The 72089-nt window shown below is 34.6% G+C and overlaps 1 pseudogene; it reads right to left on the reverse strand.

Moving 5' to 3' along the window:
- Positions 1–14690: 14690 nt before the first annotated feature.
- Positions 14691–57306, reverse strand: LOC145007190 (zinc finger CCCH domain-containing protein 26-like; annotated as a pseudogene).
- Between the last annotated feature and the right edge of the window lie 14783 nt (positions 57307–72089).

Below are 72089 nucleotides of genomic sequence, written 5' to 3' on the forward strand. Positions count from 1 at the left end.
GTGTTTTACATAAATAATAATATGAAATATTATGTAAATTTGAATGTTGAGTTCTAACATATAGTTTTTACTAGAAACGAAGTAAAACTATGTTTAGAATCACTCATCAAATATTGGAAGTCTTATAAGATTCCAATTAAAAGCCAAATAGTGAAATATAGCGAAAACATAAAAATTGAAATAAGTAAAATTTTATTATTGAAAGTTACAGATAATCTCGTTAGAAACATTTAGGCGAAAACCTCATCGAAATTGGAGTCCTAACGAAGAAGTTATGACCAATCGAAGACCCACGACAAAACCGGCACGGCGTCGAATGACATAAAAAGTGAGTTTTTGATAAACTACTTTTTAGCCTTAGTAATGTAAATGAAAGTCGTAGTATTCATTAAACCAAGAAGTTCAATAAAAAGAACGCCAAAATCTAATTTCGTATGAAGAAGTTATGATTTTTCGAAGTTTCAGCTTAGCAGTAGACAGCTAAAACTTGAATTTTAGATCGAGTGATTTTTAGCCGACACAACCTAAATGAGAATTGAAGGTCCCGTCATTTGTAGTACAACGGTAAAAAGTCTGATGAAAACGGACGTCGGATGAAGAAGTTATGAATTTTTAACGGATTTTCCTGTCCCGGTTTGTTAAAAATAATAATATTAAAATTAAATTCAAAATTTGCCGACGAAGTCTAAACGAAAGTTGTAGAGCATAATCTTAGAAGTTCGGGGCACAAAAATCGAAATAAATGCGAAAACCAAGAAGAATCACATGGCTCAGCTTCAACCACGTAGCCTTCCTCGCATGCGTGCCCCGTGTCCCCCTCGTGTACGAAGTAGTTTAGTCACCGAAGCGTTGTGAAGCCGAGACTCCGATGCGTGTCGCTTCCTGATTTGTCCGAAGTCGCGGCCCAATGGCCTTCCGATGCGCCTTGCATCTGGTGGAGCCATCCGACTCTCGCGTCCGAGTCGAGCCAGCTGCTGCGTTCGAGCCTCGCTGCTTCGCCGTCTGCCTTCGCCTCCTGATGTCGCGTGTTCCTTCTGCCTGCCCACCCTCCGAACCTTGGCCCTATAAATACAAGGCCGCGAGCCTTCTCGGGTAACTTTGGAAAATTGCCACTTTCACCCCCCACCCCCCCCCCCCACCCCTTTTTGATATTTTTACTATTCCAAGTTCCCCCGAAGCCCCGGTACTAATTCCAAAGCCCAAAACACGCCAGTTTAGATTAATAGAAAAATTATGTGATAATCTGTTTTCGATTCAAATTGATCTAGAAGTTGTTAATAATATGTGTTTTTGTAATTTGTCCTACATTTATATGAAAAGTCTCATTTATGAATTTTGTAACTCATAAAATTTCCATAAGTTATGAAAATGAAGAGTCTCATTTTTAAATGTTTTATAGTCTTCCATAACTTGTGCTCAAGTTATGGAACTTCAAGAGTTTTTAAATAGGTTATGGAAACCAAAGGTTTTTCAATTGTTCAAAACTGCCCTCAAGTTATGGAATTTGTAAAGTCCCCTCCACCCCCCCCCCCCCATGTATATTTTAGTTCCAAACCCTAGAATTTTAAATAGTTTAATTCCACCCTTATACTATTATAATAATATATGTTTGATAGTTATATATATGTATAAGAACAAAGGCAGTCTTACCATTAGTAGGCCTCATTCACGAAGTTGTTCTATAAGGGGTATAAGGTTATTGCCTATAAAATGGCAGTTTAATGGGTGTCCACTCTCACCCACCGCTTCCTTGACTGGTGGAGGGTCGTTAGCCGAACGGGTTTGACAGGACTCTAATTCTCCCTTCATTAGAAGTATAATGATAAATATAAGGTAACTAAACTTTATTAAACTCCCAATCTTAGTAACTATAAGAAAATGTGAATTTGGTTCTAACCTATGAAATTACACTTTCTACCTTACCAAGTTGTTGGTGGAGGGTGTGTGGGTAACTGACACACTAACTTGGACTAGCAAGAGTGGAAAAGGGTGACTTAATGTATATCATAGATCGGTGGAGTGCATGTGGGTAACCGGCACATCGATTAGGTGATAAAAATCAAGGGTACCAAGTTAATTTGCATGGTTATTCACACCTTGTTTGTGATCCTCGACATCCCAGTCACAAACTTGAGAGGGCACAATTCAGATTTAAACATGCCATTGAAAAGTTCAATGAATCTCAAAAGATTTAGGAGTTTCAATCCAATTAAAACCCTATTAGGTTTTCATGGTGGAAACTCGTGAATCGTCATTCGCCTACCTTCAGATATTTTATAGCTTGGATTACGGCATCCCTCTTCCAAGTTATAAAATATTGTGTTGGGTCGTAGCCTTAATACTTCGTATTGGGTGTTATATTAAGGATTTAAATCAACTAACTTAAATTTTCCCCATTGTAGAAGTCTAGTTCATACAATTATGATCTTCTCAAATCCCTTGGAATAAGCCTTCCTAATGAAGATGATGTCCCTAGATTGAATCATGGAAATCATACTTCTCTTCTTCCACCTCCTCCAATTATTCTCCCAAACGCACAAGTTCTTGAAAAGTTCAAGGTCACTCAATCGCTATTGGCAAGCAAAGTCTATATGCACTCACATCTTGGACATGAAGTCACACATTGACAGGTTGGGAGAGTTGGGTGTCAAAGTCTCAAGGAAGTTTGTTGTTAACTGGGTTCTTCAATCATTTCCTAAGTCACATAGTGAGTTCTTTAAGGACTACTATGTAACAGACTATGACATGACCCTTAATGATCTTACCTATTTGCTTGTGGTTGCTGAATCAACAATGATTTAGGGTACTAGTAAAGCAAATTAGATTGGAAGATCTACTTCCCAAACTTTCATGGACATTAACAATGGTAACATTAGAAGTCCAGAAAATCTTTCTCTTCCAAATGGAAAAGGACTGGCGAAGGTTAAGTCGAATTGACCCAATGGTAAATAGAAAGGCTAAGTCTGAGATAGTCTCGTGTACCATTTCCAAAAGGTCCATATGTTTCTATTGCCAAAGGAAGGGAGTCTACTTCAGGTAAGTCCACTATCTAACTCTATTAAGTTCCTATTTGGAGATTCTTATTACATGATGTGACTAGGTCACATTTTGATGTTTTGTAGAATTGAAGAAAGGAAGCTTAAATGAAGAGTAAGTTGATTCTGGTCGTGAATAGAAGGATTTCGATCGCATAGTTTGATGATTAGAATTTTGAACTACTGTTTAAGATTTATGACAGGTTTCTTAGAAATGCATGATAACATAATGTTTCATATGTATTTGCATTGTAAGGATAAGTTTTTCCGCAATTTTAAAATAAAAGGAAAATTTTTGATTTTATTTATTTTAGGTATCCTTATAATGGAATTTATGAAAATTGTTGTTTATATGATTCAATTGATAGCAATATTGGAAAATGGATTCGATTTTTCCGTTTGTGGTAGTGTCATAATTTACCAAATAAGGAAATATTTTCATCACCCAAGTTTCAGTTGGATAGAAACTTGGAATCATGCAACTTGTATTGTATGATGAATGAGAATATTTTATCTTTGGGAAATTAAGACTAATTCCTTTTTCACATGTATATGTGAGTCAAGTGAAGGACTAGCAGAACAGGTACACTTGGTTGTGCGCTAATCAGGTCCACCACAAAGAATGATAAGGCTATTTGTCATGATTTACTAAAGTTTTGGTAAATATGGTTATACTTACAAGTTTAAGTATAATTCTGAGACATTGGAAAAGTTTCAATGTAAGGCAGAACGAATAAGAAGAATCAAATTAGGCAGAAAGATAAAAGTTTCTCCAATCTGAAAAGATGGGAGAGTACTTGAGTATCTTGTTTTATGATTATCATAGGGATTATGAAACCATATCACAATTGATTCTCTAACGACATCAAAGTGCATTTGTTTGGCTAAGAAGATGAATTATGGATTGTTGAATTGGTTAAATCAAAATGATAAGTCATACTTCATTCCAAAATTGAGTATTAGACTAATACTCCAAAATTGCAACTTGAGTGACACAATCTTAAGAAGGTTTAAAACACTTATCAAATGTAGAGTAAAATGTTTTCTACTCTTGTACATTTGAAATTCGCAAGTTGTGATGTTTTTAGATAAAACAAAGACCAACTAAGACCAATTAACTGAAGTGTTTATCTTCATAAGAATCCGCACTAACTCTTGAGTATTTGTTTTGTCAAGGAAAGGTTCTTGACAAGAGATTCTTATATGTCAAGAGGTCAGTGGGATTCTAAAAGATCTTGAAAAGGTCTCAAGAACTAATCAAGAATAAAACATATTGTTTATCAGTAGCATACGACTTGAGGTTTGTAACATAGCGTGTTGACATATTCTTGTTTCTATGCCCATTCCAGATAAAGTTGACTATGCATGTGAGTTCTATGAGTTCTCAGTTCTTTGCATAACTACTTGGAAGAAATGGTATGCCCTTGTGCTACCAAGTGGCGAGAAATTGAGATTGAACAGGTTTAGTCCACATAAGCTTGGAATTGTCACTAAACTTGTCTTGTGATTATGGTTATGACAAACTCACATGGATAGGAACACATACACCATAAAATCTAAGTGTCATAAGGTTCAATTTCGATTCATGAAAATGATGGTGAGGAAAGGCTTTCACTAATTAGATTTTAAGCTTATATCAATTGTGATACTTGCAATCTCAAAGTCATTAGTGGAGCGTGTGTGGTTAATCGACACAGTAACATGGACTTGTGGGAAATGGCAAAGGTCTAAACAATTGAGACTACGATTACAACGTCCCTTTTCATAGTTCTAAAAATTGTTTAGACACACATGTAAGATATCTAAGGAAAGGTGTATGATATTGACAAAGTCTTACGAAAGCATCTTGTATCAGAAATCCGAACTTTGGTAAGAAATTCAATAAAGTATTGATTTCTAGAAGTCCAGCTGATTCTTGGATACATGTTAATGCTAGTGAGAGCATAAGTGTTATGCTAAGAATTATCATGTTAGTGGGAGCATGATAATTATGGTAAGTGTTTGAAGTTAGCAATGTTAATTATAGAAAACAAAAGTTTAAATTTGGAAAAGTTGTTTTGCTATAGTTAAGGGAGAGGAAATTATACTTCATTTCAATTCAAAAAGCTTAGATTGAGATTTTAATCATCTTTAGTCAAGGATATATATATATATATATATATATATATATATATATATATATATATATTGGAATGGTTCAACATAAGGAAATTCTATATATATTGCGTTCTCGAAATTCTATCATGATTACGACATCCCTCTTTATAGCCAAATTATGAAAACATTGAAAATAAAAAATATTGTAGCAAAAGAGTGGTTTAGGATCATGTCTTTATGTAAGACATCATGAATCATGTCCCATATGCTTTGGGTATAGGATCGATTACATATTCTATAATATTTATACTTTCTAAATTTTCCAAATGCCTAAGGAATTAAGAGGGGAAAAGGTCTAGAATTGAATATGACTAAAATGACTAAGCAATTGTGAAGGGCAATTTGAGATTTACCAAAGAGTGCTTGCCCATGGACAGTTGGAAGTATGGTGTAAATTTTTGGAAAGGACCATATTTACATATTTTGAAAGGAGGCGACTATTATTCAGAAGTGATAGTCAGAATGGGAATTGGTAAATGTTTCATAGGTGGAAGTTATTCATTAAATTTGTGTAAGATTAGAAAAACTTAATGCAAGAAGGATGTTCAAAGGAATCTACTTTGAATTTGAGACTTCGTTTCCATGGAATTTCTCTCCATTGGAATACTTTGTAATATCTGTTGACAAGTCTTTCTGACTTTGTGTATAATCCTTACAAGAGGATCAATGCATATAAATTTAGAATCTAACAGATTTCTGTAAATGGCAGGAATTTTGATTTTTTACATTACAATAAGGATTTGGGATTGTGAAATGAGCATCATTGGAATCATGTTCGATTGGTCTATTTCACAAAGTAAGGATCATAGACAAACATAATATGCATACTTGGAGTATAGAATAACTATTTTTTGGATAAGCATAGTGTGCATGCTTTGAGCATTGCATGACTATTGTTTTGATTCAAGTATAAAGTTGATTATTCGAAACATTATACAATGAATAATAAGTAATGAATATGGCGTTTAAATAAAATGTGTTTTATTTACTCTTAAAGGTACTTGAGGCCATATAGGATTAGTATTATTCTTGTGTTTCACCTTGCATGTTTTGACTTCCCAAATAACTAGGCTATTCAAAATTTGCACAGTCAATCATACTTTGGAAGTATGTATGAATCAAGACTGTCATGAATTGGGCTTGTAGATGTCTAAAGTGTTTAAACATAGAAAAAATTGCTGCAACATTCATGAATGCTCCTGGAATAAGATTCGATTATTGGATTAAACGCACGCTCATTAGAATCACTTCATTGATTCTATCACGGGTGATCATGAGACGATAATGTCTTATATTCTCCAAACCTAGAGATATGATTTGTTGACTATGAGTTGGTTATACATTGATTGTACGAAAACACATCAATAACATGATTATATAAAACATGCCTTTGTGTATGATTCAACAAGTGGTTAGTACAAGCATATGAGTTGAAGTTTATCCATTCCTTTTACCCTTGGAGGGATAAAAGCAATATATTCGGGCCCCTAGATGATTTAGTGATGACAAACGTAAGTGCTCGACCTGGCGTGGACTGATTTGATTTGCTCAATTAGTTAGTCGTCATAAAATGGAAATCGGGAAACAACAAATGGAAAGAGAGAATGATTATAATCCATGTCTCAGTCCATATGATATCTAGAATGGAGGAATATATGATCACTTATCTAATAGACACGTCATTGACTAGGTCAGAGATTGGCAACGACTTTTAAGAGCTACGATTGCTAGTCAGGTTTTGGAGTCATACTTGCAATAATATTTTTAGACTTATCCAAGTGGGAGACTGTTGGATTAGATGTCTAAGCCCATAACTATTATTGATATGTACTCGACCCGAGAGTAGCATGGTCCATTTGGGTTGCATATCATCAGGACAATTTGTTATGATGGACTCTTAAGAGAAGGTTGTATATGATTTATTAATATATTCTAATATATTAATATGAAATCATATGGTTTAATTATTATTGATCAAGAATTAATTTGGAATTAATTTAGTGATCAAAAGAGACTATTTAAATCAATGGGGACTAATTATGGTAATTAGTTATATCTATATGTGTTTGGCTTATGATCCATGTTGGACCATGTTTATGTATGGATACATAAAGAATTGGGCCACATGAACCATGGATCATAAAACCCATGGGTATGGATTTGGGTTATACCCATGACCCGTGAAATCCTACGTATAAATGTGTATTCCATTGCCTAGAAACGCCACTAGAAGTTCTTGGACTCCTTGGAGGTGTTTTTGGTGCATGGAGATTCTCTCTCAAGTTTCATTGTTAGTCCATGATCTGTTGTGATTTAATTTGAGGCTTCCACAATATTGGGGCTAAGCTCTTAAGGCGAAATATATCAAGAACTCAAGCTACATAAAAGGTATGTTACCCTAACTAGTATCTTATATGGTTTATATGAAAATGCATGCTAGTTATAGGTTTAAACCCTTGGAAAACATTTGCATATATAATTTGTGAAAACATAGATCCAAGGTATTTAGGGTTATATGTGCACCATAGGATGTTGTAGTATACTAAAACCCATCAGTTTTGACTTCCAGAATAATAAAATTATTCAAACTATCAACAATCGATCATTCTTTGGAAGTAAGTATGAGGTTAGACTATCATGAGTTGGCTTGTAGATTATCTAAGGCGTTAGACATAGCAAACGTTTTCTACACCATTCATGAGTGCTCCAGAAATAAGATTTGAGTATTGGATTCAACCCGCGCTCACCTGAATTACTTCATGGAATTTATCACGAGTAATTATTAAACGATAATATCATATAATCTTCAAACCTAGATATATGAGTTGTTGACTGCGAGTTGGTTATGTATTGATGTCATGAAAACACATCAATAAATTGATGTTATAAAACGTGTCATTGTGCATGATTTGATGAGTAGTTAGTACCATCATATAATGTTAAAGATTATTTGTTCCTTTTATCCTAAGAGGATTAAAAGCGATATCTTGGGCCACTTGATCATTCTATTTTGACTATGTGTCGGGCCCGGTCATAAATAAATTGATGGTTTCAGTTATGTTCTATGTCAGACGAATCGGAAATCGAGAAACAAAATTACAAGATAATAATTATGACTATGTTCCTTGTGTCTGTACACATAGATATCTTGAAAACATAGTCATAATTATTGTCAGTTATGATTCTATTTTGACTATGTGTCGGGCCCGGTCATAAATAAATTGATGGTTTCAGTTATGTTCTATGTCAGACAAATCGGAAATCGAGAAACAAAATTACAGGACAATAATTATGACTATGTTCCTTGTGTCTGTACACATAGATATCTTGAAAACAGAGGAATATATAATCCCTTATCTAAAGGATGCGTCATTAACTGGGTTAGGGTACACAAAGGCTTTTGAAAGCTACGATTTCTAAGTCGCGTCCGGAAGTAGCATTGGTATCTATAGTTATTAGACATATCTAATTTGGAGACTATTGGATTTTGGTGTCTAAGCCCATAACTATAATTGAGATGTACTTGACTCGATTGTAGCATTGTCCTTTTGGGTTGCCTTCAGCAATGCAATTTGATAGGATGGACTTTTGAGAATAAGGTTATTTGTGATTTATTAAAATATTTTAAGTATAATATATTAATTGAGAAATCATATTATTTAATTAGTATTGATCAAAAATTAATTTGGAATTAATTTTGTGATAAAAAAAGACTAATTAAATATATGGGAATTTATTATGTAAATAAATGATTCTTATAGTTTGGGCTAATAATTAGTGGTTATTTAGGATGGGCTAAACCAATGAGATAGTCCATGGATAGTCCATAGAGGTTTAACCCATTGAGCCTAAGTACTCTGAAAGGTCATGGTGCATTAGGGTTTGCATGGATGTAACCCTAGCATTTGTTACACTATAAAAGCACACCCCTAGAGCCAAAATTGGTTTCCTCATTAATTCTAGGAGACTGATATTGATTTTGTGCTAAGTAACTTATTCTCTCTAGCCACCTCTTGCATTTGGTGTTTGTGGCACATTAGAGGCATCACACTTGAGTTGCTCAAGCTTTCAAAGGTTAAGAACTACACCCTACATATAAGAGGTAATCATATAAACTAGTTTTTATGTTATATAGCTACAATTGTATGCTAGTTAGGGTGTATGCTTTGGAAAATTAAAAAATGCATGTACAATTAGAAAAAACATAGATCCAAAGCATCTAGGTTATGTGCACCATAGGAGTGTTATAGTGCTCAAAACCCAACAATTGTATGGTTTGTGGTATGATGGAAGAATTCACTAAGCTCCATGGTTACGGTTATCAACTTTGGTTTCAAGTACTCCGTTTTCAAAGGAAACGAGCCGGCGATCACAGCGCATCACAATATGTTTTCCGCACATGAGATATTTGGGATTACATTCTAATATTGTTTTATGATTACATGTTTTGATTATTAACACTCTGGTATTGACATGCGATGTTATTATGAATGTTTTATTATACTGTTGGTTTTATAATAACTTAATTGAAAATAAAATATTTGGCTCTGGATTTTGGGATGTTATAATTCTGGTGTCGTTTTAGTGAAGTGAGTACAAATTGCTACAATGTATATCAGCTTTGAGTCCTTGTAACTCTTTTTCTATGTTTGATTAATCAAAGTCCATGAAGCTAAGTGACTTGTAAATAACATATTTTAATGATACCGAAAAAGATATATCTTGATCGTCAACCTAAAACATATTTTCACTTTTTGATTGATGGTTAGCACTTTGCTAATTTGAAGGGCATTACCGACCTTTCTCGTTTGATAGTGGAAAACGGGTAGCATTATTCTTTTCAATTGTTTTTAGGATATTAAAGTTGACTTTGACTTTTCGCGTCACAACCGCAATAGTTGCAAAATGTTTTTAAGCAATCAAGTTCTAGAAGTCCAACCTACGTAATAAAATAGGTGATGAGTTTATGCATTTGCTTTGTTTTACCGTATAGAAAAAAAAATCATTTATGGATGTTAAGAACAAACGAGTGATGTAACACTTAAAATAAATAAATAAATAAATAAATAAAAAAGTAAACCAAAAGAATACCTTGTTATTTCTAAATAAATTACAAATAAAAAAAATAAACTTATTATCTTTTATTCAGATTTTTTTTATATTTTGCAAAAGTTTTCCGCCACTACCATATCAATAAAAAAATAATAATACATCGTTATTTTCCATAATTTTTTTCTTGCTTTCATTAAAATCTTCTATTCATTTCTAAAGGTTAGGTTTATCCGCACTTTAAAATTATAGGATTTTTTTTTCTCGCGATTAATAACTTTATCTTTTTCAATTTGGCTCATTTAAATGATACCCACATATTTTTCACATCTTGCAATATAAATTTATTATTGATGGTCAACGGAGGCATAATCAACACAAACCCTTTGAAACCGGTAATTATGATTTATGATGTGCTTGTCGGTTGAAATGTCATATACGGCAACAACCACAATACCTGATGAAATTAAAGAATACTCACTTTTTCGTTTATTTTTGACCATCGTTGTTCAATTTCTGATGCATATGAAAATAAGTGAGAATACCAATGTAACCAATACCTCAAATTATACGCTGTTTCTAGTGAGTGTAAGGGTGTGTTTGGGATGATTTTTTGAATATAAAAGTTCTTTTTGTAAAAACATATTTTGTAAAAGAACTTTGTGTAAAAAATAGTGTTTAAAATGTGTTTAACTTGTTTTTTATGATCTTTAAGTGATAAAAGCTAAAAGTCACAAAAAGATAGGAATTCCTATCTTTTTTTCCACCCAACTTTTCCTTCTTACTAAAAATTAGTTTTAAAAGATCTTTTTAAATTGACCAACAACTTTTTGTAATTTTTAACTTTTTCGAAAAGTTAAAAGTCAAAAAGATGATTAAAAAGAAATGCTAAACACCCTCTAAATCTTCTTCCAATTGCTACAATATTATCCGCAAGTTCTAAATCTGGTTCCAACAGTTTCGACTTCCAAAACTTAGGTGTTGGAGAGAAGAAACAATGGAGGCAACATAAAACTTAGCTCTTGGAGAGTAGAGACAATGGAGGCAACATAAAAGGAACATGAAATATGCATCTTATTTTATTGATAAAACTGCAAAAATGGTCCTTGTGGTTTCTTATTTTATGTGGTTACAGTCCAAACGTTTGAAAAATTGCAGATATGATTTTTTTCAACAAGTTTGTTGTGGTTTTGGTCCCTCGTTCGTTAGTTGGTTGTTAACTTTTTTAAAATGACAATTAGTTTTGTCTTTTACATTCTTTTTTATTTTATTGAAGTATTATATATTAATATATATTATTTTAATATATAATATTATATATTAATAAATATTCTTTTATTGGATTATTAATTTATTTTAGTTGATTTCGTTTATTTTTTTTGTTGGAATAATTATTTTTTATTGAATTATTATATGTCAATACATATAGTTTTTAAAAAATAATATTTATATCATAATAAATATTATATTATTGGATTATCAATTTTTTTAGTTAATTTTTATAATTCTTTTTTTAATTATTTTTTATTGGATTATTACGTTTAATTTATTATTTTTTATTGGATTATTACGTTTAATTTATTATTTTATTCATATACTAAATATTTTTTTATTTGGATTATTAATTTATTTTAGTTAATTCTATTTTTAATTATTCTTTTTGTCGAAGTAATTTTTTTTTATTGAATTATTATAAATCAGTACATATATTTTTTAGTATATAATATTTATATCATAATAAATATTAGATTTTTGGATTATTATTTTCTTGCAGTTAATTTTGTAATTTCTTTTTTTTAAACTATTTTTATTGGATTATTACTTTTAATTTATTACTTTCTACATATACTAAATATTATTTTATTGGATTATTAATTTATTTTTAATTTATAATAATACTTCTTGTTAATTTTATTGGTTCCACCACAAAATCGTGGGATACATAAAATCGTCGTCTCTCATCATCGAAATCGTTAGGATCATTGCCAAACACCTTCATTTCATGTAGCTTATAATGAGAAACCATATGAAAAATATCACCACCATCACTCGGTCACCACTACCACTTATAATTTTTATAAGGGTTTGTTGTGCATTATGTGGGATATGAAGGATTCCAGTGGATTATGAAGAGGTTGTCGTAGGTGGCTATCAGCAACGCTGGGTGGAATAGGGTAGGGTATCTATTGAAACTCCGATATAGGTGTTTAGAGGTGATCCTACCAATTTTTTTACGATGATAAGTGATACTTTCATGTATTTCCGCAACATTGTAGTGCTAATAAAATTAAAAACAATTAATAGTATACATTAAAAATAAAATAAAAATCCAATATGATAATATTTATTATCTTAAAAAATAATAAATTTAAAAGTAATAATTCAATAAATTAATAATTCAAAAAAACAAAAAAGAAATTACAAAAATTAATAATCCAATAATGTATTATTTATTGTAATATAAATACTATATATTAAAAATAATATTTATTGATATATAATAATCTAATAAAAAAAATTGCTCCAAAAAAAATTATAAAAAGAATAAATTAAAAGAAATTAATAATCGAAACAAAATAATGTTTTGTAATATATAATAATCTCATAATATAATATTTATTTTATATAAGTATTATATATTAAAAACTATATGTACTAATTTATAATAATTCAATAAAAAGAATTACTTCGACAAAAAGAAACTAAAAATAAAATTAACTAAAATAAATTAATAATAATAAAAAAAAACAATATTTAGTATATGAATAAACTAATAAATTAAAAGTAATAATCCAATGAAAAATAATTAAAAAAAGGAATTACAAAAAGTAACTAAAATAAATTAATAGTCCAATAATATAATATTTATAATGATATAAATATTATTTATTAAAAACTATAGTATGGATATATAATAGTTCAATAAAAAAGATTTACTCCAACAAAAAAAATTAAATGAAATCAACTAAAATAAATTAATAATCCAATAAAAGTATATTTATTAATATATAATATTATATATTAAAAATAATATATATTAATATATAATACTTCAATAAAATAAAAAAGAATGTATGCAAAAATGATCCTTATAGTATGCTAAAAGATAAAACTGCGAAAATGGTCCCTGGAGGTAAAATTGTCATTTTAAGGAAGTTAACAGCCAACTAACGGATGAGGGACCAAAACCACAAGAACACTTGTTGAAAAGGACCATATCTGCAACTTTTCAAACGTTTGGACCGTAACCACATAAAATGAGAAACCACAGGGACCATTTTTGCAGTTTTATCTATTTTATTTTATTTTTCTTCGTTTTTTAGAGATTATAATGAGTTGTGAATAGCATATACAAAGTATATATAGCTTACCAAGACCAAAATCACGAATTATAATTTCATTTTGAGCATCACAAAATGTTTATTTTTAAATGCACAAAATGTTTATGGTAATAGCTGTAAATATGCATTTCCAAGTCCTAGCCTCCATGCTCTCGAAAACCAAAGCCTTGATGATATAAAGTTTGCATTAGTGAAAAAAAAATAGAATACATGGTAGTTTATTTTTATTATTCTGTAAGTAGTTTGTTGTTTTACTCAATAAATATACGTACATTGTAATTTCTGCAAAAAATATTAGTATGTTGACATTTCGGTTAATAAATATAAGTATGTTGCTATATAAATGAACACATAACAGGGAAATTTATGACACTACGATGTTAAACTCAAATAGACTATTGAAAATAATTATAACAAAGAGCTAGCAGCAAATTGAGCAATCTTTTTCTTTAGGTGATGATATTTGCAGTTTCCGGTGTTCATAAAATAACAACATGCTGTTTCCCCAGGTTGGTCGAGCAGATTAGTAGAACCAGAGGAATAGGACTATTCAATGTTGCCTAGGCCACCATAGATGCTGCCCGGGCCACCATAGATGCTGCCCGAACTTACGGAGGTCAAACTTCCCTGACCAAAACCCAAAACCAAAAAAACACCATATCAGACACAATATTTTAACTCAATAAAAAATAAATTACAATTTACTTTCTTTTAGACATCATACTTTTCATAACCCACAAACAAAAACCCAAAATTTACATCAATTAACCTTACAATGTAAGTGCTCCAACCTTGTGTGGGCCTAATCCTTTAGAATGAGGAAGAACAATTGGTAAATAAGTTTAAGGAGTCTGTAAAAGAGGATCAGAAACATATGTTTAGGGGCGGAGCTTCAACGTTTGATTTGGGGGGGAGGGGGAGAAAATATAATATGTATAAAAATTGGTAAGTAGGGGGCCAAAACAAAATTTTATATTTTTTCGCCTAAAATGTATAAAATGAAACTATAAGCACTATTTATAAACAAAAAATTAAGAGGGGGGGGGGGGGGAAGGCCCCCCTTGGCCTTATAAGGCTCCGCAAATGCATATGTTGCCCTAGGTAATGACTATGTAGAACCACCATTGATCCATTGATATATAAGAGGTGGTAGTTGTGATAAATATGGCAATTGAATGTTAAATACATCCATTGATGGTTGTGGATGATGAAAATTTCATGTCACCACAAGTTTACAAGATCCAGTTAGAATGAAATGTGCACAAGCTTTTTCTACCTAATTAAGTGTTTATAAGTTAGTTTAAACTATCATTTTAAAGAAAAATCAAAATTGAAAATCAAGAGTAGTAAATAGCAACTTGTCTCATAGGTAACCCAACCATGTTTAACACCACTAGTCCAACACCTCTCCTATCACGATGATGATTGTATTTGCAGGTTGATCCATATTTGCAAGTACCCCTCCTTAGAAAATACTGGAAAAAAGGATGTGAAATTACTTAATTATCCCTAACTATCATCGTCAACATGATGGAAAAGAGACTTACCACACAGTCTGGTTCTCCAACGCTTTCTGGAGGCTCGCCTCCAAGTTGAAGTTGATTGGCCTGATTAAGAATCAAATTTCAAACATGAAGAGCAAAAGTCGTTTTATTCCGATTGAGAAAAATAAAAGGTTTTTTTTTATTACCTGTCCAATGTAGGTTGGATGATTAAACCTAAGAATGTTTGCATTGTCACACGAGCCGGTTCTTAAATAAAATATACAATCGGGTTCACCTGGATGATCTGGGTAGGGCATCGAACCCGACATGGTAGTTCCATCTTCTTTCCCATCTGTTTGAATTCTCAATCGCCTTACAGCTTCTATGATTTGAAGAATTTTATTAAAAAAATCAGACACACTTTGTAGCAATTAAACCCCAGGATTCAAACAGTTCGTGATCGGAAAAAGATGGGCGAGGGAGATAAAGTAATCAAAATTATCGTACAAAAATGTGAACCGGGAGATAAGGAAAAACAAACAGAGAAGAATTATGAAAATGGAAATAAAACAAATAAAATTAAATTGTAACAGAGTAACATCATATATATATATATATATATATATATATATATATATATATATATATATATATATATATATATATATATATATATATATGGGAAAAGTGAATATACCCTTAAGGGTATATAAGCTTAGGTACCCAAACTCACCATATTACATCGTTTTATATCATATATACACATTGTAATTGTCCAATGTTCTTCTAATTCAACTTTTAACTTGATTTAATTCTAAGATTTTTATAAATTTTACATTTATCTTTCTTTTATATAATTTTCATTTTTAACTATAATTTATATAGCCTAGTAGGTGTTCGGCATAAATATGTGATGTAAAAGGAAGATAATAGTGAAATTTTGAAAATCATGGAAGTAAATCAAGTTATGGGTCGAAGTTTAAGGACATTATAATGATTATATCAAAGAAAACGACTTATTATGGTGAGTTTGGGTACCTAAGCTTATATACCCTTAAGGGTATATTCACTTTTCCCTACGTGTGTATATATATATATATATATATATATATATATATATATATATATATATATATATATATATATATATATATATATATATATATATATATATATATAGAAACTAATGAATATAGCATTCAAAGCATGATTGCGTTCTTCAAAACTAAAGAATTGATTTGAAAGTGTAAATTACTCAGAATCATGGCTTGTCCCTATATTTTCATTTACATCTTCTTGTTGTTTGGATTTGTATAAATTTTTGTCTAATATAGCCCTTATTGAAAAAGCAAGGAGATCAACAACGTCGATTTCTTGGATAAATATTAAGTGTTGATAAACAATTCTAACGTAAATGAGCGGATTGGAATGAAATTGGTTAGATCTTTGCAAATAAACAATTCAAACGTCAAAAATTCTCGGTGAGTAAATATTAATTGCTGTGTTTACCAGAATGGAGTTGATTTCTTGGATATATATTGGCCTCTCACGACGTGAGAATGATAGATTCACGTTGTGAGCTATGGCAAGTGTGACAACCTAAAATTTATCCCGTCACAGTAAACCCTATTCCGTTAATAAAACTCGTTCTTATAAATTGTTCCGTTAACCATATGGATTAGGTTAATTAAACTGGGACTTCTAATATAACTTCATGAGTGTCCAAATGCAATAGAAACACATGAAAAGCCCTTGATATTCTTTTTTTAAAAGTTTCTAATTCACAGCCCCGTCGAGTTACGACCACCTAATCGGGTACGACCAAAAGCCCCGTTCAACGTCAGTATCGGGTAGATTTCCAGCGAGCCACAAACTTAAACCCTATATAAGGGTGAGTGAACCTCATTTACACCCTTTCCACACACACTCTCTCTCTCTACAAGTTGCTTTCAATCCAAAAATGCCCATTTCGAGCTCCAAAATCGTAAGTAATCTATCCTAGCTTGTTGTTTAGCTTGTTTTACATGCAAACTCATGTTTAAATCATCCAAAAGCCTCAAAGTTAAGAGTTTATGGCCATAGAACAACCCCAAAACGCAAAACACTCATAATGGGGTTTTGAAGCCCTAAAACCCTTCCAAATCACTTCTAGTGCTTAGCTATGACCTGGGGACTTGAATGTATGAGCTTAGAACACCAAAACATTGTCTTTTAAGGAGTAAACATGAGTTTACGGCCCAAGAACACTCTTGGACCGTAAACCCCTCTTCATGGGCCGTGAACTCCATTTAAGGTGTTAAATTTTCCCTTAAACACGTCCTATGGCTTGGGTTAATGTCTAGAATCAACCACCATCGAAGTAGGTACCTTAAACATCAAAGAAACCATGCCCTCATCGAGTTTACAGCCGTAAACCCCAAAGGAAATGGTCCTTGGGCCGTAAACTCAATAAGATGGTCATATGATGCCTCTAACAACCCCTTATGACTAGTAAAATTGACTAGAAACAAGTATGCTTAAACTAGAACCATCAAAACACAAAAGGAAGGGACAAGTAAGAGTTTACGGCCGTAGACTCTATGTTTACAGCCGTAAACTCCCATAAGTGGTGCATTTGAGGACCTAACCATTTCCTATGCCCTAGAATTAAACCTAGCCTAATTCCACAAGTGTTGTAAGACCTTTAAGCATCGAAGAACACACCACCCATGAGTTTACGTCCATAAACTCATGGGGATATGGTCTTTGGGCCGAAATGTCCATAAAGAGTTTACTCTTGAGGAGTAAACTCCCTAACTAGGCCATACACTCCCTTATTGCAACCCAGTAGCCTCCTAGCACTTGACCAAAGTGTTTTCCACACACTAGGATCCTTATACGTGTTTAATTAGTATTATAATCACTAATTGTATGTAAAAATATGTCTTCATATGTTACTAGGTCATTAAGTGTGTTCAAGCCTTCACTTGACACCGAGCACTCGACCGACACTACCATCCGATCCACTCGCCACAGTTGAGTTCATACCCCTAAATTAACCTTTGAAATGATTTTAACTGCTTTTATAGTGGGGGGGGGGGGGGGGGGGAGAATACAAGTTGAACTGTAAAGTTATTAGATAAATTTCATGTGATTTATAACTGTATAGCAAATTAGACTTTTGCATGTTAAACTGTTTTATCCAGATTAAGATTTTCAAATCATGTTTTCGAATATTGTTAAAGTATGAATATCCCTTTTTAGATCATTAGGGGTTATCCAAAGTTTTCCAAAGTTCGTTTACTAAAGAGACATCCAGTCGTAATGTCTTATTAAAGGTTTTCCAAAGGTCTTTCGTCACCTAAACTGTTTTATAAAAACCCTTTTCAGAGCTGTTTATAAAAGGTTTTTCAAATGATTTCCAAAGGTTTTCAAAGCTTGTTTTACAAAATGACATCAAGTCGTAAATTACTTAAGTGTAAAGGTTTTACTAAAGTTTTCTTCTATGCTTTTATTTCAATAAATTCATTCCTATATTTGTATAATTATATAAATAATGTTTAAAGGGCTTAGGAAGGCTAGTTCGCCCTATTTCCTTTTCCTCTTTAGGATGTGGTCTGGTGGGTATCGGATATCCGTCCGAAGGTTGTTTAAACATTAATTATATATCATGTATACATATGTGGACATAAAAGCTCTCTCTCTCTCTCTCTCAGTCAGTTCATCGCCTTTGGGTATTAAAGGCATCTTTCTATTATTCATGTTTTTGGAACCCTAGTAACTATTATACGAATAATTAGGAGATTCTATATCTCTCTCTATCTCTCTCTATCTCTCCCTCTATCTCTATCTCTATCTCTCTCTCTCTGTATCTCTTCCTCTATCTCTATCTCTCACTATATATCTCCCTCTATCTCTCACTCTATATCTCTCTCTATCTATCTATCTATCTATCTATCTATCTCTCTCTCTCTCTATTTCTCTCTCTATCTCTCTTTTTTACTTTAGAAAGTGACACACTATTTCCCTCTACGACGCCTCATAGCGCCATCGCCATGTAACCAGAGCCTCCGGGAAGGGGAGCGAACATCATGTGTATAGATCTATACGGGACTGACACTCCCACACCCAGATTACTAGCTACAGTCCGCGCCAGTAAGGCCCATGGGTGATATAATGCCACTACATCTATGCGTTACCTGGAAGGTCATTGGATACTCTATTATCGATCAGCATGGTTACATACGAGTTCACATTCACTTCTTGTCTTAGACTTTGCTAGCTGTGTCGTTCATTCGATACTGTCTTGAGTCTATGTATCCTTGTGTTAGACTGAGCCAGGCGTATCATTCATACGATACTTTCCTGGAGTCTATGTTTTCTTTTGTATTAGTCAGTAGTGTTATTGCTAGGGTATATATTATTTTTCCCTGGTATTTTTACTTGTGACTTCCTCATTATTCCTTTAAAGTCAATACTGTATTTTGGAAATGATTGTATGCTTGGGGAAAATTACTCCTTAAAACATAAACCCTTCAGGTCTTGGTAGAAGACTTCTTTTATTTAGAAAATATAGGATTTTCTGGAAAGAACACTAATACACCGTAGATTCTAGATTACTAATTTTCATAAAGTCATTCTGAATAAAATGTGTAATTATACTAATGAAACTAAATACTTATGAAATCACCGGCATTTTAAAAATGCTGATACTCGCTTTCAAAATAACTTGTATTCTCAAGTCATCGATAGACAGGTACATCCCGGGAGCTTTTGCGAAGACAGCCTAGTACCAAGCTGCATCTTGTTATGTTATGTATTTACTTTGATAATGCTATGAAATGGAACCTACGTAAAATTATTACTATTAATGCAATGGTTGGTGTACTTTGATTACTATACTGCATATGTTGTGATATTTGACATGAAGTCATCCACCCCAGAATGTTTCCACCGTTTCGGTTTTGCGGTGTGACAGATTGGTATCAGAGCAATGTTTATAGTGAGCTCAGTATATCAATTCATAAAAGATATACAACCTATAAACACATAGGGATAAAAAAACGATGACCAATAATTATACTTTAAAATATAACCATATTTTACCAAAGTATAAGAACATCCAGAATCTAAACACTCGAACAAAATTATCACAAGACAAAAAATATAAAATTCTTTGGATGTTGACCATTACCGTCAATCCTGGGAAGTTTTGTAATCGTAAGCTGGAATAAATGTAATCTGATCAACTACATTTATTCGAGATGCGACCAACGTGTGCTTGGGAGTGATGGTGGTGTTGCAACGAATCTGAAACTTACCAAACAGGAATTCTAGAGCCAAACATAAAGTTTAAAAATACTATGGGAGTATTTTGGAATAATAAAAGACTCACATTAATCCCAGAATTATATTCAGAAGTTAAGAGCCAATCAAGTAATTAAAATACCATAGGGGTATTTTAGGACTCGTAGATAACCTTGTGTGAAAAATTAAAAAGATCCCTTATTGATATACCTATGATTGCAGAGGGTATACTTCCAAGATTTTGCATAGTAAGGATCCCATAGGCTAAGAATGTGTGGTTTCACTCTACTTCCTTTCCTCGTTGGGATGTGGATATAGAGTAGTATCACATATTCGAAGGCCTATCGGATCTAAGCTATATATAATTTGTGTACCTTATGTAATTGTAGCAGGACTCGATATGGATCACCCAGTCAAATGTTTTAATAATCTCTTAGGATTCATTAGACATTTCTATTCTCACACGAACCCTGTAGAAAACCTTATCCACTTCAGTGTTCGATAGAAGAGTTGATACATACCCAATATAAGTTCATTGAGAAGATTTCCAGTTCAGAAATAAATGAACTAGGATGCGACTATTGAAACCACCAAGTACCTATACCTTTTAGGGACATCGGTGGGAAATTCGCCTGAACTTTCGAGATTTCCAGTCATCCATCATGAAGGGATGACACTCAGAGTCAGAATCGGAAGTAAGACGGAGTGGAAATTCAATATATCTACATGAGAGGAGAACCCTAGGTAACTATCCGAAGGAAGCCAACACCGATCCCAGTCAAGGATAAGAGGTAAACAGAGGGAGCCAATACATGGAACCCGAGAAGTGTCTTTTCCTCGTTGTTGTCATGCTAATACACCCATAAAATAATACAACTTAGTGAGTTAGTGATTACACTAACACTATGTTCTAGGCAAATCGCCTTTCCCCGTCGCAAATAATACGATTAGATTGAATCCCAAAACCTCGATTGAGAGTGTTTAGCCATAAGTCTTCATGATCCTTTTTTCCCGTGATCTTCGTTCCGAACTGTCCTCAAATCTTTCCAAAACCAGAGAGAGAATCTCTCCAATATAAAGATAAATTAGTAGGAATGACCCCCATCTTATGGCTTTCCGATACTCTTACTCCTACCTTGAAACCCGGACTACATCATAGGGATGTAGGTCGAAACTCAGATAACCAATATCCAAGGCACTGGAAAAATTATTTCCTATTATAGGAAAGATAGATACGTCCAGGGTTAACCACCATCTCTCATCAGCTTGTGTTCCTTTTCATGTAGGAAAAACCATGCCTCTGAAGAAATGTAACCAATCCGCTGACAAGAAACCAACTCTCCTATTCGATGAAGCTACGTTCCAAGTGTTGGGTTATGAGCATTCTAACACTCCTTTGTGTACATGCAACCCTAAATACCTTGGATCGATGTTTTCTCTATTATACATGCAAATAAGAACTTTCCAAGGTATTATCCTAATCTAGCATACAAAACTATCAATATAACAAGATAGAATACATACCTCTTTGATGTAGAATGTCTTCATGAAGCTTGAGTGCCTAGTGCCCCAAGTGTGACACCTCAAATGGTTCACACAACACCAAATACACTTGTAATAACTTGAGAGAAATCTACACTTCATGAAATCGGCTAGCCCTTTCTTACTCTCTCTAGTAGCCGATTTTGGTCAAGAATAAGATGCTTATATAGTTAGGGTTACACCATGTAAACCCTAATTAACATGGCCTTTCATTTCCATGATCCATGGGTACAAAAACACCATGGAGCATCATATGGGTTTTAGCCCAACTAGAGAATCCATGGAGTATTAGCCTACTATATAAGTATGGATGATTTGTACAATCAACCCATATATTTAATTAGTCTTCTTTTGATCACTTAATTAATCCTAGATTAATTCTTGATCAATACTAATTAAATAATCTTATTATTCTTATTATTAATATACTAGAACTTATAATATATTAATAACCATAAGTGCCTTATTTCTCTCATTATAGTCTATCCAAATGCATGATGCCATGCAACCCAAATGGACCATGCCGGGTCGGGTTAAGTCTTACCAATTATAGTTATGGACTTAGACATTAATCCAACAATCTCCCACTTGGATAAGTCTAAAACTAATATTGCGTATGACTTCAGGAACCGACTGGCAATCGTAGCTCTCAAAAGCTTCTATCGAACTCTGACCTTGTAGACGAACTCTGACCTTTGTCAGTGACTTGTCCATTAGATAAGGGATCATATATTCCTCCATTCTAGATATCATATGGACTGAGACATGGGTTATAATCATTCTCTCTGTCCATTTGTTGTTTCCCTATTTCCGATTTATGATGACTGACTAATTGAACAAATCAAATCAGTCCTGGCCCGGCCGAGCACTTGCATTTGTCATCATCAAATCATCGAGGGGCCCACAGATATCGCTTTTATCCCGAAGGTAAAAGGAATCGATAAACTTCAACTCATATGGTTCGTTCTACTACTTGTTGAATCATACACAAAGGCACGTTTTATAGCACTGAGTTACCGAATGCGTTTTCGTGCAATCAATGTACAACCAACTCATAGTAACAACTCATATCTCTAGGTTTGAAGAATATAAGATATTATCGTCTGATGATCACTTGTGATAAAATCCATGAAGTGATTCCAATGAGCGCGGGTTGGATCCAATACTCAGAACTTATGAGCACTCATGAGTGTTGTAGCCCTTTGTCCAACACCTTAGACCTCTACAAGCCAACCCATGATAGTCTTAATTCATATCTACTTCCAACATATGACCGACTGTGGATAGTTTGAATAACTTAGTCATTCCGGAAGAATAACCTAGTTTATTCGGGAAGTCAAAACATGCGAAGTGAAACACAATAATAATTGAATCCAATATGGTATCAAAACCTATGAACATAAATAAAACACCTTTTATTTATCACCATATGATTACACTTTATTCATTGTATACTGTTTCAGCTATCAACTTTATTCTTGAATTTAAAACAATAGTTGTCCCATGCTCCAAGCATGTACACTATGTTTTCTAAACACTAGTCATGCCATACACCAAGTATGCATACTATGTTTGTTTATGATCTTCACTTTGTGAACTATATCAATTAAACATAACTCCAATGATCCTCTTTTCACACTCCCAAATCCTTACTGCATATGCAGGAATTCCAAATTCATGCCTTTGCTGAAATTTGTTAGATTCTAAACTTATATGCATTGGTCCTCTTGTAATGATTATGCACAAAGTCATAAAGACTTGACAACAACCATTACAGAGCCTTCCAAAGGAGATCAACTCCTTGGAAACATCCTTCTTGCATTAAGTTTCCTTAATCTTACACAAATTGAAAATTCTAACTTTGAAACCTTTCCATATTCCATTTTGACTTATCACTTCTGAACAAGAGTTGCCTCCTTACAGATTATGTCAATATGGCCCTTCCAGAATTATCACTACACTTCCAACTGTCCTTGAGCAACCAATCTTTGGTAAGCCTTAGATTGTCCTCGACAATTGTTTAATCCTTTTAGTCAGATCCGGTTCTAAACCTTTTCCCTTCTTGATGCCCCTGGCATTTGGAAAATTTTAGAATGGATTAATATAGCACGTGTAATCGATCCTATATCCGAAGCATATGGGACACGATTCATGATGTCTCACATAAAGACTAAACCAGTCTTTTGCTATAACATTTCCATTTCTATTTTCCAAGTTCTCATAATTCAGATTATGAAAAGGGATGCCGTAATCATAATCGAATTTAAGAACGCAAATAATGGACCCATATACAGAATTTCCTTATGTTGAGCTATTCCAACATGAAATTCATATATATATATATATATATATATATATATATATATATATATATATATATATATATATATCCTTGACTAAATGATTAAAGCCTCATGATCTAAGCTTATAAATTTGAGATGAAGTATAGTTTCGTCTCCCTTAATTATAGCAAAACAACTTTTCCCAATTGAAACCTTTTGTTTTCTATAATTAACATTGCTAACTTGCAATACTTATCATAATTATCATGCTCCCACTAACATGATGATTATTAACATAACACTTATGCTCCCACTAGCTTTGACATGTATTCAGAAATCAGCTGACTTTCTTACCAAAATTCAGATTTCTGATACTAGATTGTTTTGATAAGACTTTATCAAAATCATACACCTTCCCTTAGATAGCACACTTGTGTGTCTAAACAATTATGAAGAGGGATGCTGTAATCATAATGGTTAGACCTTTTTTCCACTTCTCACAAGTCCAGGTTAGTGTGCTGGTAAACCACATACGCTCCACTAACGAATTTGAGAATGCAAATATCACAATTGCTATCTAGCTAAAATCTACCTAGTGAAAGTGTTTCCTCACCATCATTTTCATGAATCGGAGAGAAACCTTATGACACTTAGATTTTTAATGGTGTATGTGTTCTTATCCATGTGAATTGTCAAAACAATAGTCACAAGACAAGGATAATGACAAATCCAAACTCATATGGACTGAACTCAATCTTAACTTCTTGCCACCTAGCAGCTTAAGGGCCTGTCATTGCTTCCAAGTTGTTGTGCAACAAATTGAGAACTCTAAGAACTCATATGCAAAGCCAACTTTAACTGGAATGGGCACATAATATGTCAACACGATAGGTTATAAACCTCAAGTCGTGTGCTAGACAAGAACTTCAGGTTCTATTCTTGATTAGTTCTTGAGACTTTCAAGACCTTTAAGACTCCCACTGTCCTCTTGACATATAAGAATCTCTTTTCAAATATTCAAGAGATAGTGTAGATTCTAATCAAGACAAACACTTCTCACTATTGGATTTAGTTGGTATTTGTTTTATCCAAAACATCACAACTTACCAATTTCAATTGTACAAGAGTAGGATACTTTTACTCTTACATTTGACAAGTGTTTTAAACCTTCTTTAAGACATGTCACTCAAGTTACAATTTTAGAGTATAACTCTAAGAATTGTTTTTGGAACGAAGTACGACTCATATTCTTGATTTAACAATTTTAACAATTCAAGATTCCTCTTCTTAGTCATAAGAATGCACTAAGATTCCTTTAGAGAAATAATTGTGCTATGGTTTCTTAATCATTATGATGATCATAAAAACTGATACGAAAGTACTCTCCCATCTTTTCAGATTTGAGAAACTTCTATCCTTCTACCTAATTTGATTCTTCTTATTCGCTATGCCTTACATTGGAACCTTTTTCCAATGACTCAGAATTACACTTAAGCTTGTAAGTATAATCATATTTACGGAACATTAGTAAATTATGATGAATAATCTTATTGATCTTTTGTGGTGGACTTGACCAGTGTACAAGAATGTGTACTCCATCCCTTAGTCCTTTACTTAACTCACACATCCATGTGAACAAATAATTAGTCTTAATTTTCCAATACTTGAAAGTTCTTATTCATCATGCTATACAAATTGCATGCTTCCAAGTTCCGGTCCAATTGAGACTTGGGTGATGAGAATCTTTCGTTATTTAGTAAATTTATACTTTACCACAAATGAAGGAATCAATTTCATATTTCCACTCTTGCTATTAATGGAATCATATAAGCAACAATTTTTCCTCAAATGCCATTGTAAGGATATTTTAAAATAAAATTAAAAATTTTCTTTTATTTTAAAACTATACGGAAAAACTTATCCTTACAATCTATATGAAAACTTGTTGTTATCTATTCCTAAGCAATATCTCATAACTCCTAAGAAGTAGCTCAAGAATCCGATCTTCAAACTACGCGATAGAAATCCATTTATGCAATCAGATTCAACATATTCTTTCTTTAAGTTTCTTCACTTTTCTTTGATTTTTAAAACATTACCATGTGACCCAGTCACATCATGTATCAGGAATCTCATAACAGAAATTTAACAGAGTTAGATAGTGGACTTTACCTGAAGTAGAGTCAAGCTTATTGACTTTAACCTCCTTAGGTAAATTTGGCAGCTTCGCAACCAATGCCCCTTCCTTTGGCAATATAAACATATGGACCCTTTGATAATGGTACACGGGACTATCACAGAATTAGCTTTTCTCTTTACCATTTGTTCAACCGAGTTGACTATGGCCGATCCCTTTCCATTGGGAAGAGAATGCTTTTCTGGATTTCCTGTGTCACTATTGTCAATGTCCATCAAGTTTCAAGGAAGTTGATCTTAACAAATATATAAGATCATTAAGGGTCTTGTCATAGTCTATTTCATAGGTGTTCCAAAAGAACTCACTATGTGACTTAGAAAGTAGTTGAACCACCAACTTTCTCAAGACTTTGACACCCTTCTCTCCCGACTTGTCAATATGTGACTACATCTCCAAGATGTGATCACACCTAGACCTTGCCTTGCCAATAGGGCTTGAGTGACTTTGAACTAGTGGGTTAGGGAGAATAATTTGAGGAGGTGAAAGAAGTATGATTTCCAAGGGACATCATCTTCATTTAGGAAAGCTTGTTTCAAGAGATTTGGAATATCATAAATGTCTAAACCAGACATGTTTTGGGAGATATTCAAGATAGTTGATCTAAAGTCCTTAATATGACACCCAATCTGAAATATTAAGGCTAGGACCCAACAAACTATTTTATAACTTAGAAGAGGGATGCCATAATCCAAGCTATAAAATATTTGAAGGTAGGTGAATGGCGATTCACCAATTTCCACCATGAAAAACAAAATAGAAATTAGGTTTTAATTGGTTTTGAAACTCCTAGATCTTTGAGATTCACTGAACTGTTCAATGGCATGTTTCAATCTCGAGTGTGCCCTTCAGGTTTTATGACTGGGATGTCGAGGATCACAAAACAAGGTGCGAAGTAACCATGCAAATTACTTGGTACCCTTAAATGTTTACCCCTCAATCGATGTGCCGGTTAACCACACACGCTCCATCGATACTATGATAAATGTTAAGTTACCCTTTGCCTACCTTGTTAAATACGAGTTAGTGTGCCAGTTAACCACACACGCTCCACTAACCGACTTAAACAAAGTGAAAAGTGTAATTTCATGGATTAGCACCTTATTCACATTTTCCTAAGTAACTAAGATTGGGTATTATTAAGAGTTTAGTTACTTAGTATTTATCATTAATACTTTTAATGAAGGGAGAATTATAGTCCTGTCAAACCCGTTCAGCTAATGACCCTCAACTAGTCAAGCAAGCAGTGGGTGAGAGTGGACACCCATTAAGTTGCCATTTTATAGGCAACAACCTTATACCCACCTTATAGACCGACTTCGTGAATGAGGCGTACTAGCAGTAAGACTGACTTTACTCTTATACATATATATATATATATATATATATATATATTATTAACTTATAATAATAAAGTATAAGGGTTGAATTTTCACTCTTAAAATTCTAAGGGCTAACTTGGAATTAAAGTATTCATAAGAGAAAACTTTACAAATTCCAAAACTTGAGGGCAAGTTTTGAAACTATTCAAAACTAATTAATTCCATAACTTATGTGTTTAAAGTAGTTTTAATCCGAAAACTCTTCAAGTTCCATAACTTGAGGACAAGTTATGGAAGACTTTAAACTAATAAAAGAATTAACTTTTCTTTATTTTATAACTTATGGAATTAATTAAGGTTACACTTTTTATTTATTTATTATTTAATGAAGAGACTCTTGGTGCTCCATAACTTGAGGACAAGTTATGGAGTCATAAAACCATTTAATTAGAACTAGACTCTTCTTTTTGTAACCTTTGCCAACTTTTATGAGTTTTATGAAACTTAAATGTGACTTTTCATATAAGTTGAGGACAAGTTACAAAAACACATTTTAGAATCAACTCTTAGATTAATTTGGATTGAAAACAACTATTTCACTCAACTTTTCTATTAATCTAACCAACTCATAAGAACAAGATAATTCAAATCAAACATTTTCATGTAATTAGTCTAAACCTTAAACTAATACAAAACATGAATCTATTGACAATTATCTTTGAAATTGGATTAGCATGAACATTACCACATCAAAAACAAGTTTATAAGTTCAAAAACAACTTAGGGTAATGTTCCTAGTCCATTTCTAGCCAAAAACCTCGAAAATATGTTGTATGGGGCTCCTACTCGGCGAGTGCATGAACCTACTCGGCGAGTAGGATGATTTTACTCATGGACTCGGCGAGTCCAGTGCCCAGAAAGCCAGAAAATCGCATTTTTCAGCAATTTGCATCAAGTATAATAGAAAACAAGCCTAGGCTCTGATACCACTATTGGGTTATGAGCATCCTAACACTCCTAAGTGTACATGCAACCCTAAATACCTTGGATCTATGTTTTCTCTAGTATACATGCAAATAAGAACTTTCCAAGGTATTATCTTAATCTAGCATACAAAACTATCAATATAACAAGATAGAATACATACCTCTTTGATGTAGAATGTCTTCATGAAGCTTGAGTGCCTAGTGCCCCAAGTGTGACACCTCAAATGGTTCACACAACACCAAATACACTTGGAATAACTTGAGAGAAATCTACACTTCATGAAATTGGCTAGCCCTATCTTACTCTCTCTAGTAGCCGATTTTGGTCAAGAATAAGATGCTTATATAGTTAGGGTTACACCATGTAAACCCTAATTGACATGGCCTTTCATTTCCATGATCCATGGGTACAAAAACACCATGGATCATCCATGGAGCATCATATGGGTTTTAGCCCAACTAGATAATCCATGGAGCATTAGCCCACTATATAAGTATGGATGATTTGTACAATCAACCCATATATTTAATTAGTCTTCTTTTGATCACTTAAGTAATCCTAGATTAATTCTTGATCAATACTAATTAAATAATCTTATTATTCTTATTATTAATATACTGGAGATTATAATATATTAATAACCATAAGTGCCTTATTTCTCTCATTATAGTCTATCAAAATGCATGATGCCATGCAACCCAAATGGACCATGCTGGGTCAGGTCAAGTCTTACCAATTATAGTTATGGACTTAGAAATTAATCCAACACCAAGTTGCAGTCTCGGCAGCCATAGCAACTGTCATGGCTCATATGAATGCTAACAACACCAGTGTTAGCAGGAGCCCTATCAAGATTTCCGATCTTAACAATGGACAGCAGCAACCAATACCTGCGTACCCAGCCACCCAAGAACCCCAACCAAAGCCACTGAAGAGAAAGCTCAAGAATGAGGAACGAAGTACCTCGACTCAAGGACCTTCCGAAGGACAACGAGCTGAGACAGTCAATACCCCTACCAACCCTTCCATCCCGACACCTGGAAGACCATACCTAAGAAGCCTCCCCCACTGCAGCAAGTGTAACTACCATCATCATGGTACCCGGTGAGGACTCTTTTGTGTTAGGTGCAACATGAAGGGGCATGTCGACCAATTCTGTAGAACCCCGGTTGAGTTCATTACATCAACCACAAATGTGGCAACCAGTCCAGTATGCCACCTATGTGGTGAGATTGGACACTTCAAGAAGGATTGCCCAACTGAAGGAAACGACAACGGCATAGGAGTAGTATAACCCGAATGCCTAGGGAGAAGTATCAAGGAAGCCGGTAGAAATTTTGGTACGTCTCTTAATCCTAAATAACTAACCGAAAACATGAAATAACTAATTATGATTGTAATTACTCTCTCGTTAAGGCGAAAGTCGTAACACTATTGTAAGATTTAAAAATTTCATCAGGTAAAGCTATAATGGCTCGATATACACGTTAAAGCCATGTATAATTAAGAAGGATAGACCTCGAGTGAGTGATGCTGCCTTATTTCCCGTTCCTCGTTTGGTTGTGGATTTAGGGAGGAGTCACTCAGTCAACAGTCCTTCCCACCTTAATTATACATGACTAGTGTATGCTAGGCGATTATAGAAAGGCCTCGTGAGAATCCATTCATGACAAGTACATTATTCCGAAACATCAGAACCCTCTATAGTTTCGCATCGACTCTATCGGTCCAAGTCTCCGCGACAGTAATACACAGGACGAAACCCAAGATGCCAAGAACCTGTGTGCCCGTTCAGCACATAGCTCTATGGACCCTCATTCTATATCATGTCGATGTATGCTAACTTCGACGCCTCTATTAATCATGGTTCGACGTAGTACAACCATGTGTAAATTCCTAGTGTTGTGTAAAAAGAACTTTCACTGTAGCCATTTCGGCAAATACGGGTTCTTCCGAACCTAATAATAAAACCTAATGCGATCCATCAGTCATCTCTCTTATCTAAAACCTCCCGAAATACCCCTGAGTAAGGTATCGCGAGCTTTTAACCAACCCTTTCATAGATAGATAGAACCTGAAGCGAAAAGGCACTGCAGGCATTCCAAAAGACGATAACCACCCGAAACCTACTCCGTAGACCCCCAGGAAGAGCCTTAGCACCTCACAATCAGGTTCGTGAATCAAGAGGAAAGAACTCAGGGGATTGACTACTATTAACTGAGTATATGCGTAAGAATGGTATATAATTTAGATCAAAAAGATTTAAGATGTGTGCTTCCTCCTTACTCCCTGTTCCTCGTTGGGTTGTGGGTCTGGGGTAGAGTTGCACAACTGAACATCCCATCGATCTCAATTATATACGACTTGGATACACCAAGTATTAGTGGTTAAGCCAAGTATAAGCTCCACTACGAACTGTATAATACGACCCTTCATCCTATCCCATAGAATATGAACTAGAGTCAAGGGAACCACTGCGGGTTGAGCTACTAAAATGACCACAAATCCGAAATTGTTGTCATCCCGGTTAAGCCAACATAGTAGCTAACACCCTAAGTTGGAAAAAGTAAATCAAGTCGTAAGAGTCAAGGACATTGACTACGACCATCCATTCACGCTTAATCCCACGATTTAAGCATCTCAGTAGATATCTTGGAAACCTGGAAGCTGCGATAAGTTAAACCCCGAGAAGAATGGATGAGGAAATTAGAAGTTCCGGGTAATGGAACCCTATACTTTCTAGACTAAATCTAAATCGAGGAAACTCAGGAACACCGGAAGAGTAGTTGCAGAAGATGCACGCACCACTAAGGACTTCGTCCACCCCATTACTGACGAGTAGTGCCTAGGACACTCTGCCTCCGCACATGGAAGAAGTCACCGTCACCCTATAGACGATAGACTGCATTCTCCGAAGTAAATACTAGAATGTCAAGAACCACAGGATAACCTCCGTAGCCAAGAATACTTGAATAAAGCCCGAAAGTAGATTGCATTAAGCCTTATAACCCATATCCTGGAGAGATTATAGACTCAACACCGGTCTAAGTGTTAGTCGATGGGTTACACAAGAAAACGCGCTTTCTGCAATTGGAATGAACTGACACCTTAGAGAATAGGGCATGTCCTAGAGATTCATTGGACTACTAGGTGTTCCAAGGATACTATCTCGCACAGAAATAGTAGAAACACCTCCCGAGATAGACCAACACTTCAGAAAATCTCTAAGGACTGAGTTAGCCCTAAGTAGAGATTGATATTCATGAAACAACAAAGCAAGTAAGAGTATGATTCTTTCCTGTTAGGAATCATATTGTGAAAGTGTCAACTAGACGTTGATGTAAAGTTTCCATTAGAAACATCTCAAGAATCAGAAGTGCAGGTTCATTTTACACTAGGTTGAGATAGACACCCTGCAGAAAATAGATACCCGTAGACATCCAATTCATCCGATGATCTAGAAAACCTCTAAAAGCCAATCAGTAGGAAACTCAAATCCAAGGATGACTCGAGCCTTCTATGAACCAACCCGAAGAACCACACCGCCAGTATGAGTGGACATCTGGAACTTCAAAATGATGGTCACGCCAGTAATGATCTCGCCATAGAAGTATGTTATGCTCTAAATATTGAAAAGCTCTATCTTTCTGAGAGCTTAGGACCATTTTAGATTCTTTACAAAAATAGGTCCAACCCTCACCAGACCATGACTACTTTCGAAATTCCATAAGTTTCACCCCAAGTCAGTCCACATCCTAGACTTGAAAAAGTGCTTGACCGACGTAACTCTCTAAATCCCACTAATCTTGGTAGAAATCATTGGGAACCCTAACTTCGTAAAGAAACCTATAGGAATCGCGATCTGAGCGATCAACTGAATGAAACGAAATCCGCATCCCGTTAAGTGAAGGTTGTTGGAACGCCAAGCGAAGGTTGAAGTTCACTTGGAAGCACGAAGACCAACCGAATATGAAGTACCCTCATCTCTCTACCCAATTGTTGATGCCTACTACCTTGCCAAAACCCTAATTTCGGGATGAAATTCCCTCTAACGGGGGGATAATGTGATAACCTGAAAATTATCCCGTCACAGTAAACCCTTTTCCGTTAATAAAACTCATTCTTATAAATTGTTCCGTTAACCATATGTATTAGGTTAATTAAATTAGGACTTCTATTATAACTTCATGAGTGTCCAAATGCATTAGAAACACGTGAAAAGCCCTCGATATTCTTTTTTTAAAAGTTTCTAATTCATGTCCCCGTCGAGTTACGACCACCCAATCGGGTACGACCAAAAGCCCCATTCAACATCAGTATCGGGTAGATTTCCAGCGAGCCACAAACTCAAACCCTATATAAGGGTGAGTGAACCTCATTTACACCCTTTCCACTCTCTCTCTATACAAGTTGCTTTCAATCCAAAAAACGCCCAGTTCGAGCTCCAAAATCGTAAGTAATCTATCCTAGCTTGTTATACATGCAAATTTGTGTTTAAATCATCCAAAAGCCTCAAGGTTAAGAGTTTACGTCCATAGAACAACCCCAAACCGCAAACACTCAAAAATGGGGTTTTGAAGCCCCAAAACCCTTCCAAATCACTTTTAGTGCTTAGCTATGACTTGGGGACTTGCATGTATGAGCTTAGAATACCAAAACCTTGTCTTTTGAGGAGTAGACATGAGTTTACAGCCCAAGAACACTCTTGGACCGTAAACCCCTATTCATGGGCCGTGAACACCATTTAAGGTGTTAAATTTACCCTTAATCACCTCATATGGCTTGGGTTAATGTCTAGATTCAACCACCATCGAAGTAGGAACCTTAAACATCAAAGAAACCATGCCCTCATAGATTTTATAGTTGTAAACTCCATAAGATGGTCATATGATGCCTCTAATACCCCCTTATGACTTGTAATATTGACTTGAAACAAGTATGGTTAAACTAGAACCATCAAAACACAAAAGGAAGGGACAAGTAAGAGTTTATGGCCGTAAACTCTATGATTACAACCATAAAATCCCATAAGTGGTCCATTTGAGGACTTAACCACTTCCTATGCCCTAGAATAAAACCTAGCCTAATTCCACAAGTGTTGTAAGACCTTTAAGCATCCAAGAACACATCACCCATGAGTTTACAGCCGTAAACTCATGGGGATATGGTCTTTGGGCCGAAATCTCCATAAAGAGTTTACTCTTTATGGAGGCTATTGGGTTGCAATAAGGGAGTGTATGGCCTAGTTAGGGAGTTTACTCTTCAAGAGTAAACTCCCTAACTAGGCCATACACTCCCTTATTGCAACTCAATAACCTCCTAGCACTTGACCAAAGTGTTTTCCGCACATTTGGATGCTTATACGTGTTTAATTAGTATTATAATCACTAATTGTATGTAAAAATATGTATTCATATGTTACTTGGTCATTAAGTGTGTTTAAGTCCTCACTTGACACCTAGCACTCGACCAACACTTCCATCCGATCCACTCGCCACAGGTGAGTTCATACCCCTGAATTAACCTTTTAAATGATTTTACCTGCTTTTATAGGGGGGAATACAAGTTCAAATGTACAGTTATTAGATAAATTGCATGTGATTAATAACTGTATAGAAAATTAGACTTTTGCATGTTAAATTGTTTTATCCAGATTAAGATTTTCAAATCATGTTTTCGAATCTCGTTAAATTATGAATATCCCTTTTTAGATCATTAAAGGTTATCCAAAATTTTCCAAAGTTCATTTACTAAAGAGACATTCGGTCGTAATGTCTTATTAAAGGTTTTCCAAAGGTCTTTCTTCACTTAAAGTGTTTTATAAAAACCCTTTTCAGAGTTGTTTATGAAAGGTTTTTCAAATGATTTCCAAAGGTTTTCAAAGCTTTTTTTTTACAAAATGACATCAAGTCGTAAATATCTTAAGTGTAAAGGTTTTACTAAAGTTTTCTTCTATGCTTTTATTTCATTAAATGCATGCCTATATTTGTATAATTATATAAATAATGTTTAAAGGACTTAGGAAGGCTAGTTCACCCTATTTCCTTTTCCTCGTTTGGATGTGGACTCGTGGGTATCAGATATCCATCCGAAGGTCGTTTAAACATTAATTATATATCATTTATACATATGTGGACATAGAATCTCTCTCTCTCTCTCAGCCAGTTCATCGCCTTTGGGTATTAAAGGCATCTTTCTATTATTCATGTTTCTGGAACCCTAGTAACTATTATAGGAATAGTTAGGAGACTCTATATCTCTTTATATGTCTCTCTCTCTCTCTCTCTATCTCTCCCTCTATCTCTATCACTATCTCTATCTCCATCTCTTCCTCTATCTCTATCTCTATCTCTCACTCTATCTCTCCCTCTATCTCTCACTCTATATCTCTCTCTATTGCTCTCTCTATTTCTCTCTCTATCTCTCTCTTTTACTTTAGAATGTGACACACTATTTCCCTCTACGATGCCTCATAGCGCCATCACCGTGTAACTAGAGTCTCCGAGAAGGAGAGCAAACATCATGTGTATAGATCTATACGGGACTGACACTCCCACACCCAGACTACTAGCTACAGTCAGCGCCAGTAAGACCCATGGGTGACATAATGCCACTACCTCTACGCGTGACTTGGAAGGTCATTGGATACTCTATTGTCGATCAGCATGGTTACATACGAGTTCACATTCACTTCTCGTTTTAGGCTTTGCTAGTTGTCTCGTTCATTCGATACTGTCTGGAGTCTGTGTTTCCTTCTGTTAGACTGAGCCAGGTGTATCATTCATACGATACTTTCCTGGAGTCTATGTTTTCTTTTGTATTAGTTAGCAGTATTACTGCTAAGGTATATATTATTTTTCCCTGGTATTTTTACTTGTGACTTCCTCATTATTCCTTTAAAGTCAATACTGTATTTTGGAAATGATAGTATTTTTGGGGAAAATTACTCCTTAAAACGTAAACATGTCGGGTCTTGGTAGAAGACTTCTTTTATTTATAAAATATAGGATTTTGTGGAAAGAACATTAATACACCGTAGATTCTAGATTACTAATTTTCATAAAGTCATTCTATATAAAATGTGTAATTATACTAATGACACTAAATACTTATGAACTCACTGGCATTATAAAAATGTTGATACTCGCTTTCAAAATAACTTGTATTCTCAGGTCATTGATAGACAGGTACATCCCGGGAGCTTTTGCGAAGACAACCTAGTACCAAGCTGCATCTTGTTATGTTATGTATTTACTTTGATAATGTTATGAAATGTAACCTATGTAAAATTATTACTATTAATGCAATGGTTGTTGTACTTTGATTACTATACTGCATATGTTGTGATATTTGACATGACGTGATCCAGCCCAGAACGTTTCCGCCGTTTCGGTTTTGGGGTGTGACAGCAAGAGTCATCCCGTAGCTTCAATGCATTTTTTCTAGCCTCAAATAGTGTCCTGCAGAGTCCTCCCATCGTGAGAAAACCTTGCTGATGTCGTGAGCTTTTGGGTTATTGTTCCGTAGACTTCTAGCTTCGAAATGTGGCATTTTGACTCCTCATGTTGTGAGTTTTGATGCTCACATCATGAGTCCAGTCAGATTAGGGTTTCTGACACGTGTCGTGCTCTCAGACAACTGTAACTTCGGAAGGTCATAACTTTTGCATATGAACTCCGTTTTTAACTTTCTTTATATCCATGCGTAGTTAATTCTGAGTACTACAACGTTATTTTAGATTCCAATAGCTAATTCTAAGTCTATTTTAAAATTTTCTTATTATAGAGATTTATAGTGTTAGGGTTTATCATAACTTCTTCACGCGAAGTCAGATTTAGACGTTCTCTATAACTTTGTAATCGTATGGACTTATACTTTGAGTTGTATCATAAATTATTTATGAAAGTTCATACTTGTATTAGAATTTATAGTATGTTTATCACATTACTAGTTTAACAAAATCACATTACATGATTGGCATAATCCCATGTGATTGTTATTGACCTAATTTTAATGGGTGTTACATATATATATATATATATATATATATATATATATATATATATATATATATATATATATATATATATATATATATATATATATATAAGTGTGTGTGTGTGTTTAAATAATATAAATTTTAATAAACATTCTTAAACAGATTATGACAGAATACATTCATATAAATAAATTCTAAAAAATACAATACATAACACACTTAAATTGGGCTATATACCAATAACTCCTTATAGAATATGCAACATAATACACATAAATTATGATAGAATACAGTACACGCATTACACGTTAAAACGATTGAAGCCATAAGTGATTTCCTTATTGTTAAAAGAATTATCAAAAAAGATAACACAACCCTCTTGTTTTTCTAGCACCATTAACAAAGCTACTGATATATTAGGCTCTACACTGATCTCCTTTAATAACTCATGCTCCTTAGCAAAACACGTATCTACATGAACCACTACTAATCAGAATCTGAATAGGGCTAAGACATATAAATAAAACTCACCAAAAAAATTTGATTAGAACCCAATAATTGAAAAAACAAAGGCTTTAAACTAGAGAGAAATTGTAAAAGGAAGATGATATGTTTTTCAATCGACTTACCAGATTCTTTTGATAATAAGGGGATCTTTTATTTCCAAACTACTCAATGATCTAATTCCTCTTCTATGGCCATTAAGTAATTTAAAATACAGAAAAAAAAATTAAAAACTACTCTTCCAAACATCTCTTTTCAGATGAATTAGTGGATTAAGTAGAAAATGCAACACACCTGCAATCGTTAGATTGTTGATTTTGTAAAGAACATATAAATAAACTCCAATTAACGACATATCTAACAAAAGCCCTAAATTAAAATTGAAAGACTAAGAGATATTTATAGGATAAAATGAATGAATTCAATAAGGGATGCGTGTTTATGATTGTCGATGATGGATAAGTGAAAAAGAAAAAAAATAAGTAAAAGAACGACAACTAAGAAGATGGCCACAATAGAGGCTATATATGAGATTAACAGAATGACAAGTGAGCTTTTGTAACATCCCAAATATCATAGAAATTTTAAATTTTCACAAACAATCATTATTCATAATTGTTTACAAGAAAAACCATTGTTTCAAAAGCAAAATCATATCATAGTGTCCCGAACGTTAATATCATGAAAATGGGAAGATGTGCACAAGTAGGACTTCACATTCCCACGATCCTTTGGAGTACCTGAAACATTGAACTGAAACTATAAGCCAAATCTTAGTGATTTCCCCTAAAGTACCATCACACAACATAGCAAAAAAGCATGCAACTATAAGCCTTCAAGCTGAATGGATCGCCTCGCAGGGCCTACAGCCTATCTGGATCGCTATACAGCCCTTCGGCATAACTGGACTGCCACAAAGGGCCTATAGCCTATCTGGACCACCTCAGGTGTCTTAAGCTTCAACTCAAAGTAGGACTGCCTCAAACCAACCATAATATGTTGACATATGCTATAGATAAACATAAACACAGATCTAGCAAACAAAGATAATTATACATATCTACTAATCAGTCTTATACTAGCATAACATTACCCTATAACCAGGATGCATAATCTAGTGGGTGACATTGGTTTCTTCGACCCCTAAGTAGAGTGCGAAAAACACACTTCTCAATCTGATGAGTAGTATAAATGTACACAACACAGAGTAAAACTCCAACACCAACTCTACCGATCACTCAAACAAAAATAGTGATCTAAACTTTGTTAATAAATCTAAAAGACCTAACATACCAAAATTACCCTTAGGTTAAGCTTGATCAAAAGGTCAATGCCAACAACCGGCTGAGTCAACCCACCCGAGTATGCTAGGCGTACTCAGCTGTACGTGGATCATACTCCTGTTGACAGACGTCAAGGATTTGACCGCATACGTGCAAGGTGCCATTTGGTACGCCTAACATACGCAACTGGTTACCTTAACTTCTTATTAATATCTTAATCCATCATGTCCTTATATCCAAATCAAATTCTAAGCCTAAAATATCATTATAAGTTGTAGAGTTTCCAACTTTATGACTTTGGATGGCTGTAAGTGCCTAATACCAACAAACCCTAAATTCTTAATTTGTTAGGACACTCTAGCACATACATGTGCAAGAAGTAAGAACCAAGATCATATTTTTATGCTTCTAGACATCTCAAAACTTCTAAAAGAACAACTTATACTACATGGAGTATGCCATATTGATAAAGGTCAAGACTTGGGACCAACATGCTTCAAGAATCAATAGCTAACAAGATCTAAAGAAATACAAGCAAAGTTCAAAACTTTATATCTCCGAGAGGTTGCTAGATAGATGAGTATTCTTGATCCAAAGCTTCTTCAAGCTTCCAAGGTCATTCTATATCCTTTCTTCTCCTCATGGTCACCAAAATGCACACAAAAGGTCAAGAATGCTCAAACAAGGGACTAGGGTTTGCTAATTTCGAGTGAAATGATGGAGGTTGATGAAAGAAGACACTTGGAGGCCATAAATATGTTTAATTAGGGTCAAAAACCTAAGAATTAGGGTTTAGAATCCTGACACATACGCGCAACATACAATATGTATGCCCAATGTATGTGTCCTACGACCATTATTTACAAAAATACCACTATGGGCCATTTTGTAACATTTCTCATACATAAGGGCTAAAATGAAATAATCTTCAAACTTAGGATTAGAATTTGGAATCACTTCAACATCAGGATGTTAAACATTTTTGTGGCCAAAGCTTGAAATTTTTTATGGTTGAGGTCGACTTCTGTAAGGATGGTGATGAAGAGATTATGGTTGTTGAAGAACAAACCCCCATGAAGAACATGCATACACAAGTGAAGGGATAATGATTGTTGAAGAACGAACCCCTAAAATGAACATACATACACCAGTGAGATGGTTAGGGATAGGAGCATACCCGAAAGTGAGGAAAGTTCTCACTTGATTTCTTTGAAGTAAGAAAATGAAGATGGAAAAAGCGGTATCGACAATTTAGAGGAAGCTGTTTTTAGGTTTATATATATATATATATATATATATATATATATATATATATATATATATATATATATAATGATTTATATTTTTTTGAAATCTTATTGGTCCTTACTGATGGGTTTTGAGCATTCTAACACTTCCTAAGTGTACATGCAACCCTAATAACCTTGAATCTATGTTTTCTCTATATACATGCAAATTTCTTTTTCAAGGTTATTTCCTGACTAGCATGGCATGGGGAATATATGAAACATAAAAACTAGTAGAAATACATACCTTGTTGTTGCTTGGATTCCTTCAACACTTTGTGAGCCTAACACCCTAAATGTTGTGCCTCAAATGCTTCACACAACACCACAAAAGTTGGAATAACTTGCGAGAATACTTCTTGCACTCATAAATTGGTTATTCCCTCTCTAGTAACACTAGGTACCTATTTTGCTAGCCAAAGGGTCCCTTTTATAGTGGTGTCACAATTAGGGTTTCATCATGAAGACCCATAATTGTCATGACTCTTCATTTCGCATGACCCATGGATTTGTAACTCCCATGGACTATCAATGGAGCTCCAAGTGGTTACATCCATAACCCATAAACAATGGATCATTAATCCACCATAAAGAATTGATGATTGTCATAATCAACCCTATGTATTTAATTAGCCTCACTTTGATCACCAAATTAATACTAGATTAATACTTGGTCAAATACCAATTAAATAATACTATTATTAATGTATTAGAACTTATAATATATTAATAATCATAAGTTCCTTATTCTCTCATTTAGTCTATCCAAGTATTGCAATGCCATGCAACCTAAATGGACCATGCCGGGTCGGGTCAAGTTCATACCAAATAAAGTTACGGACTTAGACACTATATCCAACAGTCTCCCACTTAGATAAGTGTAATAACAATATTTGCAAATATGACTTCAAAACCCGACTAGCAATCATAACTCTTTCAAAGTCTCTCGGGACTGAGATGATGATGATACGCCATTTAAGATAAGTGATCATATAATCCTCTACTCTCATGATATCAGCCGGACAAACACATGGAACATGGTCTTACTTATTGTCCAACATTTGTTTCTCGATCTCCGATTTGTTTCGATGTAGAACTAAATTGAACAAATCAATTAGGTTCTGACCGGGCCCGGTACATAGGTCAAAACCAAATCATCGAGGGCCCCCGATATCGCTTCTATTTCTAAAAGGAACAGATAAACTTCGACTGATATGCTTGTACCAACTACTTGTTGAATTATTCACAAAGGCACATTTTATAACATCGAGTTACCAATGCGTTTTTGTACAATCAATGAATAACCAACTCATAGTCAACAACTCATACCTCTAGGTTTGATGATTTATATGATATTACTGTCTCACGACCACTCGAGATAAATTCCATGAAGTCATACAAGTGAGCGTGGGTTGAATCCAATACTCATCCCTTATGAGTACTCATGAATGTTGTAGCAACCATTGTATTACCTAAAGCACTTTAGACAAATCATACAAGCCAAATTCATGACAGTCTTAAATCAATACTTACTTCCAAAGTATGACTGACTGTGGATGGTTTGAATAATAACATAATTGTTCTGGATGTAAAACATGCAAAGTTGAAACATAGTAAACAATCAACACAAGATAGTAACACCTTACTCATAAATAAATAACAGCTTTTATTTATCATCACATCTCAATTACATTTTACAAGTTTCAGGAATCTAATTATTGAAACTAATATCATCCTTCAGCCCAATGCGCTTCGCATGCTGTAAATGCTTAACCCTGCTCAGTCCCTTCGTGAGGGGATCTGCTGGGTTCTCATCTGATGATACCCTCTTTGCAACGAGGAGTCCTTCTTCTATTCTACGACTGATGAAATGGTATTTCCTGTCAATGTGCCTAGATCTTCCGTAATCTCTTGGTTCTTTAGCCAAAGCAACCGCACTTTCACTGTCACAGAAAATTTCCATTGGCTCCTTTATAGCTGGTACAACTCCAAGGTCTCTGATGAAGTTCTTTAGCCATATCACCTCTTTTGCTGCCTCGCTTGTTGCTATGTACTCTGATTCACAAGTCAAATCAGCTACTGTCTCCTACTTGAAACTTTTCCAAGTAATTGCTCCTCTATTGAGGATAAATACCCAGCCTGACTGAGAGCGGAAATTATCCCTATCAATTTGAAAGCTAGCATCACTATATCCTTCCACTCTCAAGTCATCACTACCTCCGAGGGTAAGGACCTAGTCCTTAGTCCTCCGCAAATACTTGAGAATGTTATTTACCGCTGTCTAGTGTGCCTTGCCAGGGTTCCCTTGATATCTACTGACCATGCTCAAAGCAAAGGCCACATCAAGGCGAGTACACGTCATAGCATACATGATCGATCCCAAAGCGGAAGCATATGGTATCTGACTCATTTCAGCTATCTCTGCCTCTGTGCTCGGACTCTGAGTCTTACTTAGCTTGGCATTACTCTGGATTGGCAATTCTCCTTTCTTGGAATCTTGCATACTGAACCTCTTCAGTACCTTATCCGCATAACTACTTTGACTAAGTCCAATTAGTCTCTTACTCCTATCTCTCAATATCCTTATCCCAATGATATAGGCAGCTTCCCCAAGGTCCTTCATAGCAAAACACTTCCCAAGCCAGGCCTTAACCTCCTGCAAAGTTGGGATGTCATTTCCTATGAGAAGTATGTCATCCACATACAACACCAAGAAGCTAACTATGCTCCCACTACCCCTGACATACACACAAGACTCATCCCCACTTCTAGAAAAGCCAAACTCTTTGACTTTCTCATCAAAGCAAAGATTCCACCTGCGAGATGCTTGTTTCAATCCATAAATGGATTTTTCAAGCTTACATACTCTATTAGGGTATTTTGGAGCGACAAAACCCTCTGGCTGAGCCATGTAAACATCCTCAGCCAACTTCCCATTAAGGAAAGTGGTTTTGACATCCATTTGTCATATTTCTTAATCATGAAATGCAGCTATGGCTAACAACACTCTAATAGACTTAATCTTAGCTACTGGTGAGAAGGTCTCATCATAGTCAACTCCCGAAGTTTGAGTAAAGCTCTTCGCAACCAGTCGCGCTTTATAAGTGTGTACTTTCCCATCCATGTCGGTCTTCTTCTTGAAGATCCATTTGCACCCAACTGTCTTACGACCTGGTACATTGTCAACCAAGTTCCAAACTTGATTGTCATACATGGACTGAATCTCGCTGTCCATAGCCTCCTTCCATTTTGCAGACTCAGGACCTGCCATGGCTTCCTTATAATTATTAGGTTCATCCAAATCTATTAGTGTACTACCACTGTCCCCTTGGCTTATGAATTCTCTCTCACGAAAGACCCCTCTTCTCGCCACAAAGACCACATTATCACTGGGTCTATAGAAGAGGTAACAAAAGGATCTCTGTGGGTAGCCGATGAAAACACACTTCTCGCTTCGGTGTTCAAGCTTTTCATGAGTCTCACGCCTCACAAAAGCTTCACAACCCCAAATCTTGATGTGGTCCAAATTGGGCACTTTCCCAGTCCACATCTCGTGAGGTGTTTTGGCAACCTTTTTAGTAGGGACTAGATTAAGGATATGGGCGGCAGTCTCTAAGGAATACCTCCAGAAAGAGATTGGTAACGAAGCTCGACTCATCATGGAACGAACCATGTCCAACAAGGTTCGATTCCACCTCTCAGCTACACCATTCAACTGTGGTGTCCTGGGAGGTGTTAATTGTGAGACAATCCCACATTCCTTAAGATAGTCAAGGAAATCAATGCTAAGATACTCTCCTCCCCGATCAGATCGGAGCATCTTGATGTTCCTGCCCAATTGATTCTCAACTTCCTGCTTAAACTCTTTGAACTTTTCAAAGGTTTATCACTTATGCTTGATTAAGTAAATATATCCATGTCTACTGTAATCATCAGTAAAAGTCACATAATAGCGATTAGCATCCCTTATAGCCACTTTGAAAGGCCCACACACATCCGTGTGTACAAGGTCCAACAAACCTTCACCCCTATCACAAGTAACTATGAAGGGTGACTTTGTTGTTTTTCCAAGTAAACAAGACTCGCAACTATCATCTGACTTGAGGTCAACTGATTCCAAGACTCCAGCCTTTTGGAGTTGGCCTATGCGCTTCTTGTTAACATGTCCAAGACGACAATGCCACAAGGATGCTTTATCCAAGCTATCAGAAGAATCAATATACAACACATTATTTCCTAGATTGTCTACAACATTCACAACTTCATATACACCATCAGAAGGTATTGCTTTAATGTAAAATACATCATTGTAATAAACATTAATAGCACCATTTTTATTATCAAATGAAAATGAAAAAACTTGTTTGTACAAGCCATGAAAAGAAATAATATTTCTCGCCATTTCGGGAGAGTAAGAACACTTATTCAAATCTAACATTAACCCATTATCAAGCAATAAAGAATAAACTCCTATCTTGGTAACATGTGATGCTTTCATGTTGCCCATGACTAAGTTTATCTTCTCGTGCTCCACTTGCTCACTTCTTTTTAGTGCCTACAAATTAGTACAAATATGAATACCACACCCTGTATCAAGCACCCAAGAATTAGCATTAGATGAGTTGTTAGACAATATTGTGTAAATACCTGCATGGGTGGGTTTAACCTTCCCATCCTTTACATCTTGCAGATATTTGGCGTAGCTTCGCTTTAAGTGTCCCTTATCCTGGCAATAGAAGCACTGTGCTTCCTTTGGGTTTGAAGAAGGAGTAATGGGACCTTTCTTTGTCCCAATTGAAGAGGAACCATCAAGAGTCTTACCCTTGGTACCCTTCGAAGGGCTTTTCCTCTTCTTACCATTCCCTTGCCCAATTGCAAGAACAGGGGCTGTTAAAGGAGTAGAAGTAGCAACTGCTTTACCCTTAAGGCCATTTTCAGTTGTCCTTAAGAGTCCTTGAAGTTTGCTAAGTGTGACTTCCTCCTTGTTCATATGATAAGTCATACGAAACTGATAATAACTTGAAGGTAAGGAATGGAGAATGATGTAAATCGCGAATTCTTTAGGGAAGTCAACATTGAGCTTTAGCAACCGGTCAACGAAGCTCTGTATCTTCTGCAAGTGACTGGTGATGGGCTCACCATCCTTCATCCTTGCGGTTATCATGGAGGAAATGATTTCATACCTCCCTTGACGCGCGCTCTGATGGTACCCTTCCATCAGATCCAGGTGCATCTCATACGGGTAGAAATCTTCATAAGATTTTTGTAGTTCCGGAGTCATTGTGGCCATCATGATGCAGGACACCTTGGTGGCATCCTTCTCATGTGCAATGAACTCTGCAAACTCTTCAGGAGTAGAAGTGGCTTCATTAACAACCTTAAGCTCCCTTTCAAGGACATATTCTTTGTCCTCATAGCGGGTAATCATCCTGATGTTTCTGATCCACTCATTAAAGTTGTATCCATCAAAGATGACCTTACCACACAAGTTCATTAGGGAAAAGGAGCCTGTAGGGTTTGAGCCAGCAGCATTATTGGAAGACATCTAGAATAAAAGGAAGATAAGTTTCATTAGATTAAGAGTCCTTCATAATTCACCCAAATGAAATATTAATGCTAGGATCAAACAAACTATTTATAGGTGGAAGAGGGATGCCGTAATCCACACTATAAAATATTTGAAGGCAGGTAAATGACGATTTACCAATTTCCACCATAAGAATGAAATATTTTATTATTAGGTTTTATTGGTTATGAAACTCCTAGATCTTTTGAGATACATTGAACTTTTCAATGGCATGTTTAAATCTTGAATGTGCCCTCTCAAGTTTGTGATTGGGATGCCGAGGATCACAAACAAGGTGTGAATAACCATACAAATTGACTTGGTACCCTCAACAATATTACCTAATCGATGTGCCGGTTATACATATCTATATAATAAAATTATAATAATAGTATAAGTGTTGATTTTTAAACTTTTTAAAAATCTAAGGTTTAATTTGGAATTAAAGTGTAAGGCTTTTCAAATTCCAAAACTTGAGGGCAAGAATTGAAACTATTCCAAGTCTCTTCAATTTGTAACTTATGAGTTTTAATGGTTCATAAAAACGAAGACTCTTCATTTTATGAAACCTCTTTAGTTCTTTAATCACAATTTAAAGAAGTGACTTTTGGTTATCCATAACTTGAGGACAAGTTATGGACACCATTATTGCCATTAAGATCATGAATTAAACACACATGGAGATTACACACAATTCTTATGATCTTCTAAAAACTCATAAGAACACAAATTCATGTCAAGCAATTTCAAGAAATCATATAAACATATACAATACTTGAAAATTGATAAAAGCCATTTAAAATGGGTTAACATAATCATTATCATTTTGAAAAACAGATTTTACAAGTCCAAAACATATTGGTATAATGATTTTCATCCATTTCCAGCAACAAAACACGAAAAGCTGCCCAGCTCGCTTCTACTCGTCGAGTGCAAGATCCTACTCTACGAGTAGGATGAATTTCTTCATGGACTCGGCGAGTCCTCCCCATGAACTAGGCAAGTCCAGTCGTCAGTGAGCAGATTTTTTGATTTTCAAGCAGTTTTGCATATGTATATAGAAAACAATCCTAGGCTCTGATACCACTGATGGGTTTTGAGTATTCTAATAATTCCTAAGTGTACATGCAACCCTAATAACCTTGAATATATGTTTTCTCTATATACATGCAAATTTCTTTTTCAAGGTTATTTCCTAACTAGCATGGCATGGGGAATATATGAAACATAAAAACTAGTAGAATTACATACCTTGTTGTTGCTTGGATTCCATCAAGACTTTGTGAGCCTAGCACCCCAAATGTTGTGCCTCAAATGCTTCACACAACACCACAAAACTTGGAATAACTTGAGAGAATACTTCTTGCACTCAAAAATCAGTTATGCCCTCTCTAGTAACACTAGGTACTGATTTTGCTAGCCAAAGGGTCCCTTTTATAGTGGTGTCACAATTAGGGTTTCATCATGAAGACCCATAATTGTCATGACTCTTCATTTCTCACGACCCATGGATTTGTAACTCCCATGGACTATCCATGGAGCTCCAAGTGGTTACATCCATAACCCATAAACCATGGATCATTACTCCACCATAAAGAATTGATGATTGTCATAATCAACCCTATGTATTTAATTAGCCTCACTTTGAATACCAAATTAATACTAGATTAATACTTGATCAAATACCAATTAAATAATACTCTTATTAATATATTGGAACTTATAATATATTAATAATCATAAGTGCCTTATTCTCTCATTTAGTCTATCTAAGTATTGCAATGCCATGCAACCCAAATGGACCATGCCCAGTCGGGTCAAGTTCATACTAAATAAAGTTATGGACTTAGACACTATATTCAACACTTACAAGCACACAATAATTGTTAGAAACATATGAACCTATCTCTTTCTTTCTCTCTCTCTCTCTCTCTCTCTCTCTCTCTTTATATATATTGTTGAATGTGACTTAAGCATTTGGAGCCTTTGCAAGGAGCATTTGAGATCAATGGATCATCTACCAAAGGAAAGGATTAGGTGACAAATGAATAGATGTTCAAAAAGCGGTATAGAGCATATGGGAGTGGAATTGAGTATCATGGTACATGGATTGTGCCATCTATGATCTATATTTGTCATCATATTCTTAGATGCTCCACTTAGGATATATTGTATGCTACTTAGAAGCACAGTGCGTCACCTTGGGATGTAAGCACACAATTTGTGGAGGATGTGTGCCATCTAGAAGGAAGACGAGCTGACTTGAAGTAAGGTTTGCCATTTGTGAATTATTGCCAACTTGGAGCTAAGAGTTCTATCTTGTAGGAAGATATGCCAACCTTGGAGAAGGTGCAACGTACCTTACACAAGATGTGTCATCTTGGTGCAAGGCATGTCACATGTATTCCTTGATGTGAAATGTTATCCATGAACTTATATTATGATGCTTAATACGATATTCAATAATTTCCAATGATGGTCAAAAGTTAAAGACACTCATGGATTATTTCATGATGTGCCACCTTGATGGGTGATGTGCCACGTTAATCTTGTTGTGCCACTCTTCCATCAAGATGTGCCACTATGGATCATGACGTGCCACCAGGATGAATTTTTTTAAAGCTACTGAATGTCGGATTATGATTGGTTGAAACCATTAATGGGAATATAGGCTAATGAGCTTGACCTATTAGGGTTTTATGTATGATCCCTCCACTATAAATAAGGATGATAACTATGTCATTTGGTGTGTTTTATATCCTTTGTGAGAATGTCCAATCTCTATTGGTTTTAATTGTAATATTTGTTTGAGAGCTCATAAATAAAGAATACTACCTTCCTGCTCGTGATGTAGGTCACATTGACCAAACCACATAAATACTATATAATTTTGTGTTTTATTCAATTTATTACCTAATAAAGTAGACAAATAACACTTGTCAAGTGGCATCAAATGTGTTTTGAATCTTGACAAGTATCATCTAATTTCCTAAAAAGTAGTATCAGAACCATGTGTTCTATTTATTAAATATGCATCTTACAAATTTTATTTGGAGAAGTTAAATGATTCGAATGATTTTGCTTTTGGTTAAAGTGAAGATGAAGGCTATTCTCGCTCAACAAGGATATCTAGTCGTATTAGAAGGAGAAGAGAAATTGCAAAAGAACATGGTGGAGAAAAAAGAAGTTGTATATTATGGAAAGATCAATAGAACTATTCTATTGAGTTTGAGAAATGATGTACTGAGAATCTTCGTGGATCAAACGAGTGAATTTGGGATTTAGGAGAAATTATGTGACAAGTATCAAAACAATTCTATAATGAACAGGTTGTATCAAAATACTCTTAGGATGTCAGAACATACCCTAGCAAAGTATCATCTAGATAACTTCATTAAGATCCTCTTGGACTTACGAGGTGTGAATATGAAGATTGTAGATTAAGATCAAGCTCTTATCCTCTTTCTCGAGAAGTTGTTGAATTTGAGTTGATAGTTCTTACACTTCTAATGGAGCCAGATGATAAGGAGATCATGCCACTGGTGTTGCACCCAAGATTAAGTCGATTCAAAATTTGACCTATCTTATTTGAAGTAGTCCAGGCGGATCCTCTGGAGATATGTATGGGTAGTCGCACACTTTCAGTATGTATTTGATCTCCTTACCCTTGTCTTTCATATTCACCACATAGGCCAAGAAAGTGAAGCATCTCTTATGCAAATACTTCATTGCCTTCATGCAAGTGATGAATCATAGGTTCTTCTCTTATTTATCTCCGTAAATGAAAAGAGCCTCATTGTTGGGTAATAGTAGTCGGACGACTTTTCATATCATTGAACCTCCTTTCAAAGAGGTGATGACCAATCCATTTTGATAATCACACCGAACTTCCAGTGGTCATAGGCATTAGGTCCATGTGAATGACGTGGTTATTTAGGGTGAGAAAGCAATTGATGAGTATTTCTAAATTGTTTTCTATTTGGCTGAATACCATTTCTATTGTGTAATATTTATTAACTTTTTAGAATTTATATTTTACTGTGTTTCTAAAACTATGGTTCATAATTCCTACGGGTCTTGGTGAGCATCTCCTTCATCAGCTTAGGTAATCCTTCTTGAAGTGTCCCGTTTGGTTGCATTTGAAGTAGATATGCATTTTTGCTACAACAGTGGTTGAGGTTGTATTGTTTAGGGTGTTTCTGTAGAAATTAGTGGTATGACTTCTTAAGTTAATGTTATTACAGACCATGAAATTCCCAACATGGTGAAAATTACACTTGGTACAATGGGGTAAAGTTTGAGAGTATGACTTGGTCGAATTAGGAGTGTTTTTGTTAGTCTTTTAGACAGTCATAGGTTTTGATTTGGGCTTGAAGAGTTTGAAGTTCCCTTTGGACTCCTCATGGTATTTCCATTTTGTACCCTCCGTCTGGTTATGTTTCGTATGTTGGGTCATGGTACTCGGACGGAGATATTGCTTAGTCAAATGGTATGCTAATTTTTTAGCACTATCAAAGGCAGTGGTTCTGAATGCAGCAACAAGACCTTGAACTGGGGGAGTTAGCCCCTAAATGAACCTTTCAATCTTTATTTATTCTAAGTTTACCATACTCGGGCAGAGGTTGGCGTGGTAGTTAAACTGGGTGGTTTAAGAAGCCGCCTTTGACTCATTCATAGTAAGGTTCAACAGTTCTTGTTCTAGGACCTGAGTTTCTTGTCGTGGACAATATGCCTCGATCAACATTTGTTTCAGGGCTTCCCAATAAATTGCTCAGGCTATATTGATTATTATAGACTTGGTATGGTTATTCCACCAAGACAGGGCATAATCCATTATCGTACAAGTGACATACTTGTCACAAGAATTATTAGCGCAAGAGCTGATGCTAAGCACTACCTCCATCAACTCTATCCAATGGGATAGACCAATATATCCTTCCTTACCGAAAAAAGATTGGGGTTGGTAGGCTAATTAATCCTTGTATGAACAAGATCTAGGGTTGTTTTTGTTAAAGACTAGAATACCGCCATCATTTCCACTGTCCACGAAAGATTTGTTTTGGCTGGCCTCATACTTAGCTAAGGTTGTGACAACTCCTTATGCAATTAGTGTTTGCATTAGTGTTGAGTCCAATCGAAATGATCGTGGTGGGTGAACTTGTAGATTCCTTCAAGGGGCCTTTATCTTAAACGTTTAGAAAAGACACACATAAGTTTTTATACAACTTAATTATAAACAAGTACGTAGGAGTTGTATTGTATGATATTGTATTAGTATAATTTGTTCTTAGAATCCTATATGTTTCCAAATTATAGAGTGAAATGAATTCCTGAAATCCTACCAATTTCCAAACAATTGGGGAATGGTGATTGATTTGGAAATCCTCCAGATTTCGATATGATAGGGAGGTAATTGAAATCCTTCTGATTTCAAATAATAGAGAATTGAAATCTTTTTTGTCATTGTAAGAGAGAAGTTTGGAGATTATTGAATGATTGACTCAGGACTTATTTCTCTGCTACAATGCTTCATTGGGCATCGTAGTAATGTTTGTAGACACTTATCACCCGCTTTGATTGATCGGTTGAGGTTGTAGCTAGGAACCACATGTAGGGATGTCAACCCCATATAGATCTACATATATATGTATCTCGTTCCTAAGATTAATGGTCATAGTAGTGTGGGTATTCTAGGTTTTTAGAATTTAGTTAATGAATAATGTATGTCTATAAATCCATTAACTGAGGTGCGAATATTTCCTAACCCAAACTTAAATATGGATATGTTACTAGGCGTACTGATTTGTATAAAGTTTATATAGGCACATGCACCCCCCTCCTGCCTCCGTCCCTCAAAATAATTAAAACTATTAAAAAGGAGCTGTAAGCAATCACCATATAATGTGGTTGTCAATTTGTTTTAAATATTTGATGCGAGAAACCGAGATGTGTCACTTTGAGAACGAACCATCACGATTTAATTAGTTTCCTAATAACTTAAATAGAAATTTTAATATAAGTTAATAGTTTGAGGTTGGTTGGTAATTTAACTAAACTATAGGGTTGAGTTCTTAAAATAAATAAACTAAATGGGACCGATTGTGTTAAAAATAAACCAAAGAAGGGACTAAAATGGTTTATTTTTAAATCCAAGTTTGAGTTTTGGACATATTTTGTAAAGAATTTCTCAAGGTCGGTGGTTGTATTTATTTAAAATAAAACTTTGAAGACTTTGGACTTATTTGTAAAGAAAATTTAAAAGAGGGTGGGTTTTAAATAAATTAAATTGAAGTTGGAGTGGTTATGAGTTGATTTGTCAACAAATCTCAAAGGAGGGTTAAAATAATAATAATGGAATGCAAGTTTGAAGCCTTTGATATTTTTTTAAAACATTTCTCAAAGAGGGGTGTAAACTAATTAAACGGAATGGAAGTTTAATTACTTTTGGACTTATTTTGAAAGGAATTTCGAGGGAGGGGAGTGTTTTAAACATATTAGAATGAAGTTTGGAAAAAAATGTTGATTATCTCCTTCCTCTGATTGCTACATGCTAAGAAAGCAAAAGAAAAAAGAAACAAAGAACTTCAATTTGGCCATTTGCGATTTACAGGGAAGCAAAACAAACAAAAAAAGATATAAAACAAAGGGAGTAGTTGGCTTACGGTGGATAAGGGATGGAATACGAGGTGGTGGAGAGTAGTGACACCATCAACTTTCAGTGATAGTGAGGGATGTGTTGCGGTGGCAGCCTATTTTTTTTTGGCTGTAAACAATGAGTTAAGGTGCTGGAGTGGAGGGAGGGAGGAGGGTGATTTTTACTTGCCAAATTAGTGGAGAAAGTGGTGGAGGAGTTGTTTTTCGGTGGTGGTGGAAAGGTGGTGTTGTAGTGGTGATTAAGATGAAAAGAATAAAATTGCATACCTTTATTGATGATAGAAAGTTACATTATTCTTGTTTCCTAATGATTATTACATAGTATCCGAATTATCGTACATGTCCTAATATATATATGTATATATATATATATATGTGTGTGTGTGTGTGTGTGTGTGTTTGTGTGTGTGTATGTGTGTTCCATATGAACAGAGAGGATAATAGTAAAACTTATCCTATTCGACTAACGTTTCAGCACATCAAGTTCCTGAAAAATACATGCGTTTTGAAAATACATCAACATAAAGTTTGTGAGTCAACAGGTTTTTACTCCAAGTAAAATAATACTTTTTCCAAGTTAAAAAGTATAAAATATTGTTTGAAAGTGTCATTCGAACTCATACTTATCTCCAACATTTATTATATATCATAGATAAAATATTTTACTTATAAAATAAGTAATATACCTAAAAATTCCTTGTACCTAGAGTATAAGTATTGGGGAAACTTATACTTAACATTAATACTTGTATAACGACAAAGTATAATGTTTCTAACAATTTGCTAAAATGAGTCTGTAACCGTTGCTATGACATACAAGACCTCTTGAAAAATAAATCCCACCAATGGTTCCATGAAGGATTACCATTATTGATACCATGAAGCCCGAGGTACCATGAAGGATTTCCCAATATACAAAATTGTGCGATACATCAACAACAGATCACAAAAAATAAAAGACATCTCGTCACTCATCAAAAGTTGGGTAGTAGCTAACAACCACGAGTAGAGTTGTCAACCCATATATTTACATACACGACTTCCTTGCTCACACGGGATTAATGGTTACAGGTTAGAGGATTTCCACTAAGATCCCCAATCTTAGTTAATGAATACAACAGCTCATGTAGACTTTGTCGGCTTTCTATAGTCCTAACAATAAAAGAATTTTCATGTCTAAAACCCTAAGTTACTAGATTATGCGTTTAAACATTAATCCTAATTTCATAATGCTTACACAGTATAACTTCGGAACTATATCGCACATAATATATATATATATATATATATATATATATATATATATATATATATATATATATATACACACACAACTCTAGAATACCACTTCGGGTCTATATTAGTAAAATCTATTATAACAACATGCTAACAAGTTTTTAGATAGCTATTTGACTTCAAAATCGGATATATTTTAGGTATATATATCATACATAAACAACTATATCCTAGTTAATATAACTATCTATGTTGATATGAACTTACTATAATATCAACATAGTATTAACTTTTATATATGCATTTCCCCCTGCAAACATTAAAAAGTGGGGCTATGAAACTCAGCCTAGTAGCATGATTTTATGGAATCTAACTAGAAACAGTCAGTAGTTCGTGATTGTTGGGCTCTGGATATGGAATGCCTTCAGCAAACGAGAGTGAGAAGAGATTTAGGTGTAAGAAAGGTTAGGGGTGAACTTGCTATTTATAGGTTGATAAAGAGAAGTCCATAACGTGGGCTTGATATCCACGTCTTGAATCATAGTTGCATCACCTTGAAGACTTGCAATTTGGGTTCTAGCATCGAAAGGTGTGACGATACTAACTTCATGTCGTGGCCTTTATGTCCACGTCGTGGAGATTTAACACATCCCTTGTGTAGACTTTCCATATGCATTCTAGCATTAAGAAGTGTCCTAGATCACATTCAAGTTGTGGACCTCATGTCCACGTCGTGGAGCATGGCTGATTTAGGGTTTCTGCCAAGTGTCATGCTCTTAGACTGCTACATCTGCGGAAGGTCATAACTTTTGCATACGAACTCCGTTTTTAACGTTCTTTACATCCATGTGTAGGTATTTACAAGTACTACAACTCTCTTTTAGATTCCTGTAGCCAACCCTCACTATATTTTAACTTCTTCTAATTTTAGAGATTTATAGTGTTTGAGTTTATCATAACTTCTTCACGCGAAGTCAGACTTAGACGTTCTATATATTCTAGGAATCGTATGGACATGTACTTTGATTTATACCATAAGGTAGGTATGACAGTTCATATTTGTATTGATAAACTGCAAATTAATTTTATTACATTACTTGTTTGACATGATCACATTACTTGATTGGCATAATCACATGTGAATGTTATTGATCTATTTTGACTAGTTTTACAGCTTCTTCTAGCTATTCCTATAGATAGACTTAATCAACATATGTCTCCTACGTAGTATCATGTCATCTTCAAATATCGACTCATGATTCGAATATTCCCAGCCGATGAGATATGTCCGGTGTGCCGCAAGACATGTCTGGACTCTTTTTGAGAGCATGCATTTTATTCAAAAGAACATACGGGGTTCAAATACAGGCATGATACAATCAGGAATGTTTGATCGACATATTTAAGTGTGCCGAGGTTTCCACCAAGAAGGAGTCTCTAATATCGGCATATTTATTCATAAAATTCTTCATTATCTTGACTACTTTATGTTGTTTTTGTCTCAAATATTGAACAAAAGATACTTAATTAGTTTAAAATTTCATTTTCAGCAACAAAGACATGCTTGGAAGGAAAATGAAGTGCAATCGGCAATTAGAAGCTCGGATCATGGATTTTGAAGAAAGTTGATGAAATTTAAGAAGAACACGACGTGTTACCATCATCAACATGGCATATTGATATGGAAAATCTCGATAAAATAGTACCTTGCCATACATGTGTTTCTAATGATCAACACGACATCTTGAGTTCAAAAACACGACGTGTTGCACCGATTTTCAGAATCTATTTAAGGATAGTTTCTGCTTAAAGCCCGAAAAAAATGCCTGGAGTTTTTATCGACTTTTGGAGGCCAAATATATCCCTAGGAGCTTTTGATTTTAGAATTCGACTAGAGACTTTGAATTGGATAGATTTAAGGCAAAAATCATTAGCAACTTAATTAATTCCTTTATTTACATTATCTTTTCGTTGATGAATTTCATTTTTATGATTGTTTTAGCTAAAGTCAAGGGCTAAACACGCAACTATCATTTAGAGTAGAGAATCTTATGAGTATGGTTTGATTTCGTGGCTTTGGATTATATTGATTTGATTATTTATCATCTTAAGCTTGTTAAAAGAACTTTATGTGTTAATGAAAATTATTTTCTATTGGTTAATGAGTTATTGAGATTGCATGAACATCTTCCTTGATTACTAACCTCTTATAATTTTGTGAAAATAAGATTATAAGCCTTGTGTTGTGAACATAACCTAGATATACTAAAAATAAGTAAGTCAATGTGTAAGATATATATTATGTCCAACCTTATATATGTTAATTGTCTTGGATAAGGTGTCTAAGTCCATAACTATATTTGGTATGTAGTTGACCCGGTTTGGCATGGTCCATTTGGGTTGCATGACATCTCAACACTTGGATAGACAAAAATGAGAATAAGGACACTTATGATTTATTAATATATTCTAATATATTAATATGAAATCATATTATTTAATTAGTATTGATCAAGAATTAATTTGGAATTAATTTTGTGATCAAAAGAGACTAATCAAATATATAATGATTGATTATGTTAATCTTTTGTTCTTATATGGTGGGCTTAAGGTCCATGATTCACTAGATTAGGCTAGGACCCAATTGGGTGCTCAATGGATGCCCCGTTGAGGTTATAAACCCATGGATCATGGTGGAAATGAAAAGACATGTACACTAGGGTTTACCATAATGTGATTCACTATATAATGAACCTCATATGGAGTAAAATCGTCACTAAGACAATAAGAGTGAGGGCTAGCCGATTTTCTACATAAAGTGTTCTTCTCTAAAGTTATTCCAAGTGTTGTGGTGTTGTGTGACACATTTGAGGCATCATATTTGGGGTGCTAGGCTCACAAAGTCCTTAGGAATTCAAGAAACACACAAAGGTATGTAATTCTACTAGTTTGTATATTGCAAATTCCCCATAACATGCTAGTTAGGATGAGAACCTTGGAAAAATCAAGTATGCATGAATATTAGAGAAAAACATAGATCCAAGGTTTTTAGGGTTACATGTACACAATAGGAGTGTTAGAATGATCAAAACCCATCAAATTGAACGAATCAATTTAATTAACTACTATTATGAGTCATGCTTGATTTGAGTTGAACACTAGTAAACTATTTAGTTTAATCACTTGATCACTACTTGAATTGATTTTTTTGCTAAAGGATTTGTAACAGTGAACTTGAACATATTCACATTAGAAAACAATAATTGATGATATATTAATGCATTGCACTTGCTACAAAATCAACTATAGGAGTAAGTGAAATGAATCTAAATGGCAGTCTCTTTAGTATAATTGAATCTAGTTGTCTTTTGTTCCTCTTTTTAGTTGTTAATTGTTCTTGCTAAGTGTTTAAGTAATTGCTTAATTTTATAGTCTTGTAAAACTAGAGAAAAAAAACCCTCTTTAATTTCATTATTTAAATTAGATAACATTAGTAGTAATTTTAATTGTTTTTCGTTCCCTGTGTTCGATACCTGCTTACCTTTAGTAAGCTGCTAATCGATAGGTACACTGCCTACCGTGTTTTAGTTTTTTTGTTAGTTATGATTAAAACTAGTACATTCCACATGAATCAAGTTTTTTGGGCCATTGCTGAGGAATAGTTCTAAATAGTTAATTTATTTTCTAGTCTTATCGATCCTTTGTGTGAGATTTATCACATATGAACTCACAGTTTTTCTACTTTAATTTTCGTATCTATTTTTTTTGTTTTTATGATTGAACACACCATGATCAATCTTAAACAAGACATGTTTTTCGTATTTCCAATTTTTGTTTTTATCATTTTTGTTCATTGGACGCATGATTTTCTTCTTGGTTTCAATTAGTTTATAACCTAAACCTTTATTTCTATAGTAATACCACCATTGGAAGATCCATAATCAATCTTGCACAAAAAGAAAGGCAAAGAAATAAGGGAATCAAGTGGTTGTGAAAGCTTCAAGAAAACTTTAGAAGAGATGACAGTGAATCATGATCCCGGAATACCCAAGTCACCCAAACCAGAAGAAGAGATGGTGAATATTGCAGATATAACCATGGATGAGTAGAAGAAGAAGATGCGTAAGGATACCAGACAAGGTGTTTTTAGACCCACCATTCCAGTGACTACAAACTTTGAATTGAAGGGCCACATCCTTGCTCAACTGAAGGAAATCCCATTCTATGTGAAGCATCAAGGAGATGCCCATAAACACATTGATGAGGTCAACGATATAGCCGACTACTTCAACATCCTGAATGTGCTTCTCGATACTACATTACTTAGAATGCTATCAGTTACGTTTAAGGGAGTCGCAAAAGATTGGTTGAAGGCACTGCCTCCAGGATCTATTACAATGTGGGCCAGGATACGTGAAGTGTTGATAGAACAATTCTTCCCTCCATCGAAGGTCTCAAAATTAAAGAAAGTATTAGAAAATTTTTAACAACAAGGAGGCCAGTCAATTTATGAAGCATGGGAGAGCTACAAGGGTTTACTGACAAACTATCACCCAAATGACCTAAATATGCATTTCCATCTTATATAATTGAGTGAATGTTACAACCAAGAAGCTCCTTGACTCCCAAGGACCACTCACGAACAAAGCATTAGCTGTCATCAAAAGTTTGATTGAAAAGAATATTAAAACCCAAGAAATGACTCAACTTGAGGAACGGTGAACTCAATTTCAAATGATATGGCAACAATGATGGCTAATTAGGATACCATGGATCTATAGTAGGCCCCACCTAACCAAATATTGTGACCTGGACGAGAACAGAAACCGAAAAGTTCAAGTGTGTTATTCAAGAGGGGATAGATATGCCGAAGACTGGAGAAAACCTAAAAAGGAATGGCTACCATATGAAGAATACAAGAAGGCAGTGGGGGTTAAATACAAACAAAAGGCAAGTGGATTTTATCAAAAAGAAAAAAACGATACAAGAAAAGAAGTCGGATTTTGAAGCTATGCTTGCATGTTTTGCTTCCGCATCCGAAAAAAGACATGACGAAACCGACGTGGCGATACGAGAACAACACGGTATGATGAAAGATCAGCAAGCATTGGTGAAAATTAGCAAGCCCTGATCCTCGACATCGAGAAGCAAATCGAGCAAGATGCAAGGCAAATCAATGAGCGGTCATTGGGCGGACATCTAAGCAACACCGAGTAAAATTCTAGGGGGACACACATAAATGTTCCCACAACAAGAAGCATTAGAATAATCACTCCTTTAGCCCTAATCCCAAATGAAGATCCAAAAGGGGTGCAAGAAGTAGGAAAAGAAAACTAAGTATTACAAACTGACGACTCACCACGACATGCTTAGGAGAGGTACACGATGTGTTTTCCATCTAAATACCAATAAAGTCGTATCAGCCTCCATTTACACTCGTAATCCGAGATAATGATGATTACAATAAGTTTCTGGAACATATAAAGGCCCTCCAAACTAACATTCCATTGATCGAGGCGGTAGCTCAAAGGCCTAAGTATGCAAAGTTCTTGAAGGACCTTATCACAAATAGAAAGAAGATAAAGGAAGCATCGAAGGTCGTTCTAAATGAAAATTACTTAGCCGTGCTTTTAAATAAACTACTGAAGAAAATAGGTGACCCGAGGAGCTTAACTATGCCAAGTCAATTCGGAAATTTGGCTACAAGTTACGCAACGGCTGATTCGGGAGACAGTGTCAATCTTATGTCGTACTCATTCTTAAAGAAATTGTACCAACCATAACCGATACCTATCTGTATGACTATCCATTTTGCTAACAAGACGGTGACATTCCTTAGAGGAATATGTGAGGCTCTTAGTAAAAGGTTACAAATTTGTGTTTCCCGCAAATGTTATAGTGCTAGATATGGAAGAAGACCATAAAGTACCTATCAATCTTGGAGGACCTTTGCTATGCACCGCTTATGCTCTAGTGTATGTGAGGTAATCAAAACTTACTCTTATTGGATTAATGTCTAAGTCAATAACTATAATTGGTGAGACTTGAGCCGACCCGACATGGTCCATTTGGGTTGCATGGCATCAGGTATTTAGATAGACTATAATGAGAGAAATAACACTTAAGGTTTGTTAATATATTATAAGTTCTAATATATTAATAAGGTTATTTAATTAGTATTGATCATGAACTAATTTGGAATTAATTAAGTGATCAAAGAAGACTAATTAAATATATGGGTTGATTGTGTAAATCATTCATTCTTATATATGTAGGCTTGTGATCCAAGATTCCTTATATTGGACTAAGTCCATGGGGTGACCCATGGATACTCCATGGAGGTTAAAATCCATGGAGCATAAGGAATGGGTAAAGTTATGAGTTACGTGGTGTAACCCTAATAGCCACCATATAAAAGAATCCCATGGCTCAAGAAATCGGCAACTATGTGTGAGAATGAAGGGCTAGCTGATTTCATGAAGTGTATATGTTCTCTCAATCTGTTCCAAGTGTATTTGGTGTTGTGTTAACCATTTGAGGTGTCACACTTGGGGCACTAGGCAATCAAGCTTCATGAAGATAATCTAAATCAAAGAGGTATGTAATTCTAACTTGATATTTTCATTTGAATCAATGTTATTATGCTAGTTAGGATGAATACATTGGAAAGTTCATATTTGCATGTATAATAGCGAAAACATAGATCCAAGTTATTTAGGGTTGCATGTACACTTAGGAGTGTTAGAATGCTCAAAACCCAACAGTGGTATTAGAGCCTAGACTTGTTTTCTTGTTATACTTGCAAAATTGGCTTAAAAATAGAATTTTGATGTTGTCTGAACAGCAGACTCGCCAAGTCCACTAATGGACTCACCGATTCTAAGGAAAAAAGTATCCAACTCGCCGAGTTGGTTCATACACTCGATGAGTTAGACCCCCTGACAACATATATTCGATTGTTTGGCTAGAATTGGACTAAGAACAATACCCAAAGCTGTTTTTGGACTTATAAACTTGTTTTTGATGTGGTAATGTTCTTGCTAATCCTATTTCAAAGATAATTGTCAATAGATTAATGTTTTCTATTAGTTTAGTGATTAGGCTAATTACATAAAAAAGTTTGATTTTAATTATCTTGTTCTTATGAGTTGCTTAGATTAATAGAAAAGTTAATTGATTATGTGTTTTCAATCCATTTTAATCTAAGAGTTGATTCTAAAATGTGTTTTTTTAACTTGTCCTCAAGTTATATGAAAAGTGAGATTTAAGTTTCATAAAACGCATAAAAGTTGACAATGGTTACAAAAAATGAAGAGTCTTGTCCTCAAGTTATGGAGGTTCAAGAGTCACTTCATTAAGTATAAAATATGTAGCCTTAATTAATTCCATAAGTTACAAAATAAAGAAAAGTTACATTCTTTTATTAGTTTAAAGTCTTCCATAACTTGTCCTCAAGTTATGGAACTTGAAAACTCTTTTAATTAAAACTACCTTAAACTTATAAGTTATGGAATTAATTAGTTTTGAATTATTTCAAAACTTTCCCTCAAGTTTTGGAATTTGAAAAGTTTTCACTTATGATAACTTTAATTCCATGTTAGCCTTTAGAATTTTAAAAGTTAAAATTCAACCCTTATACTTTATAATATTATAAGTTAATAATATTGATATATATGTATAAGAGCAAGTCTGTCTTACCGTTAGTAGTGTTGGATTAGTGTCTAAGTCCATAACTATTTTGGTATGTACTTGACCCGATGGTGCATGGTCCTTTTGGGTTGCCTTCACCAAAGCAACTTGATAGGATGAATTATGGAGAGAAAGGATTAAATATGATTTATTAATATATTATGGGAATAATATATTAAAGGAGAAATCATATTGTTTAATTAATATTAGTCAATAATTAATTGGTAATTAGTTTTGTGACTAAAAGAGATTAATTAAACTTAAGGGACTGGAATTGTAATTATAAGATAATTGCAATTTGGGCAATGGATTGCCTTGTATTAAGGGATGGACGAATTATAATGGGAAACCCATAAGGAAATCGTCCATGGGCTTAATAAAAGGAGTCTATGGGTTGCTTAGGGCTTAAGCATCCAAATTAGGGTTTCCTTGTTAGATAACCCTAATAGCCCAACTATATAAAGACCCCTTAAGGCTCAAAAACGTGGCTAATGTTCTTGTAAGGGTTTACACACATTTTTGGCAGCCTCCAACCTCTCTCCTCTTCATCCTCTTGCTTATGGTGTTTGTGAACCATTAGAGGAGTGACACTTGTGACTCTAAGCCTTCCAAAGTTAATACAAGGAGATTTGGGATTGTTATTGCTACATAACAATCAAGGTAAAACTATAAACTTATTCTCATGTTAATATGATTATATGTATGCTAGAATTAGGGTTTATAGTCTTGGATTCAAAGCATGTACAATAGAGAAACCTAGATCCAAGCATTAGGGTTTGTATGAGCACATAGGATGTCTTATGACTAAAACCCATCAGTGGTATCAGAGCCTAGCTTGGTTTCAATTGTATTGATGCATTGTATAACTGAAAAATCGTTTTTTGGGCTTTATGGCTGAGGAACTCGGCGAGTAGACCTCAACTCGGCGAGTACAATGTGGTACTCGGCGAGTTCGAGCGTCAGATAATGCGTATCTCGGGATTTCTTGCTGTTTTTGCATTTGGATAGTTACCTTATCATGTTAGATCAATATAAATCCGATTTTATGATATATATGACTATATTCTTGATCTAATTAAAGATAATTATCAATTAACAAGATAATTGTTTCCTTATAAGATAATTGATTAATTATTTTGAGTAAATTGATAAATTGTTTTGCAAGAAATCATTAAACAAATCAAATATGGATAATTATGTAACTAAATGTTAGTTTAGATTATTTGTTATTTGATCCTTGTTGTTATGAAAAGTTTCATATTTTCCCCTTTAGGTTTTATAGTTTAAATTTGAACCCAAAAGTTTTAAAGTTTTGAAATTTAAATAGTTAAAACCCTAATGTTTTGAAATGTTTCAAAACTTGCCATCAAGTTTTGGAATTTAAAAGTTGATTAAAAGTTTAATTAGAAATGTTAAATTCTAAAACCCTAGTAATGTTTTGAAAAGTTCAAATCACACCCTTATGGTTTTATTAATTAATTAAGGAGTATAATTAAAAGAGATTTAATAAATCCATAAAGGTTTAGGTTAACCATTTAATTGAATTAAAAGTGTAATTGTTAAAGTTAACCATATAGTATTTTAAAAGTATAAAATACACCCTATACTATATATAACATTAAAAGTATAACATTATATATATGTATGAGTAAAAGTCAGTCTTACCGTTAGTAGGCCTCATTCACGAAGCTGGTCTATAAGGGGTGTTTAAGGAAATTGCCTATAAAATGGTGATTGAATGGGTATCCACTCTTACCCACCGCACTCTTGACTAGTGGAGGGTCGTTAGCCGAACGGGTAGGATAGGACGAAACCTTCCATTATAAGTATAATGAAATACAAACTAACTAAATGTTTTTCAAATTCCCAATCTTAGTTACTTAGGCAAAAGTGAATTGATGCAATTCCCTGAAATTACACTTTGTGCCCTTGCGAAGACGTTAGTGGAGCGTGTGTGGTTTACTGGCACACTAAATGGTTCTAAGCAAAGGTAGCAAAGGGTGACTCAATGTTTGTCATAGTTCGGTGGAGCGTGTGTCGTTTACCGGCACATCGAATAGGTGACTGTAACATGTGAGGGCACCATGTAGTTTGCATGGTTATTCACACCCGCTTTGTGATCCTCGACATCCCAGTCACAAACTAGAGGGTCATATCGAGATTTAAACATGCCATTGAAATGTTCAATGAATCTCAAAGGATCTAGGAGTTTTCATAGATTTAAAACTTAAATTTCTTTTTCGTTTTTCATGGTGGAAATTAGTGAATCGTCATTCACTTACCTTCAAATGTTCTGCAATTTGGGTTACGGCATCCCTCTCCCGAGTTGTAGGATATTGTGTTGGGTCCTAGCCTTGGAATTTCATTTGGGTGATTTACCAAGGACTCAATCAATCAACTAACTTGAATTCGTTTTTCTCCGGATGTCAAAGTTCGACAAACTATGGTCTTCTCAAATCCCGTGGAACAAGCATTCGACATGAAGATGATATTCCACGATTCGATCGAGGAACAAGAAATCATGCTTCACTTCCTCCTCCTCCTCCAATTATTCTCCCTAACCCACAATATTGTAAAATTGAAAGGTTCAATAGCACTCAAGCTCTTTTGGCAAGTAAACATATAGAGGGCAAGTCGGTGTGTGGACACATCTTAGGGATGAAGTCACACATTGATAGATTAAGAATGATGGGATCCGTTGTCGGTGAAGCGATGGCTATTGATTGGGTTCTTCAGTTACTTCCTAACTCGTATAGTGAGTTCGTAAGAAAGTACTATATGATGAACCACGACGTGACACTGATAGATCTCACCTACATGCTTATTGCTGCTGAATCAACAATGGTTTGGCGCAATAGAAAAGCAAAGTTGATTGGTGAATCTGCCTTCAAGACCTCTATGGATATAGACAATGGCAATGAAAGACATGCAATGATCGAAAAGTTTGATCATAAGAGAAAGGCGATGTCTGAAGTAGTTCCATGTGTTGTTCCAAAGGAGTCAATTTGCTTTTATTGCCAAGAGAAGGGGCATTAGAGATGAAGTTGCCCTATTTACCTAAGAGATCTAAGAGATGGGAGAGTCAAAAGTATGACTACGCTTTAGGTAAGAATCCACTATCTAACTCCATTAAGTTCCTATTCATTGATTCTTAATACATGATGTGATAAGATTGCATTTGAATGTTTTGAAGGATCGGTGAAAAGAAAGGAAGCTTGATAAGAGAGCAAGATGAATCTAATCACAAGAGATGGATCTCGATCTCATGGACTTGAAGATTGGATTTTGAGCTTAGATAGTTATGATAGAGTTGTTAGAAATTTTCCTTTTACATAGTTTTCAATAGATTTTGCATTGTAAGGACAAATGTTTTCCGCTGCTTTTATAAATAAAATAAATTTTGTTTGACTTATTTATTTATTTGTTTACTTCCTTGCAATGAAATCGTTATGTGAAAAATTGATGTTTGCATATTTCTACAACGAATGGATATGATTCTTAGTTATGTTATTTTTGGAAATGTCAAGAATTTACCAAATAGGGAGAGTTTCTCATCGCCCAAGTTTCAATTGGACAGAAACTTGGAATCATGCAACGTGGATGCACGATGAATGAGAAATTTCGTATTTGGAAATTGGACTAATTCATTGACAAAGTGTCAAGTGAAGGACTAGGAGATCGACTACACAAAGTTGTGTGTTGATCAAGTTCACCATAAGAGTAACAAAGATATTCGTCATGATTTACTAAAGGCTTAGTAAATATGATTACACTTACAAGATTAAGTGTAATTTTGAATTGATTAAAGGGCTTAGATCAATAGCAAAATGAATAAGAAGAATCAAGTAGGCAGAAAGATAAGAGTTTCTCCATTCTAAGAAGAAGGGAGAGTAGCTTTTATGCTTTATGATAGGTCTTAATGATTAAGAACCATATCTCAATTGATCCTCTAATGAGTCTTGGTATAATTGTATGTCCAAGAAGAGGAATCAAAGATTGAAGAAATGGTCAAATCAAGAAGTCAATCATGCTTCGTTCCAATAACAAGTCTTAAAGTTAAGATTGTGACAATGAGTGAAAAGTATTAAAGGTTTATAACATTCATCAAATGTGGAAAGTTGTGATGTCTTGAATAAGACAAAGACCAACTTGGACCAATTTATGAAGTGTTTTGATAAAAGCTACACTAACTCTTGAATATTTGTTTGTCAAGAAATGTATTGACAAGAGAATCTTATATGTCAAGGAGTCAGTGGGAGTCTTAATAGTCTTGAAAAGTTTCAAGAACAAATCAAATAAACCTTATCGATCATCACTAGCACACAAGTTAAGGTTTACAACCTATCGTGAAGACATTATTTTGTTTCTGTGCCAATCCAATCAAGTTAATCATGCATGTGAGTCCTATGAGTTCTCATTTGAATGCATAAAAGGCAGAGACCTTGATGAATGAAAGGTACATTGATAGGAAAAAGGTGAGATGCTCAACTACTTGGAAGATGTGGTGGGCAGCTGTGCTACCATAAGGCAAGAAATCAAGATTAAGAAAGTTTGATCCATATGAGTCTGAATTTGTTGTAAAATTTGTTTTAACAAATTCACATGGATAGGAAAAAATACACCATTTAAATCTAAGTGTCATAAGATTTCCTCCTTCATGAAAATGATTGTGAGAAAATGCTTTCACTAAGAAAGATTTTAAGAAGATAGTGATTGTAAAATTACATTCTCGAATTTGATCATGGTTACGGCATCCCTTTCCATAATTTGAATTGTGAGGTCTGGCAATTAGTCTTAATTGTTAGGACACACATATGAACTATCTAAGGCAAAGGTGTATAATTTCAAGAAGCCTTGATAAAAGATTATCAAAGCACTAAGTATTAGAAACATGAACTTAAGAAATTCAATAAGTATTGTTTTTCTAAAAGTTAAGATGTTTATGAATACATGTCGAAGCTAGTGGGAGCATAAGTGTTATGTTTTATAATAATCATCATGATAGTGGGAGCATAAATGTTATGATTGTATGATTATTAAGGCAAGTATTGCATATTTGGCAATATTAATTATAGAAAACAAGTGTCATTCTTTGCAAAGTTGTAAGGGTTGTATAGTTGTTTTGCTATAATTAAGGGAGAGAATATTATGCTTCATTTCAAATCTAAAAGATTAGGTTGTGGAATGTTAATAAATTTAGTCAAAGGTACATAGTGTGTTCTTAAAATTTCGACTATGATTACGGCATTCCTCTTCACAATTCGAATTTTAAGAACATAGAAAAAAAAACATTGTGCGTCGTGTCCCATACGCTTCAGGTATAGGATGGATTGCAAATGTTTTAATGTTTGACCATTCTAAAATTTTCCAAATGTCTAGCGCATTTAGAGGGAAAAGGGACTAGAATCAGTTTTGACTAAAATAATTAAACAACTATCAAAGGACAATCCAAAGTTCGATGAGGATTGGTCGCTTGTGAGTAGTTGGAAGCATAGTATTGGAAATTATGGAAATGTTTCCATATTGGATGGACAATATCGACATCATTACAAATAGATAAGATTGTATTAAGAAATTAGTTGTCATATGGAAAATATGGAAGCGTGTCCATATTGGGAAGTAAATATTGAAAAACTATGACTAGATTAGAAACCTTTATGCAAAAGGATGTTCAAAGGAATGTACTTTGAGTGAGAGACATCGTATCTAAGGAATTGTCTTATAACAATCTCCGATAGAGGACTTTGTAATATCATTGGCAATAGTCTTTGAGACTTTGGTGCAGTGACATTACAAAAAGGATCGTTGCATAAAGTGTTAGAATCTAGTATATTCTATAAGTAACAAGAATTTGATATTCTTACACTTAAGAAAATGGATTTGGAGTTGTAAAATGAGAATGATTGGAAATTTGTTCAATTTGTCTATTTCACAAAAGTAAGAACCATAGGTAAACATTGTGTGCATGCTAGGAGCATGGGACAAGTGTTGGAATTCAAGTAAGAAGTTGATTACCCGAAACAACAAATAATGAGTAATCGATATGGTGATAAATAAAACGTGTTTCGTTTATACTCAAAGGTTTGAGGCCATATGGGATTAGTATTATTCTTGTGTTTCACTTTGCATGTTTTGACTTCCAGAACAATTGAGTTTATTACGAATAATCGAATTATTCAAACGGGCCACAGTCGTTCATATGTTGGAAGTAGATATGAATGAAGACTGTCGTGAATTGGTGTGTGGATTGTCTAGAAGAGTATTAGACATAAGCAAATGTTTGTTGCAACGTTCATGAGTGCTTATGAATATGATTTGAGCATTGGATTAAACCCACGCTCACTTGGATCACTCCATGAATTGTATTACGAGTGATTAGTGAGACGATAACATCTTATATTCTTGAAACCGAGATGTGTGAGTTGTATCTTGCGAATCGGTTGCACATTGATAATATGTAAACGCACCAGTAACTTGGTGTTATAAAACATATTGTTGTGTGTAATTCGGTGAGTGAGTGCAAGCAAGCATTGTATCAAAGTTTATCCGTTCCTTTTATCCAAGGTAGGATAAAAGCGATATCTTTGGGCCCCTCGATGGTTTAGTGATGACATACGTAAATGCTCGGCCGGGCTAGGGCTAATTTGATTTGTTCAATTAGTCTGTCGTCATAAATCAGAAATCGAGATATAGTACAAAGAGAATGATTTGAAATCATATCTCATACGATATCTAGAATGGAGGAATATATGATCCATTATCTAAGGACACGCGTATCTGATATGATCAGAGTTGACAGCGGCTTTGGAAAGCTACGATTGCAGATCAGGATCTGAAGTCATACGCAGAATAGTTGTTAGACTTATCCAAGTGGGAGACTGTTGGATTAGTGTCTAAGTCCATAACTATTTTGGTATGTACTTGACCCAATGGTGCATGGTCCTTTTGGGTTGCCTTCACCAAAGCAACTTGATAGGATGAATTATGGAGAGAAAGGATTAAATATGATTTATTAATATATTATGGGAATAATATATTAAAGGAGAAATCATATTGTTTAATTAATATTAGTCAATAATTAATTGGTAATTAGTTTTGTGACTAAAAGAGATTAATTAAACTTAAGGGACTGGAATTGTAATTATAAGATAATTGCAATTTGGGCCATGGATTGCCTTGTATTAAGGGATGGACGAATTCTAATGGGAAACCCATAAGGAAATCGTCCATGGGCTTAATAAAAGGAGTCTATGGGTTGCTTAGGGCTTAAGCATCCAAATTAGGGTTTCCTTGTTAGATAACCCTAATAGCCCAATAATATAAAGACCCCTTAAGGCTCAAAAACGTGGCTAATGTTCTTGTAAGGGTTTACACACGTTTTTGGTAGCCTCCAACCTCTCTCCTCTTCATCCTCTTGCTTATGGTGTTTGTGAACCATTAGAGGAGTGACACTTGTGACTCTAAGCCTTCCAAAGTTAATACAAGGAGATTTGGGATTGTTATTGCTACATAACAATCAAGGTAACACTATAAACTTATTCTCATGTTAATATGATTATATGTATGCTAGAATTAGGGTTTATAGTCTTGGATTCAAAGCATGTACAATAGAGAAACCTAGATCCAAGCATTAGGGTTTGTATGAGCACATAGGATGTCTTATGACTAAAACCCATCAAGTAGGCCTCATTCACGAAGTCGGTCTATAAGGGGGTATAAGGTTACTGCCTATAAAATGGCAGTTTAATGGGTGTCCACTCTCACCCACCACTTCCTTGACTAGTGGAGGGTCGTTAGCCGAACGGGTAGGACAAGGACCATAATTCTCCCATCATTAAAAGTATTAATGATAAATACTAAGTAACTAAAACATTTATAAATACCTGATCTTGGTTACTTAGGAAAAAGTGAATAAGGTGCTAACCCATGAAATTACACTTTGCACTTTGCTTAAGTCGTTAGTGGAGCGTGTGTGGTTAACCGGCACACTAACCTGGACTTAACAATGTAGGAAAAGGGTAACTTAATATTTATCGTAGTATCGGTGGAGCGTGTGTGGTTAACCGACACATCGATTAAGGGGTAAATATTAAGGGTACAAAGTATATTTGCATGGTTACTTCACACCTTGTTTTGTGATCCTCGGCATCCCAGTCACAAAACCTGAAGGGCACACTCAAGATTGAAACATGCCATTGAAAAACTCAATGAATCTCAAAGATCTAGGAGTTTCAAATCCAATGAAAACCTAATAATACATTTTGTTTATCTTGGTGGAAATTGGTGAATTGTCATTCACCTACCTTCAAATATTTTATAGCTTGGATTACAAAATCCCTCTTCCAACTTATAAAAGTATTGTGTTGGGTCCTAGCCTTAATATATCATATTGGGTGTCACATTAAGGACTTTAAATCAACTATCTTGAATATCTCCGAAAAAGATGTATGGTTTAGACATTTATGATCTTACCAAATCTCTTGAAACAAGCTTTCCTAAATGAAGATGATGTCCCATAAAAATCATACTTCTTTCAGCTCCTCCAATTATTCTCCCTAACCCACAAGTTCTTGAAATGTTTAAGCACACTCAAGCCCTATTGGCAAGTGAAGGTCTATGTGTAGTCACATCTTGGAGATGTAGCCACATATTGACAAGTCGGGAGAGTTGGGTGTCAAAGTCTTGAGAAAGTTGGTGGTTCAATCATTTTCTATGTCACATTGTGAGTTCCTTTGGGACTCCTATGAAACACACTATGACAAGACCCTTAATGATCTTATCTATTTTCTAAGATCAACTTCCTAAAACTTGTGAACATTGACAACAATGACATTGGATATCCAGTAAAGTTCTCTCTTCCCAATGGAAAGGGATCGACCACAATTAACTCGGTTGACCAAATGGTAAAGAGAAAGGCTAAGTCTATGATAGTCCCATGTTCCATTACCAAAGTGTCCATATGTTAAATTTCCAAAAGAAGGGGCATTGGTTGCGAAGCTGCCAATTTACCTAAGGGTACTAAAGTCAATAAGTTTGACTCTACTTCAGGTAAAGTCCACTATCTAACTCTGCTAAGTTTCTACTCTGAGATTCTTGATACATGATGTGACTGGGATGTTTTAAGAATTAAAGAAAAGTGAAGAAACTTAAAGAAAGAATATTTTGAATCTGATCACATAGATGGATTTCTATCGCATAGTTTGAAGATCGGATTCTTGAGCTACTTCTTAGGAGTTATGTTACAGTGCTTAGGAATAGATAACAACAAAGTTTTCATGCTCTTTTGCATTGTAAGAATAGTTTTTCTGCATAGTTTTAAAATAAAAGGAAAAATGATGATTTTATTTATTTTAAAATATCCTTACAATGGCATTTGAGGAAAAAATTGTTGCTTATACGATTCCATTAATAGCAACAGTGTAAATATGAAATTGATTCTCTCATTTGTGGTAATGTCTAAATTTACCAAATATGGAAAGATCCTCATCACCCAAGTTTCAATTGGACCAGAACATGGAATCATGCAAGTTTTATAGCATGATGAATGAGAATTTTTAATCTTTGGAAAATTAAGACTAGTTCCTTGTTCACATGTGTATGTGAGTCAAGTGAAGGACTAAGGGATCGAGTACACATTCTTGTGCACTGGTCAACTCCACCACAAAAGATCGATAAGATTATTCGTCATTATTTACTAAAGCTCATCAAATATGGTTATACTTACAAGCTTAAGTGTAATTCTGAGAAATTGGAAAAAGGTTCGAATGTATGATAGAGCGAATAAGAAGAATCAACTCAGGCAGAAAGATAAAAATTTCTCAAATCTGAAAAGATGGGAGAGTACTTGAGTATCATTTTTTGTGATCATCTTAATGATTAAGAAACCATAGAATAATTAGTTCTCTAAGGAAATCTTAGTGCATTCTTATGACTAAGAAGAGGAATCTTGAATTGTTGAAATGGTTAAATCAAGAAGATGATTCATACTTCGTTACAAAAACAATTCTTAGAGTTATAATCTAAGAATGTAACTTGAGTGATATGTCTTAAGGAAGGTTAAAAACACTTGTGAAATGTAAGAGTAAAAGTTTTCTACTGTTGTGCATTTGAAATTGGTAAGTTGTGATGTTTTGGATAAAACAAAGACCAACTAAGGCCAATTGTGTGAAGTGGTTGTCTTGATTAGAATCCATACTATCCCTTGAATATTTGGCAAGATAGTCTTATATGTCAAGAGGACAGTAGGACTCTTAAAGGTCTTGAAAGTCTCAAGAACTAATCAAGAATAAAACCTGAAGTTCTTCACTAGCACACGAATTGAAGTTCATAACCTATCATGTTGACATATTCTATACCCATTCCAGTTAAAGTTGGCTTTGCATATGAGTTCTTAGAGTTCTCAATTGGTTGCACAACAACTTGGAAGAAATGGCAAGCCCTTGAGCTGCCAGATGGCAAGAAATTAAGATTGAGTTCAGTCCATATGAGCTTGGATTTGTCATTATCCTTGTCTTGTGACTATGGTTTTGACAATTCACATGTATAAGAACACATACACCATGAAATCTAAGTGTCATAAGGTTTCTCTTCGATTCATGAAAATGATGGTGAGGAAATACTTTCACTAAGTAGATTTTAGCTAAATAGCAATTGTGATATTTCCATTCTCAAAGTCGTTAGTGGAGCATGTGTGGTTTACCAGCACACTAACATGGACTTGTGCGAAGTGGCAAAAGTCTAAACAATCAAGACTATGATTACGACATCCCTTTTCATAGTTCTTAAAATTATTTAGACACACCTGTGAGCTATCTAATATAAGGTGTATGATTATGATAAAGTTTTATGAAAGCAATCAAGTAACATAAATCTGAACTTTGGTAAGAAAGTCAATAAAGTATTGATTTCTAGAAGTACAGCTGATTTTTTAGTACATGTCAAAGCTAGTGGGAGCATAAGTGCTATCCTAATAATCATCATGTTAGTAAGAGCATGATAATTATGATAAGTATTGCAAGTTAGCAATGTTAATTATAGAAAACAAAAGGTTTCAGTTGGGAATGAGTTGTTTTGCTATAATTAAGGGAGAGGAAATTATACTTTATCTCAAATCTAAAAGCTTAGATTGAGGTTTTAATCGTATTTAGTCAAGGATATATATTTGAATTTCATGTTGGAATGGCTCAACATAAG

Source organism: Lactuca saligna, chromosome 7 (genome assembly GCF_052625555.1).
Source record: "Lactuca saligna cultivar CGN05327 chromosome 7, ASM5262555v1, whole genome shotgun sequence".
Taxonomy (NCBI): domain Eukaryota; kingdom Viridiplantae; phylum Streptophyta; class Magnoliopsida; order Asterales; family Asteraceae; genus Lactuca; species Lactuca saligna.